The following is a 72089-nucleotide window of genomic DNA, read 5'->3' as shown; positions in this document are numbered from 1 at the left end:
GTTGACCAAAACCCATTTGACCCAAAATCCTTTTTTATTTATGAAAACTCCTTATAAACTTATTAACTTTTCTTAATCACACCAAAAGCAATCCCAAACATCTTATTACTTTTTAAAAATAAAGTTATAAGTTAGTGAAGCTAAGCAATCAAAACATCCCCTTAATAGCATAATAACAGCTTACATACTAATGTGAATGAAAATTTGAAAGGAACACAAAAGAATTTGAGAAACTCACATCAACACTGAATGACAGTTTCTATTACATGAATTAGGTTCCTGCTCATATGCAAAAATATGATGTCAGGTTGCAACAAATTTCAAAAGGATCACTAACCTACCTAAAGCAGCATTCTAGAGCATACATTCTTGTTAAAATTTAAAAATAAAAAACCAACAATTTACACTTAAACAATAACAATTTACCATAAAATGGTACGCTTGAGAACAAAATTCCAATGAAATTCCTACAAATGAAAACTGAATCAAACATTAATATAACAAAAATCAGTTCAATACGAACAGTGAATTATGATTTATATAATTAAAAACTATAAATTATTGTTATGTTGGATATAACATACATGAGACAGAAAATGAAACTAAAAGGATCATACATACATTAACACCCCTTAAGATATACTATTAACCATCACAACATTAATACAATTTCATAAACCCAAACAACGTTCCAAAAGTATTTAGAATACTAGAACATATACATCTAGTTTCAAAACATTCTAAACATAACCATGATAAAAAAAAACTTTACAAGTTGTATCAAAAGTAACATATCATCCAAAAACTTCACCATGTAGCACATCAGCATCACGGGCTGGATAATTGTCATCCAAAATATGACAATTTCATTCACAGCTTGCCTGTAATAGTTAATTAAAAACCATTACGTAATCTTCAATTCAACTGATTGTTAAAAACTATAATATATTTAAATTAAGGTCAAACAATGTTAATACAAAATTTAAAACAGTATATCATGATGCATATACAAATGTTAGACACTTATATCATATAAAAAAAATTGCACCATAATAAAATAACTCTGGAATTATAATTATCTTATAATTATATACATAAAATCTTGAATTAAATAATATAAATACTAATAATAAATTTAAGATTCTGATGTAATATTGGTTACACACACGTTTGTTGATTGAAAAACAGGATAATATGATAGTATGCATAGCATGTAATAAACATATTGTGTAATATTGGAACTTCTCGTTGAACGGATGGACGGGCGTCCGATTCGCTAGTACCCTTGCCTTTAAGCAATTGTCAAATCCAACCTTTAGCTTCACAGTAATAACAAGAAAGAACTAATAATTCATTTTCAAACATTGAATATATGACTACCGACTTGAACTGATACGTTTTAATACAAGATCTAGGAACTACTCAATACTAGGAACCTCATCATAAGAAGGAGCTTTCTCAATTCTTTTTATTAAATTATGGAAATCCGTAGTAAAATGCTTATTTTACACTAATTACAATAACATTATGAAGGCCTTAGACTTATCCTCTAAATTGAAGCAAGGTCAAGCACGGAAGGGCAACCAGTAAATTGCATCGATGGGAAAGAGATTCTGGCAAGAAAAAAACATGTCTGGTTAAATACTACTCAACTGAATCGATCTTTTAGGCAAGGCCCGACACGATTACATCAACAATGTTTTAATAAGATAACAGCTATAATTAAGTTATTACTTTTAAGAAGTTTAATTAAATAGATCCTTTTATTACTTCACAAAATTGAAAATATAGAAGTTAATATTTTTATACGATTTAGAAAATACTGCATGCCCAAAGATCAATGTAAATGTGTACCATCATCTAAACAAGAATATGTCTCAACTCGCAGAATATATGTGAAATATTAATTTGTAAACAAATTCAATAATAACAAATCAATGAACTTACAAATTCACAATAATAAATTCTGAATTAAACTTTTTTATTTAATACATAATTGACAGCCCACAAAATCACTTTTCTTAATTTCCAGAATATAAGTACGTGTGTCACAAAGCATTACTTAACTACTTCAATTTTTTTGTTTTTTTATATTATTAGTCACATATATCTTTAATAAAAAATATTACAAAGTATATCAATATATGATCAACAGTACTAAATGTTAATACACATACAATGTCACAATTGTTTACCATTAACCGAATTAACTCATATTTTTGAAGTTTGGTAACCAGAATCGAAAACACAAAACGAATTTAGATCATAAGCTCGATCCTTGTAACTTTCATTAGCTCGAAAAATTACAATACATAATGATATAACCCACAAGCTCGGGTATATATACTAATTTAGATTTCAAAACCCAACTAGACTAGAATACATATACCATAATCATATTCAAATACTAATTGGTAAAAACAAATCTAAATAATAATTAATAAATAACTTGTAGCCCAAATCATGTGCTCGACTTGGTCTCCAAGATACCGATCCACCATAGGCTCGATGGACCGGACCAAACCAAATTATGGCTAACAATCACCCCTCTAATTTCGGTTTGGCCTTCGAGAGATCATCCACTCCAAGTAGCTTTTGCATCTCCGCAAACTTAATACGAGCTAGAGCCTTTTTCAACGTGTCAGCTCGTTGTTCGCTTCCAGGAATATGTTCCACTCTAACATCCCCGTTCTTGATACAATCTCGTATGAAGTGATACTTTGTTTTTATGTGTTTACTTCGACCATGCCACACCGGGTTCTTCATAAGTGCAATGGAAGATGTATTATCAACATATAATACTACGGTTTCCATCGGCCATCCCGTTACTTCACTAAGTAATTCTTGGAGCCAAACGGGTTGACCCGCAGCCGCGGTTGCTGCCATAAACTCCGCCTCGCACGAAGATAAAGCTTTTGTTGGCTGTTTTTGAGTACACCAAGTAACCGGGGCATCATTAAAGTAGAAAACATAACCGGTAGTACTTTTGCCATCATCGTCATCAACTCCATGGCTACTATCGAAATACCCGTAAAGGTGACGACTTCCACTCCTCGAATATTTTAAACCGTAAGACACGGTTCTTTTAACATAATGAAGAATATGCTTAATCGCATCCATGTAAGATTCCTTTGGCTCTTGCATATACCGACTCACTATTCCAACAGAAAAACTCAAATCCGGTCTCGTATGTAACAAATACCTCAAACACCCGATTATTCTTCGGTAGACGGTAGCATCAACGGGTTTCCCCTTCTCGTCTTTTGAAAGCCTTGTGCTCGGTTCAAGTGGACACTTGATAGGATTACAAATCTCCATATTTGTTTCTTTCAAGATCTTCTTGGCATAGGCTTCTTGCTTGATCTCGATCCCGGTTTCGGATTGTGAGACTTCTATTCCGAGATAGAATGACAATAAACCCAAATTGCTCATCTCGAATTGTTCCTCCATTTGTTTCTTGAACTTAAGAATTTCATCCTTACTTGAACCTGTGACAAGTAAATCGTCAACATACACACATATTATTAATATGTCATTCTCTATATATTTTTGATACACCGCCGTTTCTCGTTGACATTGGTAAAAACCAAGCGATTGCAACACTTTGTCGAGCTTCACATTCCAAGCTCGTGGTGCTTGCTTTAACCCATAAAGGGCTTTCTTTAATAAATAAAATTTACTTTCAATTCCTTTCTTCTCGAAACCTTCCGGTTGACTAAAATACACAGTCTCGTCAAGCTCACCATGTAAGAACGCCGACTTCACATCCAAGTGATGTACTTCCCACCCCTCTCGGGCGGCTAAGGTGAGTAATAATCTAACCGTTTCAATTCGAGCAACGGGGGCAAAAACTTCATTAAAATCCACACCGAATTTCTGAACATAACCCTTCGCCACAAGCCGTGCTTTGTATTTTACTATTCTGCCCATAGCATCCTTTTTAATTGTATAAACCCACTTCAACCCGATCGCTTTAAACCCGTTTGGCTTGTCAACAAGTACCCACGTCTTGTTTCGTTCAATAGATGCACTCTCCTCGATCATTGCATTATCCCATTCTTTTACTCCGGATGCCTCGGCACAACTCGTCGGTTCACCATCTTGAGTAAAAAATAATTCTTCATCTTCAAACCCTTCATCCCTTTCTTTCCCGTCTCAACATTTAACACATAATCATTCAACTTTTTAGGTAAAATTGAGGTTCGGTTCGACCGTCTTGGGGTAGATGGACCTCGGTCAGCATGTAAGTTAGTCGAAACGGGCTGCAGATGCGCGCAGTTTGCTGAAACTGCTGAAACGGGCTGCTGGTTTGCTGAACTGATGCTGTTCGGGCTTATTTCGGTGCTGTTTGGGCTGTTTTGGGTGCTGTTTGGGCTTAAATCAGTGCTGTTTAGGCTGTTTTGGGTGCTGTTTGGGCTGAAATCAGTGCTGTTTGGGCTGTTTTAGGTGCTGTTTGGGCTGTTTTGGGTGCTGTTCGGGCTGTTTTGACTAGGGGTATTTTGGTCAAACAAGTTTATAACGTTACCAACTTGTTCCAGATGAACTACCAAATTTTCAGCCGAGTTTTCACCACTTTTAGACCAATTCCAACCTTGTTTCTCATGAAAAATAACATCTCGAGAAACATGAATTTGATGTCTAACCGGATCGTACATCCGGTATGCCTTTGTCCCGGGTTCGGTACCGAGATAAACCATAGGGGTACTTCGGTCGTCAAGCATTTTAACCGAAGTAGTTGGAGGTGTTTTCACATAACCGACACACCTGAAAACCCGTAAATGATCAAGATTGGGTTTTACACCTATATAGGCTTCAAAGGGAGTCTTCTCCGGTAGTGATTTCATCGGTACACGGTTTAGGATATAAATAGCATGTCTCGCCGCTTCTCCCCAAAACCGTTTTGGAACTTTTGTGACATGGAGCATGCTTCTAATTGTGTCAATCACGGTTCGATTTCTCCGCTCCACCACACCATTTTGTTGGGGTGTGTATGGGGCGGAATAATGTCGTGTGATTCATTCATTTGTGCAAAATTTTGAGAACTCACAAGATGTGAATTCTCCTCCGTTGTCGGTTCGAAAAATTCCAATTTTGTAACCGCTTTCACCTTCAACCAAACTTTTATATTTTTTGAAATAATCAAAAGCTTCGTCTTTTGATCTTAACAAAAATCCCCACATGAACCTCGTGTGATCATCAACAATAAGAAAAATAAATTTCTTACTCGACGGTGTACTCGGTGAAATTGGACCACATAAATCGCCATGAATCAAATCAAGTGGTTGCTTGGCTCGAAAACGTGTTTGATCAGGAAACATTTTTCGGGTTTGCTTACCTACTAAACAACTATCACATGGATTAGTATAAGCAATAAACGAAGGAACACCACGTACCATATCCTTGGTTGTTAGAAGTTTCACTGACTCGAAATTCAAATGGCCTAAACGCGCGTGCCATAACCAACCCGGATCTTCAATGTTTGATAACAAACATACCGGTGTTCCAACCCGAAGCCGCACCTTATACAACCGATTCCTTGATCTAACCGACTTCATTATTACCTTTCTCGATTTATCAAGCACTAAAAGTTGGTCATCTTCCATAATCACCTTGCACCCGTTTTCGGTTGCTTGTCCCAAGCTTAAAATATTGCTCGTTAAACTTGGGATAAAATAAACGTTAGTGATTGCCCTCTCAACACCATCATCACAAATAGTGGTTATCGAGCCTTTTCCCTTTATGTCCACACACGAACTATCACCGAAACGAACCTGTCCAGCAACTGTTTCATCTAAATCAGAAAAGTAAGATTTTGTACCCGTCATATGATTGCTCGCCCCATTATCAAGGTACCAAACACCATCCTCCTTCGGTTCCGACTCGTACCGCTTCGGATTCACGTTTTCTTCGTTCAAGAAAACTTCTTCATTAATACTTATCTTCATCAAAACTTCCTTAGTTGCTTGTCCGTTTGCTTCGGTTAGGTTTAATTCGGGTCGTTTTGCTCCGACTCGTTTTCCTCTTCGTTCCGGGCATGCCGAAGCGAAGTGACCCATCTCGTCACACCGAAAACATTGAACGCCCGAATAATCCTTTTTCATACCCGAGTCACCTTCTTTGTTCCTGTTGTATTTGCCTCTCGATTTGTCTCGGGATTGCTCTTGATGTCGTTTTCCTTTCCCTTTTTTCCCTCCCTTGGAGTTGCTCGGAGAGGAAGATTTATTAAACAAGAGCTTACCTTGATTATCATCCATATTATCGACACTTTTCACACGGTCCTCGTAGGCTTTTAATCTACCTACCGCTTCTTCATACTTTATGGTTTTCAAGTCAATAACTTGTTCTAATAAGGCAACAACGCTTATAAAACGCTTAGGCATGCTTGTAAAAAATTTTCTTACTAGCCTTTGTTCATCGAGTGCCGAACCGAGCGAGGCGAACTTTGAGGCTATACCGGATAGTCTCCCGAAAAAGTCATCAATAGTATCAGTGTCTTTCATCCTCATGGTTTCAAATTCAGTAATCAAGGTATTTAGTCAAGCCTCCTTAACCCTCTCTTCGCCAACATAACGACTTGTTGGATTTGTTCTTCCGGTATGGATTGAAACAAATATGAAATCGCAGCACTGTTCTTCTTTTCATCTACTGCAGCTACTGATCTCGGCTCAACAACATCCCACAAATCATGGCTTCGAAACACGGATTTGATTCGAAGCGCCCAGGTGGTGTAGTTGTTCTTCGTGAGCATCGGACATAGTAAAAGAATTGAAGAACCACCCGTTCGGTTTGAAGTATCACCCATAGCTCCTCTTCTTCTCTGGCGGGCTATAGGTTTTTAGGGTTCTTGAGTCGATCGTGAAACATAAAATAATCGACGGAGACAGTTGAAGGTTGCGCTGGTCTTCTAAAAGCAAAGAAGAAGAAGATACGATGATAATGAATTAATAAAAGTATAGCTTCGATGGAGATGGAGACTCTGGTCAGAACAACAATACTAATATTCCCCTGTTGAAAGAAAATTGAGTGATTAATTAATTGTTTATCCAAGGAAACAATTAGGTTGTGTTGAAAAAGAATATCGTGGCAGGTGTATTGCGTCAGGACTCCAACCATCAAAACCCGAAAACTCATATGTAGAATTTGAGCCTCCGACCCACGACGTAAAAGACACCTCCTCAAAGCACTTGTTCTGCTTTTTATCATTTTTATTACTAATCATCGAAGTGTCTTTTAAACCCTTGTCTTGATTCCAATGGTGATCTTTGTTCTTGGTCGATGATTTCTTTCCCCACCAAGCAGCCATGTTTAAAAACAGTTGAAAAAGAAATGAAAATCGGGATTATCGTGACCTTAATAAGAAGAGTAGCCGGAGAATGAGGATGAAGCTGTCGATTCTTGTGTGGGAGACAGCGGCGGAGGAGCGGCTGAACGAGGTGTATTTGAAGCCGACAGTGGAGTGCTGGTTCTTGATCTAATGTGCGGTAGAAGCAAATATGGTGAAAGTTGAGACTGGTGGGTAACAAATCAAAAGTTATGAGTGTTATCATTCAACGAGTGAAAGTTGAGAGTATTAAAAACCAATATCCCAACTAAAAGTGTACCACAATATTCCCAAGTTTCGACCTATTGCCCGCTAACGAGCTCTTCACTAATGGGGTTAAATTTTGTTAGTTTTTTATGACATGGAAGATGAATTGTACGATGATGTGGTAAAAATAGTGATGTGGATTGATTATGTGGTAAAAAGATATTTTTTAATTAAAATTAATATTTCTAATCAATAAACGAACGGAACCATTTTTTAACAAAAATAAACGAACTGAACTACTTTACTAACCAAAATAAACGAACCAAATTGTAACCCTGTTAGTGAAAAAACTCGTTGGCAGCCAATAGGTCGAAACTTGGGATAGTTGTGGTACATTTATAAAGTGTACGACTAAATGCAGGGAGAAACAACGCTAAGTTGATGGTAGTGCGCGAGTTTCATCGACTATTAACAGAACGTGAACAAAATTGGGAGGGAATTAAGAACAAATTGCTTAGATGAACCTTAAACTTATAAATAAAAATAAATGTTTTGGAAAAAATAAACTAAATACATTCAAAGACCAGAACACGTTAAGCTTAGTTCCTCAATTTAGGGGTGCAAACTAGCCGAGCTCGGGCTTAGCTCGCTTAACTTACACGAAGCTCTAGCTCGGCTCGTTTCGAGCTTTATTTTCAAAGCACGAGCACGAGCTTGGCTCGTAAGTAGAGTTTTAAACTCAATCTCGGCTTGACCTCGGTTTGTTCACTGCACTGTCGTGCCTTCAGACGAGTGTTCACGGGCATTGCCCTTAGGTGAGGGTTTTCTCCGGATCAAAAGGCGAGTGTATCATGATATAGTGAGTTTAGTCAGTAACTCATTTGGAAGATTCTTTGGCCGTTAAAAAAAGGGCTCGCGAGCCGGCTCGAGCTCAATAAGTGAAGCTCGGGCTCGGGCTCGATCGAGCTTTTTAGCGAGTCGATCTCAAATAGCTGAGCATCTCGGCTTGTTTACATCCGGACATATGGTTCGGATGTTCGATCCCGCGCCTTGACTTTTTTTACCTGTTTGCACGTTGTTGGAATTCAATTGCAAGGTCCGATACGTATATGCATATTAATGTGTATATTAATTAATATTAATAAATTCATAATATTGTCATCAACAACTTTCGTGGAAAAAATAAATACAAAATTAATACTATTAAAATAAACGTAACCAAAAACAATATAATAATAATAACTTAAGATTGTAATTAACCGTTCCTTAAAATTGCTTGGATAGTTCCAACGCAATTAATGATATTTATTACTTATATTTATTTTGTTTTTTTTTTGTTACGCATTTCTCACAAAAGGTTACATAAAAGCGTATAACTAATTTTTTGTTGGAAATGTGTTGGAATACTTGTTACACATTTCCAACACAAATTTTTTTTTTGTCACTATCTTTCTTTTGCGTAGGAATTTCGTTGGAAAGTGTTGGAAATAACGTTCGTAAGAATTGCGTTGGAAAGTTTTGTAGGAAACATTACTTTTTTCTAGTAGTGTGCACCAATTACTGCCAACAGGGTCCAAGCAGGTCTGAAGGAGGAGGTTTCAAAAACAACCATTCACCTTTGCACCTTCTTTAAAAAAATCCGTGGCTAAAGAGTTGTTGGAATCAATCATTTTGTCCCATAAGTATGGCTTAAGGGTACCAACGACCATACGCTTTATTGCAAATGTGATCGTTTGCATTATATAGTTACGAAAAATTGTGTTTTGGTCGCATTCATTTCAATAAACCGTGACTAAATGGGTTGTTGTAATCAAGCATTATGTTCAAATAAGTGTGGGTAAAGGCTAGCAACAACCACATGAATGTATGAATGTACTGTAAGTGTGGTCATTTCTATTGTTTAGTCACAAAAAATTTTGTGTTAGTCGCACGCCGCGAATTCGGGTCAAACACATGAGAATCATCAAATCACAAATCAAACAATCTAGTGGCTTGAAAGAGGTGGGAACAATCAGAGAGTGACACATTGGTTTTTTTGATAGATAGATAGATAGGGGTTGGATCCGGTACAAGTAAAATTAATCTACTAGACATACAATAACTAAAGCAATTACAGTTTTGAACTAAAGTAATCATGTGATAAACAATTAATAAAACAGTGTAATAATAATTACTCTAGTTATTTATACACTTCTCACTATAGAAGTTATATTTAATTACACCACTCAATTCGCACAGTTAGCAAGTTAATTTATTTGTATTATATATATATGTTTTTAACTTTTTTAACTTAAACAAATTCCTAAAGAATTATTTAACTTTTTTAAAAAGAGTATTTTGTATTTCTTTTTTATTTTCATTTTTCTTATACGTTGATTTTGTTTAAAAAAACTCGTCGGTGTAGTGCATGTATGCAATAGTGTGATGCACATACACAAGAGTGTTGTATTACATGAAATACAACGTTATTACACATATTTGATACACATTGTTGTATATATGCAATATAAGACTATTTCACATATCGAATGAACACTATTGTGTATATGTAATACAACACTAATACACATATACACTACATCGACATTTATTTATTTGCTTTATATTTTTTGCATATAATACAACATTATTGCACATATTCAATGCACGCAATTGAATATATGCAATTAAACACTATTGAGCATATAAAATACACATTATTGCACATATGTAAAACAACATTATTGCATATGTGTACTACATCGACATTTTTTATATTTTTTTTCTAGTGAAGAGTAACAAAATATAAGAAAGATGAAAAAAAATAACATTGAAAAATATTTTTTTATTTTTACTTAAAAATTCTTTTTTAGAACTTTTTAGGTTTTCTCTTTAAGAATGAGCTTTCTCTTGATCCTTCCTATATATATATATATATATATATATATATAAAACCTTTTCCTATATTTATATTAAAATATAACAAAATATGATATGCATAACATAACATATATAATATAACATAACGTAATATGTAAAACATAACATAACATAATATTATAATTTTTTAGAGCCTATATATGTAGATGCATGCCTAAGAAATTATTTCCATCTAAATACAAAATAACTCTTTACTTATCAACTTATTGGGTTTTAATGGGTTCAAGCATGACATCGACTACATTGAAGATGACATTCTTGGTCGTAATGTTATTTTTAGTCTATGGTACTCTCTATCTTTTGATTTTTTTTATATATATCTTAGCATATTCCTAGTTTGTTGGTGACGAAGTATATTTTACAGATTTGCAGACATCAAATGTTTTCGCTGATGAAGGATCGCTAGTGCGACAAAACTCAACCTCACGTCGAACCTGCAAAGGGTGATATACCTTGTAAAACAGATCAGGATTGCGAAGACCGTTGCATGCTTGGCGGTTTGTGTCAGCCGGATCATACTTGTGAATGTATTCATTACAAGTAATTCAGAATAAATGATAATATATAAAAGTTAGTATAATAACATTGACTTTCTTTACATCTTAAAATAAAAAAACAAAAAAACATCTAGTTAAACGTATTGGCTGGTTACAACGAGGAAGATGTCGAGTTCTTAGCAAATTTTTGAATTTTTGTTGAAATTGCTATGTTGCCCAATATGATAGTAAATAAATATGAACATGTTCACGCTTTAAATAACCTAACATTTTTTCTTTCCAGCGCAAGCTCTTTTTGAATATTTTGGATGAGTTTTTTTTTATACGGGCTTTAAAAAATTAAAAAATCAATAGTGTTAATAGTAAGTATGCAATCATTATGTTGATATATACATTTCAGAATTGACATCTTGGACCATAAGTTGAGCAGCATCCCCAAGGTAGATATGGTCCTCTTATTTGGACGATGGTTTTTTGTTCATGTCCGGTTCATGTGTTAAACAGATAAATATAAACAAACTTCTCGCTGAACGGATGGACGGATGTCCGGTTTGCTAATTACAACCCTATTTAGTACCCTTGCCTTTAAGCAATTGTCAAACCCAACCTTTAGCTTCACAGGAACATGAAAACACTAATAATTCAATTACAAACATTGAATATATTCTAGGAACTACTTAAACAAAACATTAATTGTTACGCGCTCCACAACCCAAACCTCGTGATTCCTACTCAATACTAGGAACCTCATCATAAGAAGGTGCTTTCTCAATTTTTTTTATCATTAAATTATGAAAATCCGTAGTAAGATGCTTATTTTACACTAATTACATCGATGGGAGGGAGATTCGGGCAAGAAAATACATATCTCGAACAAGATCCTGGTCAAATACTACTCAACTCAATCGATTTTGTAGGCAAGGCCCAACGCGAATACATCAACAATGTTTTAATAAGATAACAAGCTATAATTAAGTTATTACTCATAAGAAGTTTAATTAAATATATCCTTTTATTACTTCACAAAATTAAAAATATAACAGCTAATATTTTTATACGATTTTAAAAATACTGCATGCCTAAAGATCAGTGTAAATGTGTACCATCATATAAACAAGAATATGTCTCAACTCGCAGAATTTATGTGAAATATTAATAAATTCAATTATAACATATCAGTGGACTTATTCACAATAATAAATTCTGAATTAAACCTTTTTATTTAATACATAATTGACAGCCCACAAAATCACTTTTTTTTTTAATTTCCAGAATATAAGTATGTGTGTCACAAAGCCCTACTTAACTACTTCAATTTTTTTGTTTTTTATATTGTTAGTCACATATATCTTTAATAAAAAATATTACTAAATATATCAATATATGATCAACACTACATGTTAATACACATACAATGTCACAATTGTTTACCATTAACCGAATTAACTCATATTTTCTAAATTACTTCGAAGATTTATTAATGTTACTATTATTTAAATAAAATTTAATCAAATAAATGTTTTTATTTCGTTTTGTTTTTACCCACGGCAACACATGGGTTGAACCACACTGTCACCCTCTTTCAAAATATTTCTTCTTTAGGCATAGTGAAAAACTGAATCAGTGTCACCCCAATTCCTATAGCGCGCGAGTTGAACCACACTCCTCTAGCTTTCATATATGCTCAGTTAACATAAACATGACTTGAAGTGCGGGACAAATTTCCCATCACAATTATTTACTATTAACCGAATCAACTTGTATTGTTACATCCATGCATAAAAATTGTAAAAAAAAGGTTTAATATATTCAGAGTGATTTATATGTACGTATATTATAATATTATAAACCATACATAGAGATGTTATTAATTAGTTCTTGTTGAAGATTAAATCAGCCTTGTTCTTCACTGTATAAAAATATATAAAAAAATGTGGTTAATCTGTAAAAATTCTCTACTGTGTATTTGTTTGGATGCAATCACTGTAAGTCTCATCAGCTTAAAACCATGATCAATTTGCTCTTTTGTGGTTAAGTGCTCCTTGGTTTTTTCCAAGAGATATTCCATCAAATAAAGCCGTGATATATTCAAGAGAATATTGACATGTTTTTATGTTGATCAAAAATCATAAAAAGAAACACTTATTAAAAAAACTAAAAAAAAATTACAGGTATATAAAAACAGGTATAAAAAAATTCAAATAATTAAAATTAAAAACACTAAAAATGAAAATTATAAAAAAATAGGTAAAAGTAATCTACTATTTAACTTTATTCCAAAATAGTATAATTTTCTATCAAACATGACGATGTCAACCCCTATTTTTCCATAAGTGATTGGAATTTTGAATCTATCTACCTGTATTAATAAAGATATAATTTTGACGCATGACATTCTTATATTAATTTTCCTTCAGAATCACTTTTCTTCTATTAATGAAAAATAATAAAAAATATTGGTTCTAAATATAGAATTGATTATAAATTATTGATTGAATCATTAATACAATATATTATATTCTAAACATACTTAATATAAAAAAATATTATTATAATAATTATGTATCATAAATATATTTTCTTTAGGATTGAAATATATATAAAAAATAGTTTATGTTTAAAGAGTACATTAACATTCAATTTTTTTTTTGAGATATCTTCATATTGAAGAAAGTTATAATAATTTTTATTATTTTCTTTTACAAATATCTAGTCTTAAAAATCATAGACTAATTTTTCATTTTTTATATTTATTATAAGACTATTATGATAATGGAACAACATTGTGTTTATAAAGACAACATGAAAGCTGTTTAAAAAGGAAAATCTGTTGTCCTTTTTGTCTATGGCCGGGTATGAAACGTATAACATTTTTGTGAAAGACTTTAGCTACATCTTTCACATAGAAATGCCTCATTATTTTAAATGTTACTTCCAGTGACATTGTTTCATTATTGTATACCGATATTAAAACAACTCATTCTCGATTTAAAATTCAAATATATTAGATGATATAAAACGACTATATTTGTAATACATTTTTTTTACATAATATAAAGAAACTTAATTATCTTTTTTTATTTGTATTAACTTATTCATTATGATTTATACATTAATTTATCCCGTGTAATACACGGGTTTCTAAAGCTAGTTAAGTTATATTGAATTATTGATGCCGTTTGGGACTCTTCCCGGTGAATATGGGCATGAAACGGATGTTTAAATGGAGTGCACACAAAGAGTATCTCACTTTCGGGCCAACATGTCATATTAAGGATTAATCATTTTCATTTAAATAACTCAATTAAAGAAAATATTAACCACTACGTGTAAACTGTCTTTCACTTTCTATAACACGAACCCTTCATATTAATTGATTGTCGTTTCTCATTGTGTAAACAACTAAATCGAATGATCATAGTTTAATTACTTTTTACATGTTTGAGATGTGCGGTTTTCTATATGTAACAATTTTGTGGTTCTAACACTAACTCCGTTAAAATATCTGTTAAGTTTGTGTAAAATGACTACTTTACTCTTTCAATATGAACTCTCATTGTTCTACCCAATTTGATCAAGAGATTTCGAATGCCACAGAAAAACCATGTCCGTTGAAATTTCTAGCGAGTGAAATTTCGGAGACAACATCACCGTTACGTCGAATCTGCCCATGTCATTTGTATTCACACTCTCCCACACTAAAACCTCTCTTAACTTCAATATGGCCAAATCATTTCTCGGGTTTGACACTGACAGTTACTAAACTTATTGAAGTTTGAGGAACTAATCTAGCTCCATCCTATGAAATCGTTTCTCTACAAGTTGTTAAAATTTGATAAGGAAACTAGATCTTTCTTGAAAACAATTGAATCAAGAACTCCAACTATGGTCTATCTATGTTCAATGAGAAATCTAAGCTCTTCAATAATGAACCTTAGAATTGAAATCAAAGGTTTTATCTAATCTTTATGATAAACGAGACAATCTCAAAACCTCATAATTCCGACTCATAACATCGAGAGGATAGACTATATTCAGTTTTAACCGATTTAAACAATAAGAGCGTCATGGATTAGCATTTTGGATGGTTTAAATTGTCTTTTTACTACAAATTGGCTTCTAAATTATTGGATATTGTTGGGCAAACTACACCAAAATATTGGATACTAGAATATTACGCAATGAAATAAAAAAATAAAAATTACCATGTAAAAACCACGTGATTCTTTTTTATTAATCAACATTTTTATTTTTAAATGGACTTTTAAAATTTCATACATTTGAAAATTGAAACAATACAAAGTGATGTCTTGGAGGTCTAGTGGCAGAAACAAAACCTTTTAAACACCTAAATATTCTCAAGTCACAGTAAGTATGAAATTTTCTGTTAAAAAAAATAAAATTAAAATAAGCTTATGAGTAATCATGTAAAGCGCACCCATAACTAGAGGTGGGAAAATAATCCAGTTAACCGATCTGACTCGAAAATCGAACCGAAACTGAACCGATTTGAAACCGATTATGTAGAAACCGGTTTGGAACCGATTGAAACCGTAGGTTCGGAACCCGTTTGTAATTTTCTCCATCAAAACCGGTTAACCGAACCAAAACCGGTCAAAACCCAAACTGAAACTGATCAAAACCTGAACCGAAACCGATCGTAACATGGTAAGAAACCGGTTTCAACCCGAACTGAAACAAATTATAAATGGGTTTTGACTTTTGTTGACCAAACCGAACCGGTTTCAACCCAAATTGGTTTAGAATTTTAAACCGGTTTGTACATCTCTACCCATAAGCCATGGTTTGAGAAAGCTAACATTCATAGGGTTTAGTTATTGAAGTAACTTGTTTATATTAATTATTTGTTGTAGTTATTCATTCAATTATTTAATTTATACTATATAATAAATAAAAGTTTTTAATGCCACATAGCATCACATAAAATAGTTTCTTATAAAATTTTCCCACCTCTCTTTCTTATTAAATACATTTCCCTTTTTAATGGTTTTATATTTAACTTTTTTTTTCCTTTTTTATCAATTATTTTCTCTTTTTAATAATTATTTTTTAATTTAAAATTTTAATACAAACATAGATATATTATTTAGTTTTATATAAATATGTTGTATTAGTTATTAATATTAAATCTTTATAAGTAACAAATTTTCACGTTAATTTAGATAAAATAATTAATTTCAAATAAAACTTTATGTTTGTTTTGCAATGAAGATTAATAAAAGCTAAAGTCAATCACTATAGATGGTTTGATTTGTTTTTGAGACAACCTGTATAACGCATGGTAAGTGATGTGTTTCATTATCTAAAGTTGAAATAAAAAACAAAACGAAACTACTAATTTTTATATGTAGGTTAAAATTACAAATATTGTATACAAAAAAATATTTAGAGATTATGAATTTTCAACAACTTTTTATTTCCGTATTGTGTAATACGTAATTTATTCTACCATATATTATACCTTTATATCATTTGAACATATTTACATTGTATTATTATCTAAATAAATTTATTTATTCTAACTCGTGTTCTACACGGGTCTTAATGCCATATGTCATTACACATGAGTAATTCTTACAAAATTTTCTCATTTCTCTCATGTTAAATATATATTCCTTTTTCTTATTAATAGTTTTATATTTTATTCCTTTTTTTCTTTTCAATCTTTTATTATTAAGTGAATTGCGGTTTTCGTCCCTATGATTTGTCGAAATCTACGGTTTAGTCCAATGGTTTTCTCTCATCTCTCTCATATTAACTATGTTGATCCTTACAAAATTTTATCTCATCTCTCTCTCTTATTTACTATTTCTCTTTTTAATATTTCATTTTCAAATTTTATAATAATTCCATCCTAATTTAAAAAATTAATACCATCATATATATATTATTTGCTTGATATAAAATGTATTGCATTAGTTATTAATATTAGATTTTTATAGGTAACCAATACAAAACGGGTGGGTTTCTTTAACCGATTAAAGTATCAAACATTGTTCATGTCAAATAGTTTAATATTAGAATGAGTTTTGGTCCACGAGTTAGTTTAAAAAAGTAATCATTTACAACTATGTTTTGATATAGAAAATAACAAATAAAATTATGATTTATGAATTTTTTAACAACTTTTTATTTCCAAATTGCGTAATGTGTACTTTTTTACTATATAATATATCTTTATATATGTGATACATTTTTTTTATTTCAAATTTATGTTATTATTTAAAAAATATTACTTATTCTAACCCGTGTGTTACACGGGTAACTAACCTAGTTTAAATTATGAAAATTGGTTTTTATTGGTCCCAACTATCGTCTTTTGGTCACTGTCGGTCCCAACTAACGAATTGGCTGCTGACGATCCCAACTTTTAACGTATTTGTTTCTAACGGTCCGTGACTAACAGAATTCTAACGTCGTTAGTTTCAGGTTGCCGGAAAAACGTTTTTTTTTGCCGGAAAACACACATTTTTCCCCGAAAACTCAACAATTTTGTCCCAAACATCATGGTAACTTTGTATCGTGTCTTTACAAAACTTTTTTCTAGTAAAAGCCTCAATTATTGAGGTCGTCGGAACCCTAGAACCATCGTCGGAATCAGTTTATGGTGCTTAAGTTATGGTGGTTGGTTGGCGGTGAGTCAATAGGTGTTGGTGGCGGTGTTCAGGTGGTGTTTTCCGGCAAAGAAATTGACTTTCCCAGCCAAAAACGTTTTTTCGATGACCTGAAACTAACGGCGTTAGGATTCTGTTAGCCGCAGACCGTTAGGAACAAATACATTAAAAGTTGGGACCATCAGTGACCAATTCGTTAGTTGAGACCGGCAATAACCAAAAGACAATAGTTGGGACCAATAAAAACCAAATTTCCTTTAAAATAAAACAAAAGTGATATTAATACGACTCTGTTTTGTTGGGATGCGATTCCCGCCTAATAACGGAAAGTCAGTTTCCAGACGACACCGTTTCGTTTAATTGAGAGTTATCTCTTAATAATCATCTACTCCTCAACTTGACCCTATAAATAACATCATCATTCATTCGCTGCTGATTCAAAAATATATTCATTCAATTCAATTCAATTCAAATCATTACATTACAAAATGGCGAATATTATGTTCATTTCGTTTCTCATTCTTCTTTCGTTTGCTTTTACTTCGTCGTTTAGCTTACAAAACCCTAGGTTTCCGTTAGAGAAGACGAGTGGCGGTGGTGAGAAGAAGCTGATGGTTGAGAAGCTGTTCAAGTTCCCCGATTTTGATGATCCCGATGGAGCTACAATTGAAGATTTAGGGCATCATGCAGGATACTATCAGATCAAACACACGTTTGATGCTCGGTATGAACAACTCTTCATGTCTAGTTTTGTTTTTTCATTGGTCATTTTTATGATCTTGTGATTAATTGGTGATTGATCAGTAATTAATCGGTCAAAATTGGTTAAATGTCGGTCAAAGTTAGTCAAAATACTTGAAGTATTTGAAAAATTATATGCCAAAATTCTGTATATGCATCATTTTTATGAGCTCGTGATTAATTGCTTTTTTTAAGTTAAATTTAGGGTTGAAACATCAAAGAAAATTTCTGTCACCTAATTGAAACAAAATATTTTATAAGTGACATGATTAAAATAGTATTTTATAACCTGATCATTATTTTGCAAAGTTTATTTTAAAAAAGAAATTCTTAAAAGTATCAACCTGTCACAATTGACATTTATTCATATCTATTTGAATTTTAGTTAGTTATTATAATCATCAGTTATCAATGACAAATTGACATTGTGTAACAAAATGAAGGGTGTTACTAAACGTGCCCCCTCTTACACCATTTTTATTAAATATACACCCCCTAATTTATTAGATAAATTACTATTACCTCTTAACATTATTTATATACATATTAGTTCCTACAACATTTTTTACACTTAATAATCTCCACTACATATATCAAATTAAAAACTATCAAGTATTACTATTAATTTATATTTTTAGTATTAATATTGTAAATATTTATAATATATTTTTTTAATTTTAATAGTATATATATTTATAATATCCTTATTTTACCTCTTTATCTTTTACGAAATAAACCCGAAACTTGAAAACCTTAAACCCTAAACCCTAAACCCGAAACCCGAAAACCTAAACCCGAAACCCGAGAACCTAAACCCTAAACCCGAACCCTAAACCCTAAACCCGAACCCTAAACCCTAAACTCGAAATCATAAAAAACACAACTTGTAAAAAAAATAATATGAAATCCTTATTTTTGTACTAATTTGGTAACTATATAATTTAAATGGGTAATATGAAAGTTGGTTTTTCCAAGGGGGGGTATGACAAGCAACCGGGGGTACGTTTAGCCACACCTCAAAAGGAATAAAAATGACACTAAATGTCAAATTGATCTCTCTTTTAAGCATAGTTAATGCTGTTTTTGCCGTTTAACATATTTCTTTTGTCTAAATTGGCATAAATAATACAAAATAATAAGACAACTAAATATTGAGCTCCCGTATCAAAATAAAAGTTTCTTCCATTAAGATTTCTAATTATTCAAACAAGTACTTTTTTTTCATATGTTTCCAAAGTTTCCTAACACATTCGTTTTACCAACCTACATACCGTTATCAACTTTAGATTAACGTTAAAGATAAAAACACTGCAAAATATGTTTAGGTATCTAATAATTAAACTTTGGTGTATAATAACTATTAAATAAACTATATTAATTGACATTATTGTGAAAATAAATTTTATTGTAATTACCTTTACCAATGGGAATTAGAGAAACATGGTATATATGCTCAAAACTTCAAACGAGTGTTACTTGGGTCAACATAAATCAAAATTAAGTTCTTTCAAACATTATAAAATGAGCCTCTATTTATATTTTATTCTATGGCCAAACATTATTTAATGAGAGACATTATTTAGAAACTTAAACGAAATAAAAACATAAGAGAAATATTAACTTCTGTCAACATAACTTAACTAGACTAAACAAAAAGCTACCACATAAAATAAAAATAACATTAAAAGGATTTATCTTTGTGTTCTTGGCTATGAACCTGCCTCTTCACAATCTTAGGCATTCCCGCTGATTTACATGTGAGTCGTGATTTGAGTTACGAATCCCTCTTTGGATCTTTCATCTATAAACTCAATAAAGCGATACAAATGGATGTGCAACAAAAGGACGGAGATGTATATTTTCAAAAGGATTGTATCTAACATGTAAAGGGTGTACGTTAGCAAAATGTAAAACTGAAGAAATAGAGTTGATGATGATGAACAATAGGGTAGTGACTAGTACCACTGTTGAGAGCTTGATCTAGTGTATGTTTGCGTCTGTTTGATTTTGGATTCGGTTATCACGATTTTAATGTGAATCGGGTACTCGATCTGCTTTTACTAGATATAATGGGGAAAGCAATAACTAGTGGAGTTTGCATTCAATGTGATATTGCAAAAGTTGGTGCTTGAGTCATGAACATGTTGTGAAAATGCAAATTCACCCCACTAAAGTAAATTGGTTACATTTTTACTTAGAACTAGTGGGAATTAACACGTGCTCCGGGAAATAACACGTGTTTTGCAGTGGGTCGGGCACTTGAATGGTTTCGGTTCGAGACTAACATTCAGTATAGCAACCCAAAGAGATATTCTATCAAATAAAGTTGTGATATGTTCAAAAGAATATCGACATGTTTTTATGTTGATCAAAGACCATAAAAAGAAACACTTATTTAAAAAGCTAAAAAAAATTAAAATAAAAGGTCATGCATAAAACAAATTGAAATATACAAATAAATAAAAACAAATATAAAAAAGAGTCAAATAATTGAAATTTAAAATGAAAAATATAAAAAAAAAAGTTTGGTATATAATAATCTACTATTTAACTTTGTTCCAAAAAAGTATAATTTTCTATCAAACATGACGAAGTCAACCCCTATTTTTCCATAAGTGATTGGAATATTGAATTAAATTATATTGAATTATTGATGCCGTTTGGGACTCTTCCCGGTGAATATGGGCATGGAACGGATGTTCAAATGGAGTGTACACAAAGAGTATCTCACTTTTGGGCCAAAATGTCATATTAAGGATTAATCATCTTTATTTAAATAACTCTAATTAAAGGAAATATTAACCACTACGTATAATAAACATAAATTATTTATTCTACATTTTTAAAACGGAATATAATCTGTCTTTCATCTTCTATAACGCGAAACCTTTCATATTAATTGATAGTTGTTTCTCATTGTGTAAACAACTAAATCAAATGTTTGTAGTTTAATTACTTTTTACATGTTTCAGATATGCGGTTTTCTGCATGTAACAATTTGTGGTTCAAACACTCCGTTAAAATATATGTTAAGTGTATAAAATGACTACTTTACTCTTTCAATATGAACTCCCATTGTCCTTCCCAATTCCATTAAGAGATTTCGGATGCCACAGAAAAACCCTTCCATTGAAATTCTAGCGAGTGAAATTTCGGTGAAAACACCACTGTTGCGTCGAGTCTGCCCAAGTCATTTGTATTCACTATTCACACTTTCCCACACTAAAACCTCTCTTAGCTTCAATATGGCCAAAAGCATTTCTCAGGTTTAGGTTCGACACCGACGCTTACTAAACTATTGATATTGACTCTCTTTTGAATATGAGGAACTTCATGTATTTAAGGTGGCAAGGGAAAATAGTCAAAATACGTTAAGAGATTACGTTGATGCATCAAATCCTTCTCCTTGTGTTACTCAAACTCAAAACCTTCTAAAACATCCATTTGAAGTTTGAGGAACTAATCTAGCTTCATCCCTATGGAATCGTTTCTCTACAAGTTGTTGAAATTTGATAAGGAAACTAGCTTTTTCTTGAAAACAAAGTCAAGACCTCCCGTTGTGGTCTATATATGTCCTATGAGATATCTAAGCTCTTCGATAATGAACCTTAGAATTGAAATCTAATCTATATGATAAACGAGATAAGCTCAAAACCTCATGATTCTGACTCATTATAACAAGATAAACTATATGTGGTTTTAATTTATTTGAACAATAAGAGCGTTATATATGGATTAGCATTTTGGATGGTTTAATCATCTTTAGACTGCAAATTGGCTTCTAAATTACTGGATATTGTTGGGCAAATTACACCAACATGTAATAGGCCTATATTAGAATATGGTATTATGCAATGGAATAAAAAATACTCCGTAAAAATTACCATGTAAAAACCACATGATTCTTTTTCACTAATTAATATTTTTAGTTTTAAATGGTTTTTTTAAAATTTAATACGAAACAATACAAAGTGATATCTTAATTAGGGTCTAGTGGCAGAGACAAAACATTTTAAACACTTAAATAGTTTCAAGTCACGGAAAGCATGAAATTTTCCGTTTAAAAAATAAAATTAAAATAAACTTATGAGTAAAAATCATGTAAATCGTACCCATAAGCCATGATTTGAGAAAGGTAACATTCATAGGGTTTAATTATTGAAGTAGCTTGTTTATATTTTAATTATTTGTTGTAGTTATTCATTCAATTATTTAATTTAAAATAAAACAAAAGTGATATTAATACGACTCTGTTTTGTTGGGATGCGATTCCCGCCTAATAACGGAAAGTCAGTTTCCAGACGACACCGTTTCGTTTAATTGAGAGTTATCTCTTAATAATCATCTACTCCTCAACTTGACCCTATAAATAACATCATCATTCATTCGCTGATTCAAATATCTATCGGATCAAACACTCGTTTGATGCCCGGTATGAACAACTCTTCATGTCTAGTTTTGTTTTTTCATTGGTCATTTTTATGAGCTCGTGATTAATTGGTGATTGATCAGTAATTAATCGGTCAAAATTGGTTAAATGTCGGTCAAAGTTAGTCAAAATACTTGAAGTATTTGAAAAATTATATGCCAAAATTCTGTATATGCATCATATTTGGTTGGTTTAAAAAAATGACATAATGTAAGAGATGAGATAATCCAGGTGTACTTGTAAAATTTGGGATTATTCAGATATTAGAGACCTATCACTCCATTTCACCTAACCTAATCAATCCCTAAAATTGGTCAAAATCAGTCAGAATTGGTCAAAAGCAGTAAGAGTTTGTCAAAATATTTGAAGTATTTGAAAAGTTACATAATGTATGAGATGATCCAAGTGTTGTAGAATTTGTATAGATCTACATAATTTACTTATTTTTTTTTAATTATATCTTCCTGATTTTAAATTAAAAATTTTGCAGGATGTTTTATTTTTTTCTTTGAATCACGGGGTCGTAAAACAGATCCAGTGGTTTTATGGTTGAATGGAGGCCCAGGATGTGGAAGTGAGATTTCTCTATTTTATGAAAATGGTCCATTCAAGATTCAAAACAACTTATCCCTTGTTTGGAATGAGTATGGTTGGGACCAGGTAACACATATATACCTTGTTTATATTATCATTTGTTAGCCAACATGATTATTTATATGTTGTTATTAGGCATCCAACTTATTGTATGTTGACCAACCTACGGGAACCGGCTTTAGTTACACCTCTGATCGTAGAGACATTCGCCATGATGAGCAGGGTGTGAGTAGAGACCTATATGATTTCTTACAGGTTTGTTCTATATCTGAGTTGCTGCTAAGTATGTATATGTAATTGTGCGACACTACACATTCTATAGATAATACTGATTATGTTTTGATATAGGCTTTCTTCAAAGAACATCCTGAATTTGCAAAAAATGATTTCTTTATAACCGGAGAATCGTATGGTGGTCACTACTGTCCTGCTTTGGCAGCTAAAGTCCATAAAGAAAACAAAGCTAATAAAGGAATCCACATAAACCTCAAGGTACAAACTTGTGTTTTTTGTAAGCATTTGAGTTTGTGTATGTTTATTTACTTTATGAGTTGTCAGGGATTTGCTATGGGAAATGGACTCACTCATCCACTAATTCAATTCAAATCTTACACTGATTACGCACTGGACAGGAAATTAATTAACAAGTCTGAATATGAAAATATTAACAAGAAAGTTCCTGCGTGTGAGAAAGCTGCAAAACTTTGCGGTAAGTTCATTTCATAGATCATTATGCACTTGTAGCAACAATACATGATATGCTTCAAGTATGCCTGGCAAAACATGCAAGTTGGGGTCGGATTTGGGTCCAACCTGAAACGAATATTCATGGGTTGAACCGAACACGACCCGTTTGCGAGAGAGCATGTCTTGTATTTAAAAGTGTAAATGAGTTGAGCCGAGCCTGGGCTTTGTTTAACCTACAACAACTCGAGCTTAGCTCATTTCGAGCTATAAATCTATATATAGCTCAAGCACAACTTGTGAGTAGTTTTTAAGCTTAGCTTAGCTCTTTTATCATTTATTTATTTTAAATACATTTGTACTATATATATTGTCAATTTTGAATTAACTTAATACATCTTATTGAGTTATTTTATCATAACTATTATAAAAATAGATATTAATATATTAAATATAAATTATATAAATACTAAGCTCGTGAGCCAGCTCGAACTCTGTAACTGAACTCAGGTTCATTTATTAAACAAGTTTTTTTAGGCTCAAGCTCGTTTAGGAGCTGATCTTGAGTTGCTCGAACTCTGTAAGTGAATCAAACATGACACGCATGTGCATGGGTTGACCCGAACAGAACGCGTCTGCCGTCTGACCCGAGAGAGCGTGTCTTGTATTCAAAAGTGTAAACAAGGTGAGCTGAGCCTGGGCTCTGTTTAACCTACAAGAAATCGAGCTTGGATTATTTCAAGCTATATTTCTAAAAGATCGAGCACAACTCGTGAGTGGGTTTTCAAGCTTGGTCTCAGCCCGTGAGTAGTTTTTTAGCTTGAGCTCAGCTCGTTTTTTATAATTTAAATACATTTGTACTTATATATATATATATTATAAATTTTGAATTAACTTAATATAGATTATTCAGTTAAATATCATAGTTATTATAAAAGTATATATTAATATATTAAATATAAATTCAACAAATAATTGACTCGTTTAGGCTCCGTAAGTGAACTCAAGCTCCTTTATTAATCAAAGAGTAAAGTGTTAAAATCGTCCTTAAGGCTTGATCAAATATGCGACTTTCGTCCAAATAGTTTTGTTTTTGCAACTGGACCCTTATGGTTTCACATTTGTTGCTAGTTTCATCCAAATTGTTAACTTTGTTAGTTTTTCAATGTTTCACATTTGTTGCTAAATTTAGGCTCAAATTTGTGTAAGCTCTGCTCAATTCGAGCTCTTAGTGAGCCAATCTCGAGTAGCTCTTAAAGTCATAAGCAGCTTGGCTCGTTTACACTCCTAATAATATTGTTGCTTCTATTGCTAATGAATGATTTTCTGATCTTTATTCAGGCACTTATGGAACAACAGCTTGTAAGGCTGCATTCAGGTCTTGCAACTCCATTTTCAAGTCAATCCAATCTATTATTGGCAATACCAGTGTAAAGAGATTTAACCTAATATTTTTATTGTAATCAACAATATTATTTGAATTTCTTGTGAGATATATAATCAATCATCTTCTAATATGTTGCAGCACTTTGACATTAGAAAGAAGTGTGATAAGGGCAAGGAATGCTACGATTACTCAGACATGAATGTTCTTCTTAGCAAGAAATCGGTTAAAGAAGCTCTTGGAGTCAAAGACATTGACTTTGATCCATGCAGTAAAGTTGTATTTCAAGCCATGAATATGGATTGGATGAGGAATCTTGAAGTGGGGATTCCACACCTTCTAGAAGACGGGGTTAAGTTGCTTGTATATGCTGGAGAATATGATCTTATATGCAACTAGCTCGGTTAGCGTTGTCAGCCCAAATTTAAATAACCTGTTTGAATATTAGTACATATATTGATATAATAATATAATATGTGTTCAATTGTGCAAATTGTTTAGGTAATTCAAGATGGGTTCATGCAATGGAGTGGAGTGGTCGGGAAGAGTTTGTTGCATGTCCTGATGTTCCTTTTGAAGTTGATGGTTCTAAAGCGGGCTTATACAAAACCCATGGCCCACTCACTTTTCTCAAGGTTTATGATGCTGGACACATGGTTCCTAGGGATCAACCGAAGGTAGCTTTGAGCATTTTAAAAAGGTGGACTAGGGGGTCGCTTGCTGGTTCTTTCATGTAGTCTGATGTTAGCAGTCAACTCAATGGTGTGGCTAACCGTTTGTAGATAAGCTATATGAGGTTTTAACCGAGTTGACAATAAGTGTTACCGAGTAGCATTTTGGATGGTTTCTTTTTTTGTTAACAGAAAATTGGTTTACAAATTCAGTTGATATTGTTTGATCTCCCATCTCGTCTAGTGATCTCAGTTGCATATGAAGTTCACACTCGGGCTCGGAAAATGCAACAAACTTAGGTGGTCCTGTGGAGCAGGTATTGTGCATAAACAGATAAAAATCAAAAATAAATATAAAATTAAACTGAAGGAACTAACAGATAAAGGTAAGCTAAACTAGTCTTAACTAACCAAATAAGCAATTCAACAAAATTACAACGAAATAGCTAAGTCACTAAGATTCATTCTCAAAGTCGCTGAAAAGATGCTATAGTTTAGCTTAAATCCCATAAATTTAGAAACACTTTTTCCGTTAAGCCCACAAAAAAAATCTCATACTTAAAAGAAAGATATAATAAAAAAAATAGTAAAATGCAACTCTTACATCTACCAAAACTATCGTTTTTTATTTATTTAAATGACTCTTAAATTATCATTAATTACAATAAATGTCGTTTTTGTTTCACCCATTGTTTTTGCACTTCTCACTATAAGAAACAAAAGAACTTAACCAAGGGATGTATGGTTAATGCGAGAAGTGATATTATAGCGAGAACTACGAGAAGTCGATCTCAGCCACTGATCATCTCCTAGTTCAAATCATTAATTCCCCTAATACTCCTAAAATATTCTCCATGTGAATTCTTGCAGAAAGTTACAAATTTTAGAAAAGATAAATTGGCTTTTACATAAAACATCATCTAGAATGGTTTTAATGAAATATCATCGAGAGAATTTGATTGAATATATGCAATTAAGCATATTAGTACAACATTAATGCACACATCACATATATGCAATTTGATTGAATATATGAAATATCATCTAGACGAATACACACATCAAATACATATTAGTACGTATATGTAATACAACATTAATGTACATGTGCAGTACATCAACTTTTACTTTTTTTAATATATATATATATATTGCATATAATACAATACTACTGCACATATACAATCCACAAATATTGAATATATGCAATTAAGCACTATTGAACATAAAAATACATAGTAATACACATGTGTAATAATACAACAATATCGCACAGTATTACGTTTGTGCATTACAAAGTCATTTTTTTATTTGTTTTCCAGTGAATCGTAATAAAATATAAGAATAACGGTAAAAACAGAAATTTGAAAATATTTTTTTATTTGTAATTAAAAATAATTATTTAGGAGTTTTTAAGTTTTCTCTTGATTCTCTCCCTATATGTATGCGTGTGTGTGTTCGATTCAGTCATTTGAAAATATCACCAACGCGCTTATCTGCCGGATAAATTTCAAAAGTTCGAGTAATTTAAATAACAATAAATTACTTATATGCAATGTGCAGTGCATATGCAGCTTTATGCTAGACTCGTTACGATTAAACTTAACAAAATTTAATCAAGTGTGAATTAACATAAAGAAATCCTAATTAAGTATTGTACGAAAATTGACTTATTTAGCGGAGTGTCACATGATGTGATGTGATGTGATGTGATACGATACGATACGCAATGAGATGATATGGAATGGTATGGTATGATAGGGTATGATATGATATGATACGGCACGATACGATACAATATGATATGATATTGTATGATAGTGTATGATATGATATGATACGATACGATACGATACGATGCAATATATTACAATAACATAATGCATAACATAACACAACGTAACCCAACATTTACGAGTCTAATAAAATTTTAGAGCCTATATATACATATGTGTGTGTTTATATATGTTAGAAGTTATTTTCATCCAAATAAAGAATAACTCTTTACTTCTTAAAGTATTGTGTTTTAATGTGTTCGAGCATGACATCAACTGCAATGAAGATGACGTTAATTGGTCGTAATGTTGTTTTTAGTATATGGTACTCTAGTCTTATCTTTTGATCCTTTTATTAATTTTAGCATATTCCTAGTTTGTTGATGACAAACTATATCTTGCAGATTTGCAGACATTATATGTTTTTGCAAAAGAAGGATCGCTAGTGAGCGACCAAACACAATCTATGAGCGAAGCTGAATTTGGTGATATACCTTGTAAAACAAATGAGGATTGTATTAAGCGTTGCGACATCGGTGGGCATTGTTTGAAGAATAACATTTGTGATTGTGATCATTTTTAAGTAATTCAGAAAACACAATTTGATCAAATTTGGCTCTTATTATCATATATAATAAATAGAAAGTTTGGTGCCGCAAGCGCCTTACTGGGTCACTTGGCGGCATCGAACTGGTCCACATAGTTTGTTTATGTTTCTTTTTCAGTCATTGTAACAAATGTAAAGAAAACCGAGCGAACGACAATTTTTTTTTGTGTTTAGTTCTGGGATCGACAACGATCGGCTTTTACCAACGCTCGTGTTTTACCGGCTGACGTCACCCTATTGGTCCACCTCAACTTTTATACTTTTTGTTTATATTTGGTTTTAATTTCGGTACAATAACACACATTACCAAAACCGACCAAATTTGTGTCGACTTACCGGTCCATTGCTTGGAGCCGACAACACTTGGGTTCTATCAATATCTGAGGTAACTAACCTGCCCGTCGCAACGCGCCGGGTAAAAAACTAGTTAAAAATAATAAGTAAGGTCTACTACGTACTACAGTATCGTCAACTTTTTTCCACGTCTTAAAATTGAAAGCTGAACATGTTAAAACATTGCTTATAACAAGGAATATGTCAAGTGTTAATGACGAGCAATCGTCATGTTAGGTTTCATGAAGAATATATCGTTAACGGAAGCTAATAAATTAGTTAAATCGAATCAACTTGTAACCTTAATCTCGCATGTATAGCAATTTCAACAAAGGGTGAAAATTAATGTACAAAATTATGTTGGTTCACTATTTAGTCCTACCACTTACGAGCCAAGATGAATATGCTACATTTAGTTTAGCATTGTAGTTTTTTTTTTGGCTTTGTTTTTGTTTTCTAAGATACTTGAAACCCGATTATCCAGCTCAAAACAACACGAGCCCGAAAACCCCATGAGAGATTTGAGTTGGGTTTTGGGTCAAGATTTAAAACTTTGAGACCTGAAGAACCCAACCCGAAAAACACCGTACTCATGGTTTGAGAAACTTAGCATTTTTAGAGTTTAATTTTAAAAAGTTACATGGTAGAGGTTCTGTTAAGATATTATCTGTTAAATAGATTTTTCCCTTTTTTTTCTATTCCCGCCTAATAACGGAAAGACACCGTTTAATTGAGTTTATCCTTAAATTAACACTTGTTCATCTACTCCTCAACTTCACTCCACCATATAAATAACACAATCATCATTCATTCAAATCTTTACATTACAAATGCCGAATATTGTGTTCATTTCGTCTCTCATTCTCCTTTCGTTTGCTTTTACGACGTCGTTTAGTTCTCAAAGCCATAGTTTTCCGTCAGAGAACACGAGTCGGGATGAAATTGATGTGTTACGATCGTCGAGTGATGGAGAGAAGAAGATAGAGGAGAAGCGGTTCAATTTTATTGATCCTGATGGAGCTACTGCTAAGGACTAAGGTCATCACGCCGGTTATTACCGGATAGAAAACTCGTATGCTGCTCGGAATGATTCGGAAACGTTGCATTGCTTGCTTGTTTAGTTTTGTTTTCTTTTCTTTGTTAACTTTTATTAGTTCGTGATTATAATTGGCTCAAGTTAATAGGGATTAATAGTTGATTACATAATGTAAAGTGTTGTAAAATTTGGGATCAGGCGTCGATTAATCGGATATAAGAGGCTATGTCTCGATTCCACCTAATTGATCCCTAAAATCAGTACTAGACAAAATCTTTCAAAAAAAAGGTTACATAAATTGTTTATATTTGTCTTCCAGATTATAAGTTATAAATTTTAATGATGACTGAATACTTTTGTAGGATGTTTTATTTTTTCTTTGAATCACGGCCGGGTCAGAAAACAGATCCAGTGGTTCTCTGGTTAAGTGGAGGCCCAGGATGTGGTAGTGAACCCTCAGTATTTTATGAAAATGGCCCATTCAATATTCAAAAGAACCTATCTCTTGTCTGGAATGAATATGGCTGGGACCAGGTTGCACGTATATAAATCTTGTTTATGTAATGTATTAATGTAAGTTGACACATGATTAACATTATGATTATTTATTTGTTGATATTCAGGCTTCCAACATATTGTTTGTTGACCAACCTACTGGAACCGGTTTTAGTTACACTTCTGATCGTAGAGACATTCGCCATGATGAGCAGGGTGTGAGTAGTGACCTATATGACTTCTTACAGGTTTGTTCTATGAGTATATATATATATGTAATTATGCAACATTACACATTCAGTTCTATAGATAATACTGATTATGTTATGATGCAGGCTTTCTTCAAAGAACATCCTGAATATGCAAAAAATGATTTCTTTATAACCGGAGAATCGTATGGTGGTCACTACTGTCCTGCTTTGGCAGCTAAAGTCCATAAAGAAAACAAAGCTAATAAAGGAATCCACATAAACCTCAAGGTACAAACTTGTGTTTCTTGTAAGCATTTTGGGTTTGTGTATTTTTATGTACTTTGAGTGATAACAGGGATTTGCTATGGGAAATGGACTCACTCATCCACTTATTCAATTCAAATCTTACACCGATTATGCATTGGACATGAAATTAATTAACAAATCTGAATATGAAAATATTAACAAGAAAGTTCCTGCGTGCGAGAAAGCTGCCAAACTTTGTGGTAAGTTCATTTCACATATCATAAGAAGCACTTGAAGCAACAATACAAGATATGCTGCAAGTTGGGGTCGGGTAACGGGTCAAACTGTGTTCTGGTCGTTACAAGGAGGGGTGTTAAAGGGTCATGTTCATGGGCTGGCGGTCCAACTTGGCACGAACTTGAAGACGACTCGAATTGAACAAGAAATGAATATTCATGGGTTGGCCCGAACACGACCTGTTTGACGAGAGGGCGTGCCATGTATTTAAAAGTGTAAGCGGGTTGAGCCGAGCCTGGGTTTTGTTCAACCTACAAGAACTCGAGTTTGGCTCATTTCCCAGTTATATTTCTATAGCTCGAGTACAACTCGTGAGCAATTTTTTAAACTTGATCTCAGCCTCTGAGTAGTTTATAAGCTTGAGCTGATCCGCTCGTTTATAAGTTATTTATATTAAATACATTTGTACGTATATATGTGTATATATTGTAAATTTTGAATTAACTTAATATATATTATTGAGTTAATTTTTACATAGTTATTATAAAGATAAATTATATAAATATTAGGCTTGTTTAGGCTCAAGCTCGTTCAGGAGCAGATAGCTCACGAGCAGCTTGGTTTTTTTACACTTCTGCTAATATTGTTGCTTTTATCGCTAATTGCTAATTGAATGATTTTCTGCCCTTTATTCAGGCACTAATGGAACAACAGCTTGTAAGGCTGCAAACACGTCTTGCGACCCCATTTTCCAGTCAATCAAATCTATTATTGGCAATATCAGTGTAAAGAGATTTAAGCCCAATATTTGATTATAATCAACAATATTATTTGAATTTCTTGTGAGATATATAATCAACCATCTTTTAATATGTTGCAGGCATATGACATAAGAAAGCGGTGTGAGGGCGATTAATGCTTTGATGACTCGGACATGATTGCTCTTCTTAGCAAGAAATCTGTTAAAGATGCTCTTGGAGTCAAAGGCATTGACTATGCTCCATTGAGTGATGTTGTATGGCAAGCCATGAGTATGGATATCATGAGGAATCTTGAAGTTGGGATTCCCCACCTACTAGAAGACGGGATTAAGATGCTTGTATATGTTGGAGAATATGATCTTAAATGCAACTGGATCGGTTAGTATTGTTTATTGGCCCAAGTGTAAATCATATGTTTGAATAATATGTGTTCCATTGTGCAAATTGTTTAGGTAATTCAAGATGGGTTCATGCAATGGAATGGAGTGGTCAAAAAGAGTTTGTTGCATCTTCTCATGTTCCTTTCGTAGTTGATGGTTCTAAAGCGGGCTTATTGAAAACCTATGGTCCACTCAGTTTTCTCAAAGTTCATGATGCTGGACACAATGTTCCTATGGATCAACCGAAGGTAGCTTTGAGCATGTTAAAAAGGTGGACTAGGGGGTCACTTGCTGGTTCTTCTATGTAATGTGATGTAAGCAGCCAGCTCGATGGTCCCACTAACCGTTTGTAGATAAACTATATATATGTGGTTTTAACCGAGTTGAACAATAAGAGCAATACCGAATCCAGTGATTTAGAAACCAGTTTGCCATAAACAGAACACCATTCAAAATGCTAGCTGATAATACTAACTAGCAATTTGGATGGTTTATTTTTCTTTTAATGCCAAATTGGTTTCTAAATCAATGGATATTGTTGGACAATTTACACTAAAATGTAATGGACTATTATATTCACTAGTCGAGAGTTTTCTTCACTAGTCGTCTCCCTAAAATGATAGGCATCACCAATACAATCGTCTAACTCTTCAAAGGAAGTGATCAGCTTCTTCATGACCAAGCACACAAAGTACTTTGTTATAATTTCTTCTTAATATCACTATGTGGAGGATCTCAAATTCACCTCTGAGTCCTAGCGACTTTACTGCATGTACTTGAGAGTCTCCTTGAAAAACTCAATACGTAGTGTATCCAATGTCTCCTTAACAGTATTTGCAGCTACAATTCTTGACATGCAAGAGGAGATAACCTTGTTGGATAATCCTAATCGCTTTGACGTCTTTCTCCTTAGCCTTTTTTTTCTTGGCCTACTCATTACCGCAAACTGTGGTACCAGTTTCATCTAATTGTCACAACTCTTGTGAACGGAGAATAGTTTTCATTTGTGTACGTACTCCAATATTCATAGCCTTCACCCTAGCTTGAATACCAGTATGACTTGAATAGTGGTAGGAGCACTGGTTTTGTTGGTCATGGTTGATCAGAAGAATTACTACTCACTATTGGATTAACAATGGACCTATGATCTGATAGCAAATTGTTTGTTATCATAACTATAAATGGCACAGTCACAAAAATTGAATATATTAAACGATACTTAATGCTTTCTAATACAATTAATCAACGAAAGACTGCATCAATTAAATACATATTATAAATAGAAAATAAACTAGAAGCAAGTATCAAACTATAGCTAAAGACTGGGGCTAAAGAATAGCCCACATGAACAACTTTATTCAAAATCAAATACCCACAAAGTCGTACTTATTCAAATTCAAAAGGCAAGAGTCGTTCCCGCTTGATCAGCATGCATCCATGCTAAACCTGACCCGAGTTTGAGTTAACTGTCAACATATAACACATCAAAATCCTGCATAAAACATCGAGAAACGAATCCCTTTAAATAGTTAATTTGAATAGTATTTTAACTTTCAAATTATAAGGAAATGTGATAATGAATGATAGCATGTGTCTTACATAAATGAGGCAAAACTGGACGGATGCTAATTCAACGGTATTGGAACAACACAAAGAGGCTTTGCTTTGCCCAAGGTAATTCCAATTTTCTCAGTCATGTCCAAAACCTCGTGTTGATTATTTGGGTCTACACTCCAATCGAAATTATTGAGTAATGAACCTAACATCATTGGGATCATACGAGTCGCAAGTGGTAGACCGGGGCATATTCTTCGCCCAGAACCAAATGGGAGTTGATCAAAATCCTGACCACGAACATCAACCTCGGAGTTCAAAATCTTTCTGGCTTAAACTCTAGCGGGTTATCCCATACGGTTGGGTCTCGTCCTATGGACCATATATTCACAAGCGCCTGTGTGCCCTTTGGAATGATATATCCATTGAGTTGTACTTGTTTCTCAACCCTTCGAGGTGCTGGAAGAGACAACAAGTGTGGTGATATGACCAAGTTTTAAAGACATTATTGGGCCGTGGATTTCGGCTAGTTTGGTTATGGCTCGGTGTGGTTGGTTTCCAAGCAAGTGAAGATTTCCGATGATTGGCAACCGTGTTGGGCCTGGAGGTAAGTTCTTAGCGTTGCCGATCCCAAACACTGCTCGAATTAATATGTAAGATAACAGTAGACTAGCAATAATCAGGATTAATTCCATTGTTAGTCGACCCTTGTGTGTATTGTGCCAAGGACGATATCATTAAACTTTTATAAATAGAAAATATGATAAATTATATGCCCACGAGATACCAAACTTTATATTATGTAACATGTTTTATTAACTTACAATACTTTGTATATGTATTTATTATCATTATCTTGAACATGTTACTAGATCATATACCAAATACTTTATATTATTTAACATGTTTTATTAAAATTTATACTTTATTTATTTATTATTTTATCTTGAACATGTTTCTACGGTGGCGAAGCTTGGACCCTGTTACGAAGAGGGTTGAAATTCGCCGAACCACTGAATGACTTGTTTCGAGTTTGACACTCCAAAGTGTGGGCAAAACCATTCTGTTCTTGTGGAGTGTTCTTGTGGAGGGAAGAAGATGAAAGAAACATAAATAAACTCTTCTGGGACTACCTGGTTTACCTTTCTTAAAAACTGTCAAAAATGAAATAGTATCATTATTATTATTGTTTTTTAGTAGATAACACATGGAATCAAAGTTTGGTGACAAAACAAGACACTGCACAAAGTTCTAATGTTTGTTATTCATTATCAGTTGGTCTGATATTTCACATTTATTTTTACCTACTAATCGTGCTAAACAAATGAAAATTGGAAAACTCGCGGTTACATAACCGTGATGACAATTACTCCAATTGAAGGTTATGATTTGCAATCGAGTGAAAGTTCTAATTCGCAATCGTTATACGTGTTCTGATTCTATGTATTTGATTTTCATCGAGTGAAGCCTATGAATCGACTGAAGCCCGATCACAGTCGATTAAACGTACTAAAACAACCACCGAGTAAAAGAGATTAGCTAGCGCAGCAGAAAATTACATAACTAGGAATGGATTTTCAACCACTCAGTCCAACAAATTGAATCAACATAAACTTTTACTCAAATTTGTGTACCATGTTTCATCGTTCTTGTAATTGGATCCTTTTATTTGAAATGAACTGGAAGCACAAAATCGTTCTTGTGTAACTCAACTATGCAACAACATAACTTTTTACTCATAAGTGTGATATTTAACTTTGAATAGTTTAACAGGTTGTATCCTAATTTTCGATATCATTGCAATGAGAAATCCCACTCATGTAATCATCATAAATTTGCTTAATTGCACTCTAATCTCTCTCAAGTTATGTTTCCTTATTTAGCTAATAATAACTTATATGACCAAAATCGAGGTAAAAACAACTATAAACCTACGAAATTGTTCGAGCAGATTGTCCTTGACAACCAAAACAAAGTTAGAGAGCGTTATTGGTAACATTATATATTTTTAATTGTTTTATCAACCAATAAAACATCGCTTGAATTATTAAAATCCAAATCGACTATACTTTTAACTTACAAATAATTGGAAGAAAAATAAGTTTAGTGAATCCATTAAATTAGAGTGCAACAAAAATAGGATGGTTATGCAATTCACCATTTTATTTCAGGAAAAAAGGGGCAGATTATTAAACAAAACATGTGCATTATATAAATTATTGAATTATAATAAATAATTAACCTGATTATCCCACGCTTTGTCCTGGTTGTAGATGATGACATCCTACAGGGTTGATACCGGTGCACCAACCCACACTACATATGGCTCCAAACCACCGATCGCCATGTGTTCATAATGGCTCGGATCAAATACACTTTATGAGCCAGGAACAAACAAAACGTCATCGTTTACACCAACATACTTTTCATTATAGGAAAAGGTAAAACCATCTCTAGTATGATCATGTGTATACCCCTTTCTTTTTAACGACAAGGTTAAAATATTCCTAATAAACTTCGAAAACACCAGTAAGTATGCATCCATTAGTTGGGTTAGAAATCAGAACTTACTACTAAGGCAAAAATATCTATAAAGTGAGTCAGTCTCACATTAACATCTCGGGTATCATATACTATTAATTAACTATACACACACACACACATATATATATATTATATATATATGCGGGAGGGATATTTTGAAACCTTAATGAGTTGTAAGAACTTTAAAAGCTCAATATAGAACACACATTTAATTAAATGAGTATGGAATATATGGCTAAGAATAAATCTGATTAAAAAATAAATCAGGAGAGAGAATAAAGTTTTTTTATTACTCCGTATTACACAAGTTTAAATGTTAGTTACACATATGTAATAAGTCGCTTCGGTGGGTAAAAAAATACTGTAGTTTTTTTTACGTTACTTACACTTACGTATTACATACGTGTAAAAAAATTTCAAAAAAAAATAAAATTTTACGTTGAGTTCTTTCGAGTTCTTATAACTCAAAATGGTTCTCAAAATAAATCAATCATATATATGGGTTCCTTCAAGTTCTTAAATAATTTAAAAGTTCTGTAATGATACTCATCCTATATATATATATATATATAGGATGGTTCAAGAGAGAAATGATGTTATTGCAAGAAATGAATATGGACCACTAGTTTTATTTTAAGTTTTAAATGATTAAAGCTAAATAAAGAAACTATTAATTATTCTCATTCTTCAATTAATATAACTAATAAACCATAATACTTATTTATTTAATTAATATAACTAATTAAATTATTATAGTTAGAAAATATTAAGAACACATTTATTTTTATAACTTACTTTTTGTTTCTTGAATTTTTATCCTACACAAGGATAATTTATTCATACATTAAAATTTCTTATTATCCAAAACTAATTTCTTCCAACTCAATATATTAATATCTATCAACACATACTTACATTATGATGAATAATACCAAAAACAATTTTACATGTGTTTGAATTAGATATCAACAAAAAACATACAACCTACACAAAAGCGTATAATCTACACTTGTTCTAAGAATAAGACAACATATAACATACACACGAAAAACATTTAACCTACACACAAAATTCATCATCAATAAAATGCACACGCACACGAAAACATATAACCTACACACGAAAATTTTATTTTACACAAATACAATTTATTCATACATTACTTTCTTTTCAAAACCAATTTCTTCAAATTCAACATATCACTATCCATCAACATGTAGTTACATTGTGATGAATAATACAAAAACTATCTTACACATGGTTGCATTAAATGTCAATAAAAAATATACAACCTACACAAAAACATATAACCTACACTTGTTCTAAGAATAAGAAAACATATAGCTTACATACGTAAAATATATGACCTACGCATGTGTAGGGTATGTGTATCTTTGTGTAGTTTATATAATTATTGATGTCGAATTACATATGTAAGTTATATGTTTTTTGTATGTTGTACGTTTTTATTGCTCAAAACAAGTGTACGTTATATAACTTTGTGTAGGTTGTATATTTATTGAACTTAAATACGTTGATATATGCTAATATATTGAGTGGAAATTATTTTTTTTAATACAAAGAAATATTATTATATGAATAAATTGTATTTATGTTGAATAAAATGAAGAATGTGTAAATAAAAAATAAAACTAAAGTAGTGTTTTTATCTTTTTAGTTATTATAGTTAAATTAGTTAAATATATTAATTAGAGATATTTATTATGGTTATATTAGTTGTATTAATTGGAGAGGGAGAGAGTGCATTTATTGTTGCATTTACATCTTTTTTATTTATTTTTAAATATTTAAAACCTAAAATAAAATTATTGGCTCATATTCATTTCTGTCATTTCTTGCAATAATTTGATTTCTTTTTTGAACTTAAACCTATATATATATATATATATATATATATATATATATATAATAGTAACTATAAATTAAAGCTAATTAACTTAAGATAAATACAAGCCACCAACCCCACAAGAAATAATGATAATAACTACAAATCAAACTGAATCAACTTAACACTAATTCAAGCCACCAACCACACATGTAATAATACGGTCCACGTACTCTTGTTAATTAGGAACGGCAAATTTCACTAAAACAACTAGCACGGCACTAGAAGCTCAAAACAAAACAACAAACTTATGACGAAAAAGTACATCAAAATTCCCATAAAATACTTTTAGTACGGAAAGATTCTTGATCCAAATAATTCCCAAAGATTTTATAGCTTCCACAATTCTTGACCCGCTTGCCAGAATGTGGGAGAAGATGACTTCATTTATGGTTTTCCAGATACACCAACACGTCAAGAGAATAATCGCATATACCACCTTGTTCTTTCGATGAGCCAAATTGCAAGTATATTAGGTACCCACATATATACTTCTTTAAACTGAGTTTTCGGGTGAATTCAAAACGGATTTAGAAGAACGAGATGAAGATCATGAACATTACCAGGTGGGTCGTGACTGATAAGAAGCCGGTGTTGACGAGCAAAGTGATACATAGCAGAAACTGAAGTGATGATGAACAAGAAGAAGCTGGTGATTGGTGCCATGTTTTTTTTCCTGAGAGATATTTTCATCATCTTTGTGTTGATTTTTGACTTTCTTATATGCACTAACTTAATGTGACAATGATTTCACTTTTCCGTTGCTTTACTTTCTTTGGGAAAGCTAGTGCTTTTATTGTAGACATGGTACCATTCTTTTGGATAAGCTTCTTGCAGTGGTGATTGGATTTTATTTTCAATTTGGATTTTATTTTCAATTTTTTCTTTTCCCAGAAAACTAAACATATAATCGACCATATGCCAAAAAACAAATTAACTTGTGTACAAATTATTTGAGAAAGATAATTGTATCTAAAGTAGTACAGTTGATGTTTAATGTATATTATTAATTTTGATTGTTACGCCCTGCTTGCGGTGCGCACATATAACGTATATATGTGTGAACCCTTGGGTGGGCAAAAGTAAAATTGCACTAATTTTGACGTTATTTTACTAATCACGTGAAAATAACGTTAAAAGTGGCGGAAGGTTAATCAGGCATCATGTGGTGGCGTTGATAGCCGAAAGACAAGGGCACATGCACCAATCAGCCGGTGTCCCGATGATTGAGTGTTATGTGTCTTATGTCCAAGGCTTGATTCAAAACTACTATCGAGCCGGGGGTCTCACCGGAAGCAGCCTCTCTATCCCTATGGGATAGAGGTAAGGCTGTCTACATCTTACCCTCCTCAGACCCTACCATAGCATTGCTATTGGTGGGATATACTGAGTACGATGATGATATTAATTTTGATTGTTGACATTGTTATTATATTATTATTTATTACAATATTCCTATTAGGTTATCTTCAATACAATTAATTTTAAGATTGTTACAAAAATAATATTTTATATTTTGAACCCTACAAGTTTTTAACACAAATATGATGTAATTTTTTATAGAGCGTGTTCCAAAGAGCGGGAACAACACACCGTATTTTCATGAGTGGAGACGGAATGAAGTGTCAGAGTAGGGACGAGGGGTACCTCTTACCGGCTACACATTAATTTTAGGAACTCAAGTTTCATTGTTTATCTTGTAGCATCAACTTTGGATTATAAGACTAGACGTAGTGGTCTCGTTGTGGAGGCCAAAATGTGATGAACACCGCCCCTAACCTCGTTTTCATCTTCGTTTTGGTTGGGTAACAGAGGTGGGGTTGTGGGGGGGGGGGGGGTATCCAGTTAAGGTTTTTTGCATTTGAATTATATTTTTTATTTATATTAAAAGAAATAATTGTGTAATGATTAAAAGAGGTTATGGGGCATTTTACCACTATGTCACTTCTTATAAAACTAGTTATTGAGTTTCAAAAAACGTCCGGTTATGCTTAGTTACCACTAGGCTTGGCCAAACGATATAAACCCTATAGAGAACTTTGGTGTCAAACTAAAGTTTGGTATATAATTACTATTAGATATAATATATTTGTTGAGTCAATAAAATTGTTGAATATATTAGACTTTATAGACCACCAAACAGACATAGTTGGAGCAAACTGGACCGAAGATTTGAAGGTCAGCCCAAACACATTTTAGCAAACGTTAGATAAACACAAATGAGAAACCATTTTATCCATATCAAAAGTTCATTCAAATATTACAAAATAAACCTATATACATATATGCTATGCTGGTAGTGTATACTATAGTACTCATCTTCGGTAAAAAAGAATGACATGTTTACTAAAAACTTAAATGAAACAAAAATTGTAACCAAAATATTAATGAATTTAAACTAGCTAAATTAAATCAAAGACTGCAACAGAAAATTAGAGTAATCAGTTAAAGAAAAAAAAAACTTTGATTTTGTTTTATGGGAACTATGATCGAGCCCGTTTCTTTACCATTCTTTTGCAGATCTTTCATCTATAAACTCAATAAAGCGATCTCAAATGAGTGTACACCAAAAGGAAGAAGATAGTCATTTCCAATAGGATTGTATGTGTAGGGGTATGGTACTAAACCCGGTTTTACGACCCTAAATTTATTATGTTTGGCTTATTTTATTATATGGACTAATACAATGTTATTGGGCTGAGGGGGTTTTGTGGAGGTAACCCTAACTGGGCTAGGCCCATTAGGGTACCATGATGGTGGCCATGAGGCTCTCTATATAAAGAGGTCTCCACCTCCTTGTTAGGCGGTCATGCTCAAGAAGAGCCACCACCCTATTTTTGTGTCTGTAAACAAGAGATCCTCAGGATTTCTTAGCAGTCACCTCCACATCCCCGAAAAGCCATTGCAGGTCTCAAGCAATCGAAGAAGAAGATCAAGTCGCGGTTCGTTCATCTCGAAATCCGTGGAAACATCGTCATGGATCAGGTCAGATTCATTTCATGCTTCGACATTGGCGCCATCCGTGGGACGGCAACGAACTACCCTTCGATTTTCGTCTCGGCTGTCAGATCTCTCCCAGGAAAAACCCAGATCTATAAGTTTACAGAAAAAGGCTTCAAGGCTTGTTCTATTAAAGCTCAAAAAGATCCATAGATCTAAAAGAGGCTTCCAGATCTGTGCAAAAAAGAAACTACCTGATTCGGATGATCAAGCCTCCGGATCTGTGATGGTTTTAAATTCTCTCCGCTACGAGCTTCAGATCTATCTAGATCTGATTTACAGATCTAGATCTAGATTACAGACCTGGATTTTAGGTTTAAAATTAAAGATCTCTCAAATTGTAGATCCAAAAATTACCAGACATCCGCCGCCATGCACGCGCGCTCGCGGATTCTCACTCCGCAGCCATGCATGTGCCACCGCGGGAACCACCATGCGGGTTTCGCGCAAAAGACCTCCACCATGTGGGTTTTGCGCAGAAGACTGCCACCACGCATGCTCGCTGGCGGGTCACCATTCCGCCGACATGCGTGAGCGCAACTCTCCGCCATGCACGCGCGCCCGCGAGTCACCACTCCGTCGCCGTGCATGCGCACATAAGGCCACGCGCCAAACTTAAAGGTTGGGAATCCTCATAAACCCATAAGGCCACGCGCCAAACTTAAAGGTTGGGAATCCTCATAAACCCATAAGGCCACGCGCCAAACTTAAAGGTTGGGAATCCTCATAAACCCATAAGGCCACGCGCCAAACTTAAAGGTTGGGAATCCTCATAAACCCATAAGGCCACGCGCCAAACTTAAAGGTTGGGAATCCTCATAAACCCATAAGGCCACGCGCCAAACTTAAAGGTTGGGAATCCTCATAAACCCATTAGGCCACGCGCCAAACTTAAAGGTTGGGAATCCTCATAAACCCATAAGGCCACGCGCCAAACTTAAAGGTTGGGAATCCTCATAAACCCATAAGGCCACGCGCCAAACTTAAAGGTTGGGAATCCTCATAAACCCATAAGGCCACGCGCCAAACTTAAAGGTTGGGAATCCTCATAAACCCATAAGGCCACGCGCCAAACTTAAAGGTCGGGAATCCTCATAAACCCATAAGGCCAAGCGCCAAACTTAAAGGTCGGGAATCCTCATAAACCCATAAGGCCACGCGCCAAACTTAAAGGTCGGGAATCCTCATAAACCCATAAGGCCAAGCGCCAAACTTAAAGGTCGGGAATCCTCATAAACCCATAAGGCCAAGCGCCAAACTTAAAGGTCGGGAATCCTCATAAACCCATAAGGCCACGCGCCAAACTTAAAGATTGGTAATCCTCAAACCCATAAGGCCATGCGCCAAACTTAAAGGTTGGGAATCCTCATAAACCCATACGGCTTCCCGCCGAATACAAGACCGAACGCGGCTCCGCTCCGCTCAACACGCCGTCATAATTAAACCTATTAACACAAGCCCCCACGGGTCAACCATTCTAGCGCCAAGCCACGTCACATGCGCGCCACCGCGGGTCAACCATTCCGCCATTCTACATGCGCACCGCCATGATGCTTGAGCGCAGTCGCATATCACATGCTCATGCACCACTTATGCTCACGCATCACATATGCTCACGCATATTACATATGCTTACGCATCATATGCTCACGCATATCACATCAGCGCACGCAACATCTGCGCATGGCGCATGACACATCCTGTGCGCAAGCGCATGAAACATCTGCGCATGACACAAAGTCTACGCGCACGCGCATGCAACATCTGCGCGTGGCGCATGACACACAGTCTACGCGCACGCGCATGCAACATCTGCGCGTGGCGCATGACACAAAGTCTACGCGCACGCGCATGCAACATCTGCGCGTGGCGCATGACACACAGTCTACGTGCACGCATGCAACATCTGCGCGTGGCGCATGACACAAAGCCAAAGCCTATGCGCAAGCGCATCTGCGCATGACACAAAGCCAAAACCTATGCGCAAGCGACACAACAAATGAGAATAGTCTAATCCCAAATCAGGATAAGGACAACTTTATTTGGCAGCAATGAACTAGGGGACTATCGTGGTTCGGCTACGAGTCGCACAAGCACATATGACATTATTATTATCTGGCCGACTGCGCCTCCATTATTATCTTGAAAACAAGCTGGGATAGTCTTCCTGCGTAGAAGAGGCCCTTGTGGGCCAGTCATTATCGTCATATTATAGCTCATAAGCCGCAACGTGCGCAAGCTTCATTATTTTATAGCTCGTAAGTCGCCTCGCGCGCAAACTATTGAGCATCATTATCGAGAGGCGCGCTCTATCTTTTATCAGGCCTCGCGCCACTATCGTAAGTCGACATTGCGCGCAAGCTTCATTATTTTATAGCTCGTAAGTCGCCTCGCGCGCAAGCTTCATTATTTTATAGCTCGTAAGTCGCCTCGCGCGCAAGCTTCATTATTTTTATAGCTCGTAAGTCGCCTCGCGCGCAAGCTTCATTATTCTTATAGCTCGTAAGCTACCTCACGCGCAAACTATTAAGCATCATTATCGAGATGCGCGCTCTATCTTTTATCAGGCCTCGCGCCACTATTGTTATGATGCGTGCTATATCTTATTCATGCCAGTGCACCATCATTATCATAAAGATCACAACATGTCACCATCATGGAGAAAACCTCCCAAAACTCGAAGACAATAATGACAAGGCCGAAGAAAAGGGAAAAAAAACCCGCCTCATTTCCTAACACACCTTATAAAGTCCAGCGCTCCACCTAAACGCTTGCACGCCTAGGAGCAACACTGGACTTGGGGGGCTTGTAGGGGTATGGTACTAAACCCGGTTTTACGACCCTAAATTTATTATGTTTGGCTTATTTTATTATATGGACTAATACAATGTTATTGGGCTGAGGGGGTTTTGTGGAGGTAACCCTAACTGGGCTAGGCCCATTAGGGTACTATGATGGTGGCCATGAGGCTCTCTATATAAGGAGGTCTCCACCTCCTTGTTAGGCGGTCATGCTCAAGAAGAGCCACCACCCTATTTTTGTGTCTGTAAACAAGAGATCCTCAGGATTTCTTAGCAGTCACCTCCACATCCCCGAAAAGCCATTGCAGGTCTCAAGCAATCGAAGAAGAAGATCAAGTCGCGGTTCGTTCATCTCGAAATCCGTGGAAACATCGTCATGGATCAGGTCAGATTCATTTCATGCTTCGACAGTATGTAACATGCAAAGGGTGTTCACTCGCAAAATGAAAGATTGAAGAAATCGAGTTGATGATGATGAACAAGTAGGTAGTGATTGGTGCCATTGTGGAGAGCTTGATCTAGTGTGTTCCGTGTGTGTATGACTTTGGATCCGATTATCACGGTTTAGGTTTAAATACGAATCGGATTGGTCTGCTTTTACTTGAAATGAGGGGGAAAAGAACAAGTCTAGAGTTTGCTTTCAATTTAATTTTTTAGAAGTTGGTGTTTAAAATGAAGATGTTGACATGACGATTGCATGTGTCGAACATGTGAATTCACCTCCAACAACGTAAAATAGTGACACTTTTAATCAGGATAGTAGGATACATCATTAAGAAAGTATTATTATTATTATTATTATTATTATTATTATTATTATTATTATTATTATTATTACCGTTAAAGCACATTTATTGTTTTCTTCGTATTTTTTGATACCCGGTTTGTGTCGTGTACCTGGTTTGATACATGTCGGTGTCTATCACGAATTGTCCGTCAAGCTATTAGGTAGGCTACTCGTTTAGATTTTCAAATATTTTTCTTATTAGTTTACCCAAGAAATTAAAATATATAAAAATTAAAATTAATTAATTTATAGATAATTCATTACCAAAGAACAAAGAAAAAAATCTTTACTGGTGTGGTTAGTGTAAACAGGCACGTATGTTTCAAGTATTAATCCAGACAAGCATCACCTAAAATCAAGCAAAATTTAAGTTCATTTTCACAATTTTCACTCTTACTGATAAACAAATTGCACCTATAATCAAACTAAACTAAAATATGAAAAGGAAAAAAAATACTAAAGTGGTAAAACTTTTGTACCCAAACATGGAAGTCTAGAAACTGAATTTTTATTATGGTGTTCTATAGATTCGGATAATGTCATCTTTATTAGATTGTTATGTAGATTTGGGTAACGTACATAACATGTTTATATAGAACACCATAATACATATCTATACTATCACTATTGGTCTAATACCTGTAAACTGAGTTTTTGGGCATGAATTCAGATAGGATTTAGAAGACCAAGATGAAGATCATGAGCATTACGAAGAGGGACGTGATTGAGGAGAATCCGAGCAAAGGTGAAGATGAAGAATAAGAAGCCGGTGATTGGTGCCATGTTTTTTTCCTAAGAGGTTTTCATAATCTCTGTGTTGATTCTTATATAGACTTTAACGCACTGTAATATGATGACTTCACTTTTCAAGTGCTTTAAGCTTCTTGCTGTGGTGATTGGATTTTATTTTCATTTTCTTCCCGGAAAATAAATTAACTTATACAAAGATTTGGGAAAATAGTTGTATCTATAAGTGATTTAAAATGTACAGTCGATTATTATTATTATTATTATTATTATATTATTTTTATTATCAACAAAAGTTTATAATTTTAATATTGCGAAAAATTAATATTTTATATTGGAACTTAAAGACGAGGTTTTACAATAAATTTTGAAGTTTATAAAGTGTTTGAAAGAGCGTGAACGACAAACCACTTTTTCATGACTGGAGATGACTGGAGATAAGGTGTACACCAACATATTTCATGTAATTATCTATAACAAACATGAAATTCAAATGTGTGCCTGAATATCAATAATTTTACACTTTACCATCAAACCTACACAGTTTTTTAGAGCAAACCGGACATATATAGGAACGGCTTGTTCATATCTAAAGTTCATCAAACTATTACGAAAACCCTCTATTTATATATTATGATAGTAGACTAGTAGTCTACTCATTATCTTCGGTGAAAAAAAGAATCATATTAACTAAAAAAAATTATTAAAAAAATAAAGAAAGCGTAACCAATATATTTATGTCTATTCAAATAACTTGAAATTTTAAACCTAGCTACATTAAATCAAATGCTACAATAGAAATTTATACTAATCATAAAACAAGCTTTATTGGACCCGTTTCTTCATCATTCCTCCGCAGTTGTAATGTTTCATACAAGAGTCGGTCATTCAATGGCGAAGCTTGGACTGAGGCACCGAGGGGGCGAGCTCAAAATGCATACAAAATTTCACAAACGAGGGGGGGCGAGCTCAAATTTTCGGCCGAAAACAGGTAAATTTACACTACTGCGCAAAAAAAACAGGGGGGCGGAGCCACCCCGGCCACGATGAAGCTTCGCCCATGCAGTCATTAGAGTTATCGAGCCTTCATCAGATTTAATCTATAAACTCAATAAAGCGATCTCAATGGGTGTACACCAAAATGATGAAGATAGCTATTTTCAAAAGGATTTTCAAGAGGACTGTATGCAACATGTAACTCTTCACTAGCAAAATGGAAGATTACAGAAATCGATTTAATGATGATGAACACGAAGGTAGTGATCATTGGTGCCATTGTTGAGAGCTTAATTGATCAAGTGTGTGTGTATGATTATCAGGACTGAATATTACTATCTTAAACTTGAATTGGATCCGCTCTACTTTAAGGGGGAAAAGAACAAGTGGACTTTGCTTTCAGTTTAGTGTTGTAAAAGTTGGTGTTTAAATCATGAAGATGTTGACGTGACATTCCATGTTGGGAACATGTGAATTCACATCCACATCCACATCCACATCCACATCCACATCCACATCCACATCCACTGAAGTAAAATTGTGACTTTTAATCAGGTTAAATGACATCATTAAGACAATATTTTTTTATTATCACAATAACCGCATCCGTAGTGGTAGTGAAAAACATCTCATTGTGTCACTGTTAAGTGTTAAGTTAATAAAAACTGCTTCACAAAAATGTATAAAACTTTCTCATTTCACTCAAACAATACAATTAAAATAATATCTAAATTAATTAATAAATTAAAGAAAAGGATAGTTTAGGGTCTATTATTGGTTGGTTAAACAAATGGGGCTCCATTTGCGCCCCAATGTCTACCTTCAAAAACGACGGAGAGTTTTCTGGCCAAAAACGTCCCTCCATGTAGCGTGTCAGGCGTTTTCTTCAAGAAATCGTGGGAATCATGCCTAATTACTTAGACTTTAATTATACAAATTAGGGGGCACGTTTTCACTTTTTATCATGATTGTCAGTTTATTCATGATTTTTACCTTTACCCCATACTCAATTATAATATCGTGTTATACCACGGTCACATACCCGTCAAGTATCTATTAAGTGATTACTTGTCATGTATCAAGTTCACATGTTATTATGTTAAAAACTAACTTTTGGTGTTTTCAAATACACTTTTTACTATTTAACCCAAGGAAATTAAAAGTATAAAAACCAAAATTAGCAAATTATCATATTATCACATTTTTTTTTGCCGAGTACTGATATTGGAATTTTATTTTTATGGTTTTCGGTTTCGGTAAAAAAAACGTGAATTGTAGTTTATAATATCAAAAAATACTTATTTTTATATTCAAATACTGATAAAAAAATATTTCATAACTGTGTATTTAGACTTTAATTTTTATTATTTTAAATTAACGAATGCGAGTTATCTGGAAAAGAAAAACGAATTATAACATACTTAATGAGTTAAAAGGCTTATTATTAATAGTATGTAAGAGGGTAAATCAAAAGTTTGAAAACAAATTTGATTAGTATTATTGTACCATGTACCTAGGTGGTGGCGAATGCGCAAACGATGAATTTGGTTTGTTATTATACTTTGAATACGACTTTATTTTCAATAAAACTTATACCGGAACATCGAGAGAACATAAAATATGAACATATCTACGAATTGAGTTTATTTTATATATTTAGTAATTTAATTGTTTTTTTATAGTTTTTTCTAACCGGTTACCGATTAACCTTTTCGGTTATTAACCTAACCGGAAAGAAGGCTAGCACTTTTTCATTTCAAAATGAGTTTGAACCATGACCATGTATTCTCAATAATCAGTTTGGTTAATACCAAAATCCTTTGAAACCGATTTAATTGATATTTGGAGTAGAGGTGCACAAATCGGGTTTTTTTGTAATACCCGGGTTCGGGTATGGACTGGTTTCGGGTATGATCGGGTATTGGAAAATCGGGTATTGGAAGAAACCGGGTAGGGTTCGGGTAGGGTATTGGGGAGAAAAACTCAACGCTATGCACCCGGGTAGGGTATGATCGGTTTCGGGTATAACCGGGTATTGGAACCGGGTATGTGTCCGGGTACGACCGAGTATTAATACCCGGTTTTGAATTTGTAATTTTTTTATTCATTTTAAATTTGTTTAAAATTTAAATTTGCTTTGTAATTTATAAAAATAATTAAACTATATTACAAAAACCACAAATCCACTTAAGTACAAATATTTACTTAATAATATGCATTTTAAAAAAACTTAAACATAAAAGTTGTGAAGTAAACATAAAAATATATTATGGAAACTCATGTATTATTTCGGGTATTAGAAAATTGGTATCGGTATCGGGTATAACCGGGTATGGGTATAGGGTATGACCGGTTCCGGGTATTTATGGGTATAAATCGGGTACGGTTCCGGGTACGGGTATTGAGCTCAAAAAGCATACCCTATCCATACCCTACGGGTAGGGTCGGTTCCGGTTTCGGGTATTGAATACCCGGGTATAAAAAAACCGGTTTCGGGTATTTTTCGGGTCCGGTTTCGAATATGGGTTTTTTGTGCACCTCTAATTTGGAGTACGGACTTTCCTAATGTTGGTAGTTTGACTTTGATTTGAACTTAATATTTTAATTGGGCCTGCTCTTACGTATTATTTGGGCTCAAATCAGATATAGAAATAAGAAACTATATGATTCGTAATAAATAAAACTTTTAAATCCGTTAAATCTGAATATGAAAGACATCACATTTAAGAAATAAAAAAGTTTACTTTTACACTAAAAAATGTCATAAATTACACGTCAACTATTATATATTTTCTTTTCACTTAATTACAATTGTAGCCCCACAAGTATTTTATACATTTATTAAGTTCATACAAATGTTTACTAAAACTCCTATATGTCCCGCAAATATGTATTATGTATCATACTCTCATCTATAACCAACATTGTTAAATCGGATGAAAACCTTTGGACTTGAAACTACAACCCATGTTGGTACGTTTCGCAATGGATGGTTGTACAGGCTGGCTTTTGACAACTTGACGAGTGATGGTTGAACCGACGACCCAGTGCTCTGGTTAAGGTTATCGTTTTCAATTAGCATATGAATCAAATTTGTATATATTATCTGATGCGACTTTAAAAAATGCTTGAAGTGTAAGACTTAGAATATTAATACCATTCTAAATCACAATTCTAAATATATTTCTTTCTTGTTATTTCAAATCAAATGTCAGTTCCATTTCGTATACCATATTATAAAAAAATTGTACACATGACAATAAAATGAAACAAGACAAAAACGTGACAAGGGTGTATGATCACCCCACATGCACCATCACCATAACATGATATTATTTTCAACACAGTATATTGAAGTGGTTGAGGAGTAATTTGTGGTTCGCATCAAAAGTGGAACAATCTGTAAAGTGATAGATTGAAATAGATTAAACAATTACCTTAAGGCAATCGAAATCTTCGATGTAGGGTGTCCTTCGGAGCACCTAAATTATTTTTTTTTCACGAAAATCTTAGGGGCCGTTTGCCTTTTGCTATATAATAAATTTTCTGTGTCCGGTTTGAGTCGGGTTAGATTAGATCGGGTCGCTATATATTAAGTATTCAATGTTCTAATCAACATTAACTACTCATACAAACAATTTTTAAATTTTCAATCATTCTAATATTCAATCTAAAGTTCGTAACTTGCAACTTTCAAACCCTAGTCCTAACCAGATAAACTAAAACTCATTATCAATTGACAAATTAGTGCTTTAGTGGTGGAGTGCCATACCTAACTTCCTAGCCCGTGTTCATTAATCGGAATTATAGCCAAATTTCAGCCGATCGACGTCCGGTGGCTTAAACATTATTTGGACATTGGGCCTAAACCATGTAAGGTTAACATTTAGACATTGGTCAATGAACATGGTTAACATTTGAAAATTGAGCTTAAGTATATAAAATTAGTGTTTTAATTGAATGTTACTCGTATTTAATTTATATTTGAAAATGTATAAATATCTAATATGGTTTTCTTATGAGTGGGATTTGAATTTTCATTTGATTCGATTTCAAAAGTTCAATGGGGTAATTGTGAAATTTTACAAGGGGATGCTCTGAATTTTAACGCATGTATAACTCTAAAATAAAAAATTTAACTCGCTTAAAACACCATATCCGCCCTTGCTTAAGAGGATTTAACATTTTGGATTTGGATTTCGAGTTTTGAGGGTTGAGTTTTAAACAAGTTTTTCCCAAATAAGAAGAAAAGGACGAAACTGCACTCATTGCTCTTCTATCCAATCCATACAACGTCAGTTTCAACTAAATGGGGGCAAAAGCATAAATTCAAACATAAATACTAATACATTTTAATTAAAAATTAAAAATACAACAATTGATAAATCTCAAACGTGGGAGCTGCTTCTGAAAGAACCAAGAGCTTTGACTGCACCTGCTCTCAATATAAACTGGTGATAGAAGGCTGCAATCGCTGCACCCACGAACGGTCCCACCCAGAATATCCACTGCAAAAAGACCAAACACAACCTCAGGATTAACTACAACTCACATTGCACAATGTTACTTTCACTAGTTGTACCATGTGTTGTATCCTTGTACAACCCACATATTTGAAAAGCGTACTATTTTATTATTATAAAGCCCAAATAATTGAAAATAAAATTGTTGGTTTGAAGAATAGTAAATTTTTAAGAGTTTCCTCTAGACTGTTCTTCAAATTCGATTCCTAGCTCATGTGAGCGCTATGAAATGCGGGCAACACTATTGAAAGATGGATTTGAACTTTATTTTACCATGCATGCCAACGGTAAGCCTTTCAAAGTCCCCCAACAACCAGTTACACTTTGCCGTTAAAAAAAATGGTAAATTGTACGAAAAACGGAAGGGCAACAAAGTTTGGAAAAAGGACACGTTATTTAATAAAGGGATTCGCTAAATTAAGGTACCCATTTTATCATATCACTTATGTGATAAGTTAAATAAAGAAAACATAACATGTGCACTATATCGTATGTGACAATTCATGTCTTATAACTATTATTTAAATAAATGATTGAAGTATGATAATTAATGAATTACCTGATCATCCCACGCCTTGTCCTTGTTGTAGATAACCGCAGCTCCAAGACTCCTGGCCGGGTTGATACCGGTTCCAGTGATTGGAATGGTAGCAAGGTGCACCATGAACACCGCAAACCCGATCGGAAGTGGCGCCAAAACCTAAAACCAAACCCAAGTATAAATTAAGAGCATTTTTTGGATTGAGTTTGAAAACAATTTATTGGCTTATTAATTTTTTTAAAAACCAATAATTTAAAAAAGTGTTTGGCAAACACAAAAGTCCCTTTTATTTTAGATTTTTGAAAGTGTTAAAAGGTTGTTTTTAAAAAATCTTAAATCCTGTCTTCTCAAAATAACTTTTTAAAAAAACTAATAAGTCAATAAGTTGTTTTCAAACTCAATCAGAAACACGTCCAAATTTAATTAGTATCAAAATGCATCGGTACGCAAAGTAAAAAAGATCGTGTTAATTCGTACGGGAACATGTGAGTCTCGGGCACTCCTCTTGGGATCAGTGGCCGAGAAGACGGTGTAAACAAGGACGAATGTGCCAATGATTTCAGCGCCTAGTCCGGTGCCTTTATTGTAGCCAGCTGCTAGCTCGTTGGCTCCTCCACCGTACCGGTTGTAAAGGCTTTTGTTAAAGGCCTTGACCAAGCCCACACCACAAATGGCTCCTAAGCATTGAGCCACCATGTACATAATGGCTCGGATCAATGACACTTTACGAGCCAAAAATAGACCAAATGTCACCGCTGGGTTAATGTGACCTCCTGCACATACATTGTACACTATGTTATACAAACAGTAAAGGAAAAGGCAAATAGTAAATAGTATATATATAAACATATAGTATAGTTCACAAATTTGATATTTGTGAACTAGTATAGTATAGTTCACAAATTTGATATTTTACCAGTTGGTTTAGGAGCTTTATCTATATTAACATATTAATGTGATCTAAAGTTTTCGGTTGAAACAAGAGAAACCAAAAAAAGAAACTTTAGCTCACAAAACTATATAATTGACGCAAACAGTTACTTATTTAGAGTTACTTTTTTATCTATAGTAACATGATCTAAAAGTTTTCGGTTAAAATAAGATAAACCGAAAAAAGAAACTTTAGCTTACAAAAATAATATGTCAGCGACGCAACCAGTTACTTATTTACCAACGATAAAAAGTAAAAAACGGGTGCTAAAAGTACCTATTTACCCTTATCCGGTCCCATTTTTCAAGGTTATTTTTGGGTTGACGAAAAGGAGACTAGTCATTTCCCACGTATAGGGGCTGTTAATACCCATGACACGTGTCCTTTAATACCCTTAGGGGTACATTTAAAACTTACATAACCATGGTTAATTTTGTAATTTTGAAAACTTACCGGAGATACCCGCGGTGCAGTAAACAAGAACAAAGATCATGCCACCAAAGGCCCACGCGATGCCGAGGATACCGACGCCACCACACTGGTCCGCGTTCAAGGCCGGGTCAGTTGTGCTTTTGTAGCCGATAACGGTTAAGACGGTAATATAAAGGAAGAGAAGTGTGGCAATGAACTCAGCTATTAATGCTCGGTAGAAAGACCATTGTGTTAGCTCTTTGGGGTCCACCAACGGTGCCGGTGGTGGGTCGTGGTAGTCCTTGGCGGAGAACGAGCCTTGCTCCGGTACATCTTTTGTCATGGTTGTAGAGAGGATATTATTATTATTATTATTATTATTATTATTATTATTATTATTATTATTATTATTATTATTATTATTATTAGCTGGTGGTGGTGGTGATGGTGATGGAAGAATAAGATGGTGGAGTGATTAGAGATGAGGGTGGTTGTATATAAAGGAAGGATTGGGTGGATAATAAGTAGGGAAAATTACCAAAATGCCCATGCTAGTTTTTATTTGGTCATTTGATTAGCGACACGGCGACGGTGTTAGACGAGCGGATGGCGGTGGTTAAATTCAATAAAAACTCCCCGTGTGTTTGTTTTGGTAATAGAGCCGGAAAACGATGTTAATACAATAGGAAGAGTTACTAATATCACAGGAAGATATAATAATACCGTCAGAGCTAGGTGGTCGACGGCCTCCGGCCCGACAGGCCGTTAGGCCCAATTTTATTTTTAATATATATGTGTTTTTATGAAAAATAATATGTATATTTAATGTTTAAACTCAATTCCATAACAACTAATTTGGTTTAGTGGCAAAGGGTTATGACCCACAACTAGGAGGTTGTGGGTTCTAGTCTCATTTGGAACATGTTTTAAGCCTACTTTTATACAAAAGTTTTTTACACGACTCAAATCATAACCAAGTATGCTCGTTTAACAATTAGATCATTTAAACCCAACAATATAGTCATTCTACTTGAGACCAAAAGAATTTTCGTCTTCTCAGAGTCGGCCTTGAAGTAACACAGTCGGAAGATGGTGTAATACCATTTGAAGATTTAAAATCATCATTGGAAGATGCCCGTTAGAAAACAGTGGTATACAGTCAAAAAAGTTCAAACACGAGCAGGTTTGTAAATACATATACGGATTTGCTCATATTAGAACACATGATGGGCTCACTCGTGTTAGTTTCGATGCATTCGCTCATATTGGGACATGTGATAGACTTGTGATAAGCTATGAACACAACGTTCACCAACATAATAAAGTAATGAGATCCACTCGTGTTTGTGTGACTAATTTTGGGGAAAATAAAAAGTTAACTACACGTATCTGTCTAATAAATAAAATGGTAAGTAATACAGACATTTTGGAAATTCACCTTAACAAGAAGGGTGCTAAATGTGCAACGGGTATTTAACGAGTGGGTGCAATGTAACTATGAAACAGTCCAAAGAGTTTAAGTTTGGTCCCCATGTTTTATTATATTTGTTTTCTTTTTTATATGTGACCTTCGATAATGTTGTTAGTAACGGCTTACGATGCATCGTGGTTTAGAACATACGAGAAACGTATGAATAGACACGTGTTAGTATGCATGCAAATACTACACGTATCCACATTACATTATGATTATGTTATTTTAGCTTTATTGTAACTAACATATAAAGTTACAAGATATAGGAGTTGATTTTATAGGAATATATTTTTTTAAAAGACCATATGCAGTGAATCAACCTTACCGACGTCGACGTGGCTGTAGCGTGGTGGGGTAGAGAGTGAGAGGCTAATATTATTTTCCATAGTAAATACGTGTGGTCTCAAATGAAAGAATGTGAAGAGAGTGAGAGTGTTCTTCTGTAAAAGTTTTATTGATTTGGATTCAAATAATATATGAACCTTAAAAATAAACTTTTATGTTACATGTAGGAGACGGTAGAAGGTTCATGACAGTAATACCGTTGGAAGATTTAGCAATACCATAAGGGGGTGTTTGGTACAGAGAATGGAATTGTAGAGAAATGGAATAGAGAAATGGAATTGCAGAGAAAGGGAATTGGTCTGGACAATGAGAATTGACTGTTCTGTTTGGTAGTACAGAGATTTCAGTAGAGAAATATAGCTGAGAATCATTTCTCTTGTTTGGTACATAGAAAATAAACAGAGAATTATATCAACTTTATCATTAGCACAAGTATTTTTTTCATAACAAATATTTATTAAAAAATAAAAAACATATAAAAAGATGCATAAATTCCAACCAAAATATGCATTGATCAAACCAATTCACATACAAAACATAGTTTTTAAGCAAAAAACATCAACCATAGTTAAAACCAATTCACATACAAAACATACTTCAACCGTACACAACTATCCCATTGAACCATCGGTATACAACTCGACCATCTCAATTTTCTCTTCTATTGTCAACACAAGAAAAGAACGTCCTAGATCCACATCTTTACCAATCAAATGAGCTGCTTTGAACAGTTTTTTCGTAGTGATACATAAGTTAACAATTCAACAATCTCAACATCTTTACCAATCAAATAAGCGGCTTGACATTTGACTGACCTCTGCATAAGTTAACAATTCAACAATCTCAATTAATTAACCACTTCCTCAAAATTATTTTATAAACAAGGTGTCACATTATAAAAGCACAACATTTTGACCAATTTTATAATGACATTTTATGATAAAATACTATAACATATAAGATAATCAGAAACTAAACATCACACTTAATTTCACTATGCTTTACTACTTCCAAACCCAAAAACATGCAATATCTGACTATACACATATTAGTTTAACGATTATTTTACTACTAATTAAAAATAAAGAAACGAACTTACGGTCCAATTTTTCACCAACGCCAAGAACTTCTTGTACGTTACGAGTCATAATTTGGTGAACCTCATAAAGTTCATCATTCAACTTAGAAATGTTCCTCTGAGTTCTTGTGTCCTGGTACAGTTTCTTAGTCCTCTGTATAAATGTATCTATTCAACAAATTAAAAAGAAGCAATTAAGCACAATACCATAATAACAAAAAAAGCAAAATGAAACAAAAAACAAGTAATATCTTACCAAATTTTATGAAAGCATACGGTCTTGCAGCAGTTTCAATTTGATTTCCATAACCACGCTCGAATTCATCCTTAAGATCTTCAAGATATTGGAAAGCAAGTTTCTTCGGATAAGCACGATCACACATTGTTAAATAACAAACACACCCTTCAATAATATAACTGATTACATAAGTTAAGGAACCTAATGCATATGATTTAGCATTTTATATGAAAATTAGCGTACGAAAAGGAATGCTAAAAAAAACTAGCACAAACTTGGTAGCAAGACCGTGAGTAGCCAGTCTGTGTTTGTTCGTTTGTGTTTGTGAACCGTTCACAAACAAATCCAATTTCTTAACGAACAAAAAATTCCGTTCGGGTTAGGTGTTCGTGAACCGTTCGCTTATCCTATAATAGCTTAACGAACGAATATGAACACGCAATCATGATATTAAACAAGTTAGGGCAAATGTAGGATACTGGAAAACATAAGGGCCGGTTTCAACGGACATCCTGGATGCATCATTTTGTCCCCTCGAAAGATTCTTAAACAATGCTTTAACTTGCTGTTTGTAGAACTCTGCATCCTGCAAATCGCGACCGTCGTCAAGTCCTTCGGCTAACGGAAGGCCATCAGTGACACGTGCAATCATTGTCAGCTTCACCATCTTTAGTTCGAGAAGCTGTCACTGTAATAATAATAAATCACATAACAATAATATTATAACAGATCGATACAAACAAGATGAACATTATTTTCTATCCTATTTCACAATTCATTCAGGTGAGCATAATCGATCGAGAATTAACTTGATTCAGGTGAACATAATTGCAATTTGATCTGGAAAATAATAAGAAATTGAAGATTACCTCATGCGTATGTGATAGGATCCGACGGATTCAAAACGGATCCAGAAGAAGGCAAATTGAATTGCGATTAGGGTTTTGGTGATCGAAAAATTGGGGATGCAGTCCAAATAGAAATAGAAATACAAATAGAAAGATCGAACAGCAGGGAGAATTCTTTCCATTTCTCCGCTTTTTTTAGAGAAACGAAATCAGAGAAATGGAAATGGTTTATTTCCATTTCTCACCTCTTTCTTTCATAAACAAACATGAGAATTCTTTCCAATTCCATTTCTCACCCCTCAATTCCCTCTACCAAACACCCCCTAAGAAGACAATGTAATACCCTCGGAAAGGTTAAAAATGAGCAGGTTTGTAAATACATAGGCGGATACACCTATGTGTTTGGATCCGCCCATATTTGGATTAATATTTTTGAATAAACAAAGACGTGAACTTGTTATAATATTACACCTTAATTATAACAAGATTAGTGGTGTAATCTTTGAATTCTAATGAATTATAAAGAAAGAAATAAAGGCAGTAGATAGCAAAGTCTTCCTTCTACTTGTTTTCGTGTAATTTTCCCTTTACTTTAATTAATATTTATACTACCAAAACTATTATTGAAAACAATTATTTAGGAGATGAAGAAACACTAAGTGAACCCTGGACAGATTATAGATAATCTGGGGGTTAAGTAATGTTTCCCACGGATGAGATCTAGCTGAGAAGGTTGTTCTTCAGGAGACCTGCAAAACAGACCGTAAGCTCGTCACTGAGAAGGGGGGGGGTTCCTCCTTGTGACCACCCTCCGGCGTGAGAATCAGACTAGATTGCTCTGAATATGAGTATATTAAGAGATTGCTAGATAAGATTGAGATATCAGATGATGTCCTTACCATTCCAAGGTGTTGGAGTATTTATAGCCGAAGGTAGGTTTCCAAGCAGGTACAGCCGGCTGAATAGTATTCCTGTTCTACCAACAGTGGACTATGCACAGGCCATGCTGGTTGGTGGATAGGTTACGGCCAACAGTAATAAGGTCGGCTGTATATTGTTCCACCAACTGTAGGCTGCGCACGTCCCATCATGAGGGTTGGTGAGTAGGCAGCGGCTAATAGTGACAAACAGTACTAGAGGGTGCTCCTCCTCGTATTGTTGTCGGTGAGCTGTCACCCTGTGATTAGTTCATGGGCTGCTCTGGTCAAACTGTCTGTTCCGCCCATACCTTAGTAGGTATAGTACGAAAGACCTTCCAGAAGCATACGGACTGGCTCATTTAGGCGGGAGTGTTCCCGCCTTGCTCATTCCTTCATGTGACAACTGAAGTAACGAATGCCTTGTGCGTGTAGCCTTGCTGTTAGTGCGGGTAGCCTTCCCTGATGGCTTGTATCCGCAGCTGCGGGAACAGGCGGGGTACTTCACCATTGGGAGGCTTTCCCTGCGGGTACAGCTGGCGTACTGCGCGTAAGGTTCTTTGAGCATGGTGGGTCCTGCTGGAGCAGTTGGTCATCGCGCAGACGTCCCTGTTCAAGGTGAGTCTTGCGGGTCCAACTGGGCTCTGCTGGGACCTACCTCTTCAAGTCCCCCCAGTCCAATGTTCTTCTCATGAATTATTAATAAGTGAGGTGAACTTTTGGACTTAGCAAGGGGTTTTGAAAAGGGTTTAGTTTTTCGGTTTTCCGTGGTGATTCATCCCACGGTTTTCCTGATGTCACGCAGAAATTCCCGAGTTTTCTGCTTGATCTTTGGGAGTGAAGCGGGTAGGTTTGTAACCTCCTCGCGCGTCAGGAGTGTTGAGTCCCAATTGTGTGGATTCTCCATGAGGTTTTGGTGGTTTTCGACATAGTGATCATTTATGTTAAAACCACCAATTCCATCTTGGAGTTTCAAACAATATAGTTCTCGACGTTCCCGTCGTGCGGGAATGTTATTCACGTTTCCGCAAGCGTGGCCCAGAAGATCCTTCTTGGTTTGAATTCCCTGCAGAGTGCTAAGTACGTGAAGGGTTTTGCCTTGACACTGTACCCGCACTCGTCTTACGGTTACTTTACTTCCAAGGTATTCCTGGCGTCAATTCCCCGCGGGTGCTAAGTATGTGAAGGGTTCTGCCTTGACACTGTACCCGCATCCGTCTGATGGTTACTTGGTTGCCAAGTTATTCTTGGCTTCAATTCCCTGCGGGTGCTAGGTATGTGAAGGGTTTTGCCTTAACACTGTACCCGCATCCGTCTTACGGTTACTTGGTTGCCAAGGTAAGGGGTATTTTCCCGCTCACTTTTGAATCTTTTTGAATTTTGAATTTTTGAAATTCGAAGAGTTGGTAGAAAGATAGGAACAGTCCAAACATCTGAAACGTCGTGCGACGGTTTCTTCTGACTGTGTCAGGACGTGCAGGAAGTTATGGCGACGTGACAGTACATGGTCATTCCAGACGCTTTTTCAGGCGCGTGGGCGCGATTTTTCGGGCGCGTGGCCGCGAAATTAATGGTGTGCGTCCTGTCAACAGCTGTTGCCAGCTTGTTTTTTGCCACGTGTCATAGTTTCATTGCATCTTCGTTTTCTCTTTCTTCCGCATTAATTTCATCGCATTAATTGCGATTAGTATATAAAGGGGGAGAGGGTTATTTGTAATCCACACTTTCACTCTTCTTCATCTTCTTTGCGATTTCCGGCGAATACTTATCCTTTTCAGGCAAGCATTCTCCCGAAATCGTTTTCTTCTTTTACAAGATGTCTCGTGATATCGATTCTACAGCTGACGACAGGAGTACTGCTGGTGAGTGCCAGTGTGCTCTTCCTGGCGATCTGTACCGGTATGTTGTCAGGAAGTTCATGCTCGAGTCTCTCGAGCCTGAGTTTCCTGAACCCCATCAGACCGTGTACGATGCCCCCCGAGGCAAGATCGGGGTTTATGCAGCATTCTTTGTCTATGGGAATCTTAGGTTCCCATTGACAAAGTTTGTTTACCGTGTCCTTGAGAGGCATGGTGTTCATTTGACCGAGTTGCACCCCATGGCGATCGCCAAGATTCACCATTTTGAGTGGGTGTGCCGGATACTGGGAGTTGAGCCCTATGTTGACCGCCTGATGACCTTCTACACTTGGAGGTGCATCCAGGGGTGGTACACGTTGACAACCCGGATTAAGGGTTTAAAGATCTGTGCGACCGAGCGCAGTCTTCGCGCGTGGAAGAGGGAGTTTTTCTTCATATCCGCCCGTGCCATCCCCATTGCTATGAAATTCAAGAACGGGCAGGCACTTCCCAGCCTTCACGCCTCCAGCTACCAGGAGGCGGAATGGTTTGCCAAGATATCTCGGGTCCAATCTCCGGTTTACCGGTTTGCGGAGTCCGGGATGGTGATGCTGGGGATGAGCCGGGTGTGGAAGGAGGCTGATGCGCGCAAGATTCCGATCGTCCTCGAATACGGTTCGAACTCTGTTCCTTACGGTATGCCTTTTTCCCTTTTGTTGATTTTGAATTTCTTCTAACTTTTTTCCTGTCTATTTCAGAGGGGAACAACCTGCAGTCGCTCCTGAACCCGCGGGAGGCTGACGGTCCCGCACGGATGGGTACTCGCGCTCTAGATGAGAACGAGTTGTCCATCCTAGAACAAACGGCGGATCGGTTCGTGGAGGTCTATCCGCTAGGCCATGAGATCCTTAGCGCCCGTCGGCCAGGTAAGGCGCTCTTCGCCCCTCGACCCCTCAATGCTGAAACCTCTGCTGGAATTCCTCTAATCGTATGTTCTGATGAGGAATCCGCAGATGGTCCTCCGTTGGTGCGGAAGAAGAAGGCTGCCGGCGGGAAGGGGAAGGAGAAGGCCTCCACTGCCGATCCAGCGCCTCGGTCTGATTCGGAGACCGAGAGCGAAGAGGTGGCGGGGAATCCCGGTGGTGGTAAGACCACTGCTCCGGAGGTTGTGACTGTCACCTCCGGAGAGCCAAAGAAGACGACGGTGACCGGCGCAAAGAGGCCGGCTCCATCGGGTCCGTCCCCGCCTCTCCGTACCTTTAGGCTCAAGAAAACCCGTAAGTACAACTTTCCTTTAGCTTTTATCTTCATAGCTTTATCTGTTTTAACACTTTTCTTCTTTACGCAGGCGTGGATGTTGGCGCATTCCAGGGTGAAGCGCCTAGTAGTACCTCTCCGCCAATGACGGTAGGCTTGGTCAGCCTACCTGAGGCGTCGACCCAGGCGCCTGCGCCTGCTTCCGCTGGATCAGTTGCTCACTCCTTTGAGCCGACTGTTCCAGCCGAGATGACGTCACCGCCGGCTGTGAGTGCGATTTTTACAGCATCCTTCACAGAGCCGGCGGTTACTATTGCTGCGGATTATGCGGCAGCGACCGCGGGTGGCGACCACGGCGGCTGCAACCATGCCCCCACCATCGGCAACGACGGCCGGTCCATCAGGTACGCGTGGGGCTTCTCGCATCTCTCCGCCACCTTCCCATCTGCCTGACCTCTTGGATGGATTTCCATTGGGTTCAGGTGATGGGTTCGGCGGCTATCGGCCTGTAATTGACCCTACAGGTGCGTAGGGTTCTTTTGGCCCATTTTTCTACATATATTTTTTATCATCTTTTCCTAACTGCTTTTTGTTTTTTGCAGTGTCGGATTCCAATGAAGTGTATGTTCCACGATGGAACATTCGCCGAGGAACAACCCTTCGCACCCCTGTGGAGTGCGTGGAATGGGCTCGTCACGCTGCTCCTAGTGGTGCGTTGGGGGAAGCCATGGCTAGCTACCAGGAGGGTAGGCTAACCAATGAGCTTCGGGTTCTCCTTGCTCGGATGCAGCCGCGCGTCGAGCTGCTTTGTCGTGAAAACGACAAGTTAAAAGCAGCTCGCCTTAAAGAAGTTGCTCAGGCGCGGGCCATCCGGGAGGAGAACCAAAGGCTTTCCGCTAATGAAGAAACACTAAGTGAACCCTGGACACTAAGTGAACCCTGGACATCAGGGAAGGCTGGCGCCAATGAAAAAACACTAAGTGAACCCTGGACAGATTATAGATAATCTGGGGGTTAAGTAATGTTTCCCACGGATGAGATCTAGCTGAGAAGGTTGTTCTTCAGGAGACCTGCAAAACAGACCGTAAGCTCGTCACTGAGAAGGGGGGGGTTCCTCCTTGTGACCACCCTCCGGCGTGAGAATCAGACTAGATTGCTCTGAATATGAGTATATTAAGAGATTGCTAGATAAGATTGAGATATCAGATGATGTCCTTACCATTCCAAGGTGTTGGAGTATTTATAGCCGAAGGTAGGTTTCCAAGCAGGTACAGCCGGCTGAATAGTATTCCTGTTCTACCAACAGTGGACTATGCACAGGCCATGCTGGTTGGTGGATAGGTTACGGCCAACAGTAATAAGGTCGGCTGTATATTGTTCCACCAACTGTAGGCTGCGCACATCCCATCATGAGGGTTGGTGAGTAGGCAGCGGCTAATAGTGACAAACAGTACTAGAGGGTGCTCCTCCTCGTATTGTTGTCGGTGAGCTGTCACCCTGTGATTAGTTCATGGGCTGCTCTGGTCAAACTGTCTGTTCCGCCCATACCTTAGTAGGTATAGTACGAAAGACCTTCCAGAAGCATACGGACTGGCTCATTTAGGCGGGAGTGTTCCCGCCTTGCTCATTCCTTCATGTGACAACTGAAGTAACGAATGCCTTGTGCGTGTAGCCTTGCTGTTAGTGCGGGTAGCCTTCCCTGATGGCTTGTATCCGCAGCTGCGGGAACAGGCGGGGTACTTCACCATTGGGAGGCTTTCCCTGCGGGTACAGCTGGCGTACTGCGCGTAAGGTTCTTTGAGCATGGTGGGTCCTGCTGGAGCAGTTGGTCATCGCGCAGACGTCCCTGTTCAAGGTGAGTCTTGCGGGTCCAACTGGGCTCTGCTGGGACCTACCTCTTCAGGAGACAATTCCATATAAGTGGAGTTGAAATTTGATGCTCGACACATGCATATATTATCCACACGTTTATAACAGAACTGAAAATATTGAAGATATCAAAAAATAATATAACCCACTGGGCGGGTTTGATTGAGAGGATCCAAATTCCAACCTGGTGTTTTAAAGGTTAAATTTTCTCAAAATCATTAGTTTGTTTAAAAATATTAAAATTGATAAAAATGGATCACAATTAGATTACATAACTACATATTCCACAAATGAAAAGAATATACATACATCAATAACTAGGCTTATATGATCGTTTCAGTTTACACGACCGATTTTAAGTTTTAAACAGGCTGAACCGTCAAAATTGTCAAAGTATCAAAACCTTAAACTGCCTAGTGACTAAACCAACCGACTTATTCTTGTTTCCATTGTTTTTAACCAAATGTGTATTAATCATTTAGTCCCCTATCTATGTATACTAGTTTGCTGCCTTGACATTTCTTTTTATGATAATGAAAACTTAATTCAACATTAAAAAACAAAACCTTACCAAACATAATCAATCATTAATCATTAACTGAACTTTATGCACTTTTACCAATACATTTTAGCTGTAAGGTGGTTACCCGTTAATATAATCATGAATTTGTTAAACACTACTTAAGCCAACTTGTCTTCTTAGAGCGACAGAATGATAGGTCACGAGAACTTGGTGGTTGATATCATATCAAATAATGAAGCCCAAATTCCCGGTTTTCACTATTTAATTTTGGCCCCCTTTCAAATGTTGGTCCTTACTTGGAACTTTTTGTACTCATTGCAACACCAAACTTTCGATAGAGATTAAAACACAAAGGGTCATAAAAATGAGAAAAGTGAAAAAGATGTGTACCCTTTAAATGGTTAGAAAAAAAATCCCTAAATATAAAATTCAAAAAATTTTATCATAACTCAAATACAAATCAAACTAAAAGAGTAAAAAAAAAACTAAAATGTTTTGCCCGTGTTTAGGTTTTTAGGGGTGGGAGAGGGGGGTTTAAGTTTTTTTTATTTATTTTTTGAAGAGGGGGGGGGTAGGTTTTTGAAGGTTTTGATTCGATGAAGTCATTTAAGATGTACATGATAAAAAAAATAAAGAGAAGTTTCATCATAAGATTTGAAGGATACATGACCACAACATAACCTAATGTTCTAGTTGTATATTGTCAACTCTCAAACGGTCTATTTTTGAACTTTGAGCTCATGGTAAATCATGTTTCTATTGACTACAATATTTTTTTGATAAAAAGAATCAGTTTCAAAATATAAAAATAAATAAAAGTATGATAGATGATGAATATTAATACAAAATAAAAATCTCATTTCATACTTCAATTTTTCTTGATTACAAACACTTATATTATTATTAGTATTTTTTTACTTTTTATAAACTCATATAATTTGATAGATGATGAATAATAAATTTTAACATATGAAAAAAATTTGAAGCTGTCTTATATAATTTATGGATAATTTAGGGCTAGTGAAGAAAAAATACAGATTAGATGCAATGCAATTTTAGATTTAAAAATTAACAATTGAAGACATGGGAGAGGATGGTGATCGAATGGAGGTGTAATTGAAATGCTCTAAGTTATAAATTATTAAATACAACATTTTTTGCACATTAAAATGATATATTTATAAAGATTGAAATTATAATTGATTTGGAAGGTGTGATAGTTTTAAAACTGAGTGCAATAATTGAAGCATGGATAGCAATAGTCTCACCATTACATGGCCACATTCGTCATGGACAGATCACATTTTGAAAATTGGTTGACACTGTTCTTTTTTTTCTAATGTGTATAATGTTTAAAATAAGATAAAAAAAATACCAAGATTTTATTCACATGTTCAATATTTTTGGAAATCATGAAGTAAATACCTAATCGATTAATCTTGTATTTTTGTTAAATTAACATGCTTCAATCTATGCCTAATATTTAAAAGTTAAAACCCCTAATTCACCAAGTTAGCATAGTAAATATCGTTTTATTAAAAAAAGTGTAACGTAAATGAGCAAGTTACTCACATTTTTATTCTTTTAATTTATATATCAAATTTAATATACATGTTAATTTTATACATGCAAGATCACGATCATAATAATGGCTTAATTTCGTTTTGTTTAATATGATTTAAGAATATTTTAATTTTGAGCTAGAATCTTAAATATCTTAGTCAGTCTTAAATATCTTAGTTGTTCTTAATTTATGTATGAAACTGCTGTCAGCATAGTAAGATATTAAGATGCTTTGATCCATGTCTACCTCTCTGTCATGGTTGTTCTTCATTTTTTAAGGCATGCATATTTGTATAAAAATCGTTTAATTATATTTTAAAAAATCTTACAAGTAAAGATGAAATAAAAGATATTATCTTTCTTAGAGATAAGAGTGTTCTTAATTATGTATGAAACTGCTGTCAGCATATTAAGATGCTCTGATGCCCTTAATTTTTTAAGGCCCGTATAGTTGTATAAAAACAGTTTAATTATATAAAAGAAATCTTAAAATAAAGATTGAAATAGAATATATTATCATTCTTAGAGATATAATTGTTATTTTTCAACTATTAATTGACATGATTTTGAAGTTAATTTCAATTAATAACACCGTATAAGAATAGCATGCTTGTCTTATAATTTCAACAAAATTGTGGCTTTTAATTTTAATCTTTCCTTTATAAACCTATAAACCAACAAGAACACGAAAATTTAACGAAAACTCAAATATGACATGAACCCTTAACATGACATCAACCCGAATATCATGCTAGACACATGAACTCAATCAACACATGGATAGCAAAGTTGACATGAACACGGACTGATTAACACGGCCAACCTTTTTTTTTGTTACTTTTTATATACAAACTAATACGTTAAATTACAAACTTACACCAAAAATAAAATGTGTATAAAAGTATTACAATTGAATTATAGAACACACATTTCAATTTCTCTTTATTAGTTATATTTTGACGGTAACGACCAAATCGATTAACTAATGTCATAAGACACGTATTTTTAATAAATAAATTAAGCAACTCAACTTGCAAATCCGTAACACGTACCAACCCTTTGCAGGGCAGACCTATTCTTGTTGTACAGGGGTCAATCGTACCCTGCAAGTTTTTTTTCTTAATAGTATAAGTATAAATGTATAATGGTGTAAAAATCCTAGTTGATCCCTATGAATAAATTTCTTGGGTCCACCACTACCCGTTTGGTTTATACTATGAAAAGTTCATACCTCTATCAAGAATAAGAGACGTTATCCATAAAATTAATTAAATATCATGTGTACAAGCTACGATCTTGATTATACAACGTACCGCTAAGAAAAGATTTTCTTCTGTTCCATTATTTAAGACTTAAAACTTATTTTTTGCCCATGTGTTGCATGTGGTCAAAAAACAGTGACTTTCCGAACAACTCATATTAAAACAGTAACAAATGTATGGTCTTGGAACATTAGGCGGTCCACGTGCCACAAAACGTAACATACCATCGTGTAGACACATCCCGTGGGTCCCATGCGCCGGAAAATGGTCACATCGATGACAACGTCGGCTAATTTGTAATATGAATGCATTTTGGTTTGAGCGGCTGGCTGGTTCAAGTGCAATTTAATGACCGTTGTGGGCTTATGGATATTGGATAACGGAAACTTTATTTAAAAATAATAATAATAATAGAGATATTTTAAGTTTTAAAACACACACATGAGAGTTGAGACATCTTCATTTTATTGTTATTATAATGGGCCTTAAAACTGACAGATTTATAAAAATGGGTAAGTGTGATCAGTGATGTGATCTACAGACTCAGGCCGATAACCTAATGAAATATTTAATGGGCCTTAAAGTTTCAGAAGCCTTTGAATTTGGATCTGTAATTCAAATTTATTATATTTGTTTTAAGAACTAATAATATGTTAAAACCCTCGTATCTTACACACAATGCATAAAAGATGACCAAACATAATGGAGAGAAACATAGACTAACGTTTTATGTGTCATATTCATAGCAAACGATAATAATACATTACGTGATTCTTAACATATTGTTAACTTTTGTCTACTTTCATATTTTTTCAAAAACATGCAATTTTAGTGTAAAGGACCAAAATAAATGCACATGGGGTGAGACCATGAGTTAACTGAAAAACGTCACGTTTGTTAATGTAAAGGACCAAAATTGAGGCAAAAAATCTATGTAAAGAATAAAGAGTGAAAGTCATTTTTAAAAAAGACTTATTCCATAATTTAGGATACTTAAAAGGACAAACTTTGTAATTTTTCAAGAATTAACAGTTCTGACGTGTGAATGTGATATGCAGCCGAACCCACAACTATATCTACGTATCATTTTGACATGATTAATGTTACTGAAAAATGAATCTTATACGGTGGTCATGAAATATATATATATAAATCATGTGAACTAGATGGAAGCATGAAGTAGTTAAATGATTAGTGATCCAATTGTAAAAACGTTTGGAATGATTGTGGATGACTAATGATGCAGCGGTAAAATGATAACGAAGATCAAATCACGTTGATTCTACGAATTCCCGTGATGAACTTCAAGTAACCCCCAAATCCCATCCAAAGGTCTAGGGAAAATGAAGAGAAAAATCAAATTTATTAATAATCAAGTCTATCTCTTCAGATTACATCAACATAATATAAATAGAGTTTCAAATACGAAATGGGCCTAAAATGGGCCATGGGCCAAATACAAACCCAAAAACTGACAAAAAAACATAAAATGGCCCATAACTTTATTTAGGAGTCGTTTTTGGGCTTCATACATGGGCCAAACCGTCGTAGGCATTTGCCACAATGTGCTCCTCGTCTCAAGCTTCGATTTGACTGGTAATGGGCCTGAAACGGAGCTTCGTGGGCCAAGTTATGCCCGTTTTCGTGGGCCACTCTTTATTGCGCGATCTTGGGCCTCCAGAAACATAATAGCCCGGTCTTCAATACTTGGGCCTACATCAACTAATGCCTTAAAATTGGAAAGATGGTAAAGAGGACATGTAGGGGCGTATGGTACACCCATGGACATGTCCTACGCTGCTTTACACATGATATGCATGTCAGGTATTTACAAGGTTCTTTTTGTTTGTTGAGTCAATTTGACATGGGGGGTTATTGCATTCATTCACTTAGGCTTTGTTAATAATGTGTGTTTCTTATACTTCCAGGTAAACGGAAGGAAACCGAGGGTCGTACTTGATCAAGAAGTTGAAAGCACTGATCGAAAACACCTTTGTACATGATGGGTCTTTTGTATGTGTTTGGAAACACAAACTTATATCAATCGGTACTTGTTTAGTATGTTTGGAGCCAAGTTGGATTGTCTTTTGTAATTAACCAAGTGGTCTTTTGTAAATATGGAGGAAAAAAATACAACTAGGACCTAATTTTTGCACTTAATTTTTATATGTCAAGTCTTACAATTACATTGATTTGATAGATGTTTTAGATTTCTTCATATACCTTCTATAACCTTCACCCTTTTTCACATAAGCTTGAAGTATGTGAAATTATTTCTGTGTAGTTTTGTTCCCATATCATCACACATGATTTAGAATGTACGAAGCTGGCCCTTTTATTTATTTATTCGACTAAATTACAATTTCTTTTCCTTTAAACATTGTCAAATTATGAAACGAGTCCATTAAAAAGTTTAGTCACGCTAGTTGTTCTTTATAAGACAAAGTGTCTCTCCTTTATTCTTTTTGACTAACAAATGTTGAAGCCTTCATTTAAAAGTCACCTCGTGTAGCACATAAGAGTGTTATAGTCATTTTACCTAAATTATTATAAATAATATTAATCAATTTACCGAAATGTATTTTCTTTATTGCAAGCATGGTTCATAATCCATGCATGCACCGTGTCATAGGTAGAGGTGTACTAAACCGATTTTAAACCCAAATCGAACCGGTTTGGTCAACGGCTGGTCAAAACCGGCTTGACTTAAACCAGTTCGGTTTATAAACCGGTTTAGAAGCAAGATAGGCTGGCCTGGTCACGTCGGTTCGGTCCGGTTTATAAACCGGTTTCTCTCAAACCGGTTCGGTTTTTAAAACGGTTTGATAAATTTGATGGGGAACCGATCCTGAAACTGACGGTTTGGGTCGATTTGGAAACCGCTTTCGGAAAAAACCGGTTTTAAACCCAATCCGGTTCGCTTCGGTTTGCCTAAAACCGGTCCCAAACCTGTTTTTTTTTGTACATCTCTCGTCGTAGGATATAATATACCTTCTGGTGGGCCGTGGGTGAAAGCACAGTTTTCATGGGCCTTTGAACATAGGTACATGGGCTTAAGCTTGCTCTTGAACTTAAATTCAGGCCCATTACCTTTTTTCCGACTAATTCGATGATGATTATATTTTGTTGCAAACAAAGACAAATATATCTTTTGAATATATAAAAAAGTAAGGGTTTGAAACTTTAACATTATGTTTCCGAGTTTCATTTAAGGAGAGAAAAGAAAAGAAGGAGAATTAAAAGAGAAAAGAAAGAGATAGGAGGAAAATGTGTCACTTTATTTCGTGTTCCCGAGTTTAAAGAAAATGGAAGGAAAGGGAAAGAAAATGTAGGAGTTAATAGGCAATTAATGATACAAACACATTTTCTCTCATAATCTCTCCAATTTAGAAAGATTTATACACTTAAATTTTCTAGTCTTTTCTCTCTTTTCCCCTCCCCTCCCATCCTTAAAAAATCTCTGGAACACGATTCCTTCACCTTTTCTTTTCCTTTCCTTCCTCTCCCCTCTTTAAATAAGACTCGGGAACACAGCGTAAATAACTTATAGGAGCCAATAACTCTTAGCTCAACTAACGTTGGAGTGGAAGTAAGACTAGGACTAGAAAAACAAGGTCTCAAGTAAGAATCCGGTCTCTATCAGGGTTTTATCATAGTGGGTCTTCAGACGACGAGTTTTTCCCAGAACAGGAGATGTCTGCAATCACAGGCATATGAGGTCGCCTTATGCTATTGGGTTACCCTAGATTGTTGGAACTTTATTCTTTTGGGTTACCTCAAGTAGTCAAGCTTTATTCTTTGGTGGTTAAAAATGTTATTTAATAGAAACTCAAAATCCTTGCATTCAATGAGTATAAGTTTAAGAAAAGGCAATTCAACTATTTTGGCATATTTAAGTCTTCTACGGAATTACGGATCCTTGTATTTATTATGATTGCAACTCAGTTATGATTTTCAAGATATTATTTTTTATATTCGTTTTCTCAAAATATTTGTTAGGCATAAATTTTCAAAATCACTATTTCTCCTTCATAGTGATGATAGATTAATTTTTAATTACAATTGGTGCAGATTTCCAATTACATAAAAATTGATACGTCAAACCGTCTCAAAGCCATAGTAAACACATTGAGTGTTAGTTTTTTATCATCATCTTCGAACCCAACTCGGCAATACATGTGAAAGTGAAACACGCTAGGTCATATTCACATCTACATCTACTTAAAGCTATATAAACAAATTTATAAATTTGAATGACAAATGTGGTACATGTAATTATGACTCTCTCTTTCAATTTTGTTTTTAATTTTGATTAATGAGTTTTATAAACGTTCTTATGTTAATAATTATAGAAAAAGACATTTCATGAAAAAGAGTTTGATTTTACATTTAGACTGGACATTAAATAATTAAAAGAAAATTAATTAGAAGACACCATAATAGTTGGCTTTGATTAAAGGGTAACTTTCACCATTAAAGCATTTAGTGTTGTCTTTATTATTATAATTGTTATTATTAAGATATGTGATAATGTGATATGATTTACGGAGTATTTATATACTTTTCTTCGAAAAGTAGCATTAACTATTTCCAAAATTCTAATTTAGTTTTTTTTTCTAAATCCAATATCATTAAAAGAAAATCAGGACACTTGCAAGCCGTAAAAGCCTAAAACGTACAAGGAAAAAAACCGAAAAAATGTCAAAATACAATTACAAAGGCAAAGTTAAACTTGCGTCAAGCCTCCCAATCAGACTCAATCTCCGGTTCCGATTCTTCAACCATATGTTTGAAGTAGTTTTTATATCCTCCGCCAACTTGTCCACCGATATCGATTTGTTCTTAATAATCTTATCCTTTCGTGCTTTTCAAATTAACCAACGTATCACTAACGTAATTACTTGAGTAACCTCTCTTCCCACCTTATTGTTCTTATGTTTATATGAATATTCCAATAATTCTTCTACCGAATCAAAATATGACAAAGCCAGCACTTTAACCATGACACAAACATTGTCTCCAGCATTAACCCGTCTAACCGACAATGCTAGTTTGTCAATCATTTATTACTTTCGTGTCTGACAACAAAATCCTCATGGTGACAGGTTTGTTTATGGTTGCAAATAGTTATAAGACTGAGGGGTGTGGGGGCTTCAAAGGGGGCGCTAGAGCCCCTCCGCTCGCACCCCCAGGCGCTAATACCACACCAAATGGGCGCTAGAGGGGGTGCTACCGAGGCGCAAACACCAACAAAATACTCGTATAATGGATATAAAGTAGTCGTTGACCTGTATCTCCTCGTAAAGACTAGTTGACCAAACAAACTAACTAGTTCGGTTAGTGTGTTGTAAAACAAACATGTTAGATGCATTTGGAAATCAAATTCATCGCCGTGGTTAGTTTGATAAAATACTCGCGACTCTTAAGGTTTTATAACCTGCTCGTCGCGACTAAAGAATATCTTATTTACTCGCGTGGCGCTGATTACGAGGGTTTAAACTTATTTAATCTTTACGAGTAGATTATTAGTGAAACAAGTCGTTACGGTTAGTTTATAGACACGTGACAAGTTTTAATTGGTTATGCAAACTACTCAAGAATAATCATAAACTATTCATCACAACTAATTTATAATACCTATTTTAGGAATATGTTGAAAATAACACCTAAAACCTGAAAAACCTAATCATAAATACCTATTTGGGGAATTTTCCCTTTCATAAACTTCAATGTTGACTATTCTAACACCTTAGGTCACATTTGACATAAGGGTCATCGACATCATCATTAGTCATGTTTTTATTAGTCTTATCCTACCATTTGTTAACCATCATGACATAATCTCATCATAAGTTCCATGGATTGAAAAGCATATGGGTACTCATATTTTAAACGCATTTGACTTTGAATTGGTAATTCATCATAGCTTCACATACGTTGACTTTTGGATAAGTCAACGCAACAAAGCATAAGATGCATAGACCATGAAATGT

General features: G+C 34.9%; 2 protein-coding genes and 2 pseudogenes across 3 annotated transcripts; 2 read left to right on the top strand and 2 right to left on the bottom strand.

Moving 5' to 3' along the window:
- The first annotated feature begins 18190 nt into the window (after positions 1-18190).
- LOC143568947 (serine carboxypeptidase 3-like) lies at positions 18191-26148 on the top strand (annotated as a pseudogene).
- Positions 26149-30429: 4281 nt separating this feature from the next.
- LOC143568946 (serine carboxypeptidase 3-like) lies at positions 30430-32793 on the top strand (annotated as a pseudogene). Its single transcript, XR_013141653.1, has 6 exons — positions 30430-30576; positions 30664-30807; positions 30875-31025; positions 31699-31787; positions 31883-32141; positions 32216-32793. The product of XR_013141653.1 is annotated as a serine carboxypeptidase 3-like (transcript).
- Positions 32794-50734: 17941 nt separating this feature from the next.
- On the bottom strand, positions 50735-53281 carry LOC143568943 (putative aquaporin PIP2-5). The gene is made up of 4 exons (XM_077054971.1): positions 52927-53281; positions 52020-52315; positions 51561-51701; positions 50735-50986 (listed from the first exon to the last, which is right to left on the bottom strand). Exons 1-4 carry the CDS (start codon positions 53225-53227, stop codon positions 50867-50869), a joined length of 858 nt encoding a protein of 285 aa, XP_076911086.1. The 5' UTR covers positions 53228-53281; the 3' UTR covers positions 50735-50866.
- A 2201-nt stretch (positions 53282-55482) lies between these two features.
- Positions 55483-56860, bottom strand: LOC143568944 (25.3 kDa vesicle transport protein SEC22-1-like). Its single transcript, XM_077054972.1, has 4 exons — positions 56499-56860; positions 56038-56198; positions 55803-55949; positions 55483-55520 (listed from the first exon to the last, which is right to left on the bottom strand). The coding sequence occupies exons 1-4, from the start codon at positions 56684-56686 to the stop codon at positions 55483-55485; spliced, it is 534 nt and encodes a 177-aa protein (XP_076911087.1). The 5' UTR covers positions 56687-56860.
- Between the last annotated feature and the right edge of the window lie 15229 nt (positions 56861-72089).

Source organism: Bidens hawaiensis, unplaced genomic scaffold, assembly GCF_021521415.1.
Source record: "Bidens hawaiensis isolate Kalapana, Puna unplaced genomic scaffold, B.hawaiensis_p1.1 tig00024254_1, whole genome shotgun sequence".
In the NCBI taxonomy this organism is placed as follows: Eukaryota; Viridiplantae; Streptophyta; class Magnoliopsida; order Asterales; family Asteraceae; genus Bidens; species Bidens hawaiensis.
This window is presented reverse-complemented; position numbering and strand designations above follow the sequence as displayed.

Excerpts from the sequence above, each read along its gene's own strand:
- LOC143568943 (XM_077054971.1), bottom strand. The coding sequence starts at position 53,227 with ATGACAAAAGATGTACCGGAGCAAGGCTCGTTCTCCGCCAAGGACTAC. Across the intron at positions 52,316-52,926 it reads CTGCACCGCGGGTATCTCCG|GAGGTCACATTAACCCAGCG; the intron begins GTAAGTTTTCAA and ends ATGTATGTGCAG. Across the intron at positions 51,702-52,019 it reads CCCGAGACTCACATGTTCCC|GTTTTGGCGCCACTTCCGAT; the intron begins GTACGAATTAAC and ends GTTTGGTTTTAG.
- LOC143568944 (XM_077054972.1), bottom strand. The coding sequence starts at position 56,686 with ATGGTGAAGCTGACAATGATTGCACGTGTCACTGATGGCCTTCCGTTA. Across the intron at positions 56,199-56,498 it reads ACCGGCCCTTATGTTTTCCA|TTATATTATTGAAGGGTGTG; the intron begins GTATCCTACATT and ends TTATGTAATCAG. Across the intron at positions 55,521-55,802 it reads CGTTGGTGAAAAATTGGACC|AGGTCAGTCAAATGTCAAGC; the intron begins GTAAGTTCGTTT and ends TAACTTATGCAG.